General features: G+C 45.1%; 2 protein-coding genes and 1 long non-coding RNA gene across 3 annotated transcripts; 2 read left to right on the top strand and 1 right to left on the bottom strand.

The window, feature by feature from the left end:
- Nucleotides 1-49105: 49105 nt before the first annotated feature.
- LOC122891902 lies at nt 49106-51832 on the bottom strand. The gene is made up of 3 exons (XR_006381333.1): nt 50689-51832; nt 50421-50587; nt 49106-49615 (listed from the first exon to the last, which is right to left on the bottom strand). It is a non-coding gene; the product is annotated as an uncharacterized LOC122891902 (long non-coding RNA).
- A 401-nt stretch (nt 51833-52233) lies between these two features.
- Nucleotides 52234-60206, top strand: HOXC13 (homeobox C13). Its single transcript, XM_044227941.1, has 2 exons — nt 52234-53006; nt 58528-60206. The coding sequence occupies exons 1-2, from the start codon at nt 52274-52276 to the stop codon at nt 58782-58784; spliced, it is 990 nt and encodes a 329-aa protein (XP_044083876.1). The 5' UTR covers nt 52234-52273; the 3' UTR covers nt 58785-60206.
- An 8170-nt stretch (nt 60207-68376) lies between these two features.
- HOXC12 (homeobox C12) lies at nt 68377-70005 on the top strand. Its single transcript, XM_044228314.1, has 2 exons — nt 68377-68986; nt 69750-70005. The coding sequence occupies exons 1-2, from the start codon at nt 68377-68379 to the stop codon at nt 69986-69988; spliced, it is 849 nt and encodes a 282-aa protein (XP_044084249.1). The 3' UTR covers nt 69989-70005.
- Nucleotides 70006-71229: the final 1224 nt, after the last annotated feature.

The following is a 71229-nucleotide window of genomic DNA, read 5'->3' as shown; positions in this document are numbered from 1 at the left end:
TCTCAGGATAGTTAGCTGCCAGGGCTCTGGGAAGCAGAAAATTGGGTGGATGAGCTTGATTATTCAAATAAAGTAGTTTGACACCTAAATTACCTGGATAATTGCCTCGTTGTGGTCTATGGCAACTTGAGCCCTAGAACCACTGGAGCCATAGGAAATCTGAGAGTCATAATTGTCTGTGAGAAACTGAACAGGGTGTCTGAGAAGGTGTCTGCAGCATAAGAAATGAAAACAGACTGATCAAAGTAGCAAATGAGTAACATGTTCATGGTGGTAGGCAAAAAATCAACCCAGGTTGGAAGTGAGTCAGGGGGGCAAATTCTGGCTGGTCTCTGACAATTTTCTCACTGTATTATTTGACCTTGGGTTTGATTCATTCCCAAATAACTCTATGTAGCGTACACTGCCCCAGCATTTCCAACAATTAGAGTTCCATTGTTCAGGAAGCAGCCCCTAGTTCTCCTCCCTCAATTTTGGTTTCTTGTTTTTTCACCAGGGGACTCAGACTGTATTGTTTTTATTTACACTTCTTTATATGTTGCTTTATAAAGTGTTTTAAAGCCATTTTTCTATGTGCCACATGCCCTTAAGTGGATTTATGTTATTTCAGATAGTCTCTATGGTAGCCATTTCCTGTTTTACTTTCATTTGCATTTTATAATACTGTTCATTTCATATTGTCTCATAGAAACCACCGTGTAACTTCTTAAAACCTTTCTCCACATATTGCTTCTTTCTGTTGTCGACCCCAAGTATGAAAACAATGTTATGTGCAGATAGGATAGAGAACATGTGCTGGTAGGTTTTTGTTTTACAGACAATCAGCTCAAAGACAACATCTCTAGGAAATCTTTGCACCCCAAAGCCTGAGTTCCTTGTGCATCCTCTGTGTCACGGCCACCAGCGCAATCAGCTGAGCTCCTTCGTGTTCCCACAAAACATTATGGACTTTGCCTCACTCTGCTTGGAAAACCTTTTCCCCATCTGTGCTTGGCAAGTGAAAAAGAACTCATGCTTCAAAACCTAGCTCAAATGGTTTAAAGCCTAGGTCCTGTCCCATCCCCTCTGCTCTGACACTTTTTACAAACCTCTGCTAAGGCCCAGGCCCACTTTATAAATGGTTATCTGTTTTCACATTGGTCTTTTTTTTTTTAATGTTATGTTAGTCACATTGGTCTCTACCAAAATGCATACCTCGATACCACAGCCTGTTCACCTTTCCAAAAACACCACCAAATACTGAGTCCTCCACACAGTGGATACTCATAATTGTTAGAGAATAAACACTCAGTGGATAACTTCTTGCATAGAATGTTAACATTTCTCTGTTCTACATCCCCTTCCCTCCAAGATGCCTGCCTGGATTAATTCTTCCAACTTCATTTCTTCATACACCTCCTCTTCCTCAAGGATCAGTGTTCTCTGCCCCTTGCCTGTCCTTGCCATCTTCCCTACTCCCCTTTAATTGGTAGGGTCAGAATGGGTCTAGGAGTGGTTTAAGTGAACAATGTGTTCATTTATGAGATATTTATTCTAATACTTATCTCATGTTTATTCCACATGTACTACATGTCAGAGGCATCTATCCTCTACATACTAAGGATACATCAGTTAACAAGACAATCAAAATCCCTGCTTTCATATGCTTTTATTTTAGGGACTTAGTCTATAGGTTAGACAGAGACAGATTGAGAATGGGAAACTAAGCATTTTGCCTGTTGTCTGAGAGATTTAATTCCTTATCTATCTATCATTATTATCATCATCTATCTCTCTATATATCTTTGCTCCCACTTTAATTTGGTAGTGGAGTTCTATCTGCCTGCAGCTTTGTGTTATCATACTCCCCAGTAACAAACACCAACGCATATGCCCATGCCATGCTAGATAGACACTGGAATCTACACTCAGACACTACACTTCAGTAGTTACCCACTGTATACACTAACCAATCATCAGTTCAACCAAATACCAAACCTCCCAAGATAGAAATCACACAATATGAGATACAAATAACATGCCCTTCCCTTCCACTAATACATCTCTGTTCAGACGCATTTTCTAACACATGTGCAGGGGGGTGCACCTGGAAGACACCTACAGACTTTTGCTTTCCCTCCACTTCACCTTCTTCCTTTTTCTGGCAAAGAGTGAGATGTGCAGACATGCTCCATTTTGTCAGGGCCAGAATCTCTTTGAAAACTATCATGGAGGGGTGCCTGGATGGCTCAGTGGGTTAAGCCTCTGCCTTCAGCTCAGGTCATGATCTCAGGGTCCTGGGATTGAGCCCCACATTGGGCTCTCTGCTCAGCAGGGAGCCTGCTTTCCCCCACCCCTCTCTGCCTGCCTTTCTGCCTACTTGTGATCTCTCTCTCTCTCTCTGTCAAATAAATTAAAAAAATTTTTTTTAAATCTTAAAAAGAAAAGAAAACTATCATGTACTCAGATTGGAACAACTTTCACAATGAGCTGACCAAGAGGAAGGAGAAGGGGAACAAATACTTAAAGACCACCTTCAATAGGCCAGGTCTTTTATATATTTTATGTCATTGAAACTTTTTATGTCATTGAAACTTGATAGTGCTTATCTCCATTTTGGAGATGCAGAAACCAGGATTCAAAGATATTAAGTAATAGTGGTGTTGGGATTTGAACTCAGACCTGACTGACTCCTAGCTTATGATCTTTCTTTTCACATTCTAGGACAGAACTGCCCTCAGGGAAGTCTGAGTTTTGGGTTTTGGGTTCCTTCCACAGTGCAGGGAATGTGTTCTGAACCAGTGGAAAGGATTATGGATATAGCCCGCATTCATGAAACAAAATCTGACCTGTAACAAAAGGGGCTAATGTATATTGGCAGCTGACAAAACACTTTCACAGAGATTTAATGACAACATATGTCTTTTTGTTAGGGGCTTTACAATTTCTAAATGTTTCCCATCCATAGGCCCCCTCTGATCTTCACACCAGCCCCCTGAAAGATGCAATCCATACCTATTTCATATTTCAGAAAACTGAAGGGAAGCAAAGAAAGAAAGAAAGAAAGAGAAAAAGAGAGAGAGAGAAGAAGAAGAAGATGATGATTTTTTACTGAGGAAATGATTTCTGTCTGACACACACGCATGCACACACACACACACACCCTACTGGGGCCTCTCACAGAGCTATGCATTTTCTCACATATCATCTCTGTGAAATGTAAGTATTTTACCCATTTTACAAATGAGGAAATATTCGAATTAGATGATGAAATGTTGAACTGAGCCCTATTTTTTAACAAACTCAGCTAATTGGCCTCTAAGTCAATCTGAGGGGTGAGTGTATACTGAAGACTGCCCTAAAGACTATCAGAGAGGGGGGTTGTTTCACTCAAGGAATGTTTCCTCTAACTGAATCCCTGCTTCTGCAGCTTCATTCTATTTCCTTGTGGGTTTTATTTCCTCAGAAAGAATGAAGAATAGCTGCTGGTAGTCCTGTGAATAATAACTCTTCAGAGCTCTGAAGTCCATCATGCTGTTGAAGACAGTTATCCCCCAGTCCCCATCATTTCACATTAAAGTGGATTTAACTCCAAGTGTTGCTCAGAAGAGGCTTAGAGCCATAATGTAAGTGAGTCCACTTTTTCTCATTCTCTGAGTCCGGAAGACATATAAGCCTTGCCAAAAGCTACTGGCCCGCCTGCCAGTATGGACTTGAATAGACAGGGAGGCCAGAAGGCTTGTGGCCTGGTTTTCCCCATCCTTTACAACTTTCCCTCTTGTCTCTCTCCTCCTAGCCTGCTTCCCTGGACTTATGACCCTTTTCTTGTTTCTTTCCCTAGATCTAAATTCACTCCTATTTCACTGCCTTCTCCTGCAGTTCCTTGCAAAACATATATGGAGGGGCACCTGGGTGGCTCAGTGGGTTAAAGCCTCTGCCTTCGGCTCAGGTCATGATCCCATAAGAATAACAATAATAATAATACAGAGTCCTGGGATGGAGCCCTGCATCGGGCTTTCTGCTCAGCAGAGAGCCTGCTTCCTCTTATCTCTCTCTGCCTGCCTCTCTGCCTACTTGTGATCTCTCTCTGTCAAATAAATAAATAAAATCTTTTTTAAAAATCCACATTAAAAAATATAGATATACACATGTATATACATGTATATATATGTATATATACATATATATATATACATGGAGATATTCACATGGAATCTTATGCCTAACCCTTCATTTTAAACCTTACTCCCTGACTTGGCTTCTCTTGACTTAGCTTCTCCATAGGTTTTTAGCACTTAGCCCTGGAGCTCCGTAAAGTGCCTCCTGGTCTGTCCTTGTCTCCCTTTATTGTGGTCCCTGTGTCTTGCATGCCATCACATCTCCACCATGAGACTGGACTCTATCTGTGGGAAGGGACTGTATCTTCTCCTGGTGCCAGATTTCCCTCTCCTTCCTGAACACAAGGAGGTCATCTCAGAAGTGACTGGCTTACACATCATCTGATGATTATCCAAGTCAGCAAATTATTTCTTAAATTCCTACTTAAGTTCTTGCTTTAATTTTTGATATAAATCCAGCATTTCTTAAGAACAATTTTTTTCCTTATGACATTAGTTCGGGGTGATAGAGGAAGTGCGAGAGACAACAAATAGGATTCTAGGGATGAACACAATTTCTTGGGCCAATTAACTGAGGCAGTTCACATGTTTATTATGTCTAAACTATTGGGTGATTAATTTAGGGAGTTTTATAGACAGTTTAATACTCTGCCAGCATAAAGAATAACCCAGTTTATATAAAAGAAGAGAGAAAGAACGCGGAGATATATCTGCATCTGATGATGAATATGACAAATAAAAGATGGGGACATTAAAAAAATTTCCACAAATTACATAGTTCAGAATGTGGGTACAAATAGTCAACTCATAAATATTGGCATGTAAATTATGTTCAGAAAATTTAACCCTACCCCCCTTCTCCCAACCCCCCTCCCCCCAGCAACCCACCCTAATCTGACTGTTCCTTGCCTATCAACATGCATCTTGGCCACCCTACTGCAGTCATTCCCAAACTGGCATTGCAGACCCATTCCACTGATGTTTATGTAAATAATAATGGCTCAGGTAAGCTCCTTGGGCAGAGCCAAATTAAAAAATAAGTCTGATAATTTCTTTTTTTAAAAATATTTTATTTATTTATTTGACAGAGAGATAGAGAGAGAGCACAAGTAGGCAGAGTGCTGCAGGCAGAGGGAGAGGGAGAAGCAGGCTCTCCTCTGAGCAGGGAACCTGATGGGGAACTCAGTCCCAGGACCCTGGGATCATGACCTGAGCCAAAGGCAGCCGCTTAACTGACTGAGCCACCCCAAGTCTGATAATTTCTAAAATTTCATTGTCCACTTGATCAAGAGTTGCTTGAGATTAAACAAAGACTATTGAATGCCTGGGAAAGGCATGGCAGGAGTGGCAAGGTGAGGTCAATTCAAGGCCACAAAAGAACTAACTTATGTTACTTAAAGTGGATGTGGCTCTATGGATCAGCCCTACACCTTCTCTGACTACTGCCTGAAATGCCCCACACCTTTTTCTCTGACATGTAGCTGGCTGAGTCTTTTTTTAACCTTGCCTTGCCTATTCTCTGCTTTTCCCAGCTCTGCCTTTTCAGGACCACTACACATACATACTCACACAGAAAACTCCCTTCCTTGTTCCTCTCTTCCTGTCATTAGATGCATATTCGTAATATTAAAAGTGCTTTCTGGTGTTGTCAATTCTGTCATGCAATTGATTATTTTAGTCGGAGGTGGGGAGGGAAGCGCTTTCCTGAAGGAGCTACTTGATTCAAGTAGCCCAACAGAGATCTACCATCAAATTGTTCTTTGTATGCCTTTGCCCCTATTATTTTGTCTGTCTGTAATCTTTCATTTATTCAGCAAATATCTATTAGGTGCTTACTATGTACCAAGAATTATACTGTACTTTTATGGTTCAATGGTAACAAAATATTGCTGTTTCTCCTAATTACCAGATATTTTAAAAAGCCCAATAAAGAAAGGTATACTAGAAAAAGAGCTTTAAGAAGAAGTTTATTTATTTTTCTTATCCCTGGAGGTTTTACTATTTGGGGGGAAGGTGGTGGCAAGGGGACTAAGACCGCTGGTCAGAGACTTCTTCCTCACTTTAGCTCCTGCACTGCATAGTGGATTGGGGGTGGGGGGTTTGCCTGTCACATAGCCCCCTCTTCCCATACCGTCTCAGCCCTATTTTCTTGCCCCAGGCCCCCCTCAACTAAAAGGGAGGTTGTCACTGTAATTAAGCAGTCTGTAATCAGCAAAGTCCCATTAAGAAATAATGAGGCCAGTAATGCAGTGGGTACTATTGATGGGGGATTAGTGAAACTCATGTGGTTTCCTCTAACTCTCCCACTTTCTGAGGAAGTGGGGGTGGAGAAACTGTTGACTCAGCACTCTTAGCATTAATGTCCGTGTTCCCCCTACACTCTCAAATTAACTTTCTTGTTGAAGGTGGAGGTGTTGGATGGGACACATCTCCCCACATATGGGACATATGGGAGTGTCTTGCTGATAAGGTCATATCACAGACATATCTGTATTCTCCATGCTCATAAGTGCCTAGTAAATGTTCCATGAATGCCGGGAGAGGGTGGACTGAAAGAATAGGACTTAAGTATCCTGCCTTCTTGCTCAAATTTTCTCAAACAGATTGTGGCTCCATTAGCTTCTGGGTAAATATCATTGACTGAAGGGGTTCTTGGTACTGAGGACCATAGGTTCTCTTCTTATTCTTCCTATATTAAATCCTGCCTTTATTGCAATTACCTGTATATGAGTGCATACATTCTTAGAGGACAATGATCTTTTTACATAGTTTTATATTCCACAGAGTGTATATTGAGTGCTCCCTAGCCCCAGTAAAGCTCTTGTGTTTGTCTTATAGCAGTAAGGATTGGGGCTAGACATAAGAAAAAACTGCCATGCCAGAAAGTCAATGAACAGATCCCAAGAATGTCTCTTTCTGTTAATTCTCCTGAGTTCAGTGGAACAATGAAAGCTACACTGAGGAATAATCAATCTAGACGTTCATGAGCTGATTTATGCGATCTCCTCTGTCAAGGGACCTTGCTTTATATGAAGACGTTCATCCACTTCCCTAAAGTGAATACCACGGAGTCTAATGAGATTTGTATGTGAAAGCAGGAGAATGATTTCTCAAAGTGCTTTTCAGCCCAAAGCTCCTGGAGGCTCATGTAACCTTACCATCTCTTGAATTTATAGGTTTTGTTTTGTTTTGTTTTGTTTTTGTTTTTCCCTCACCCCAGGGATTAGAGCTGGATGGGCTAATCAGGTTAACTAGAAGATAGAAGTTCATACAAATCATTTCTCTACCTTCACAATACTGCCTCTAAGTTGTACAACCTCTTCTCAAGCAAAGAAAAATTTTTAACTTCTTTTAAGGTAATCTCTTCTGAAGAAGGAGGCAATTTGGCATGGTAGTTAAAGACATAACTTTCAAGTCACATAGGTTTGGGTTTCAATCCAGAAGAGTTCCAACTCACTCTCCTGTGTACTAGGGCAAGTTACTTAGTCTTATCTCTGAAATGGTGGTAAGAATACTAACCATAATGGTTTGTGAGTGTTTAACAGAAAAGAAGGATGTAAAATGCTTCCTAGCACTGTGCCTGGCTGGTGATGAATTCTCAAAAATGGTGGTTAGGTAGAAAAAAGCTAAATTCACTTCAGTCCTTTTCTAGTGTGTAATTTGCCTAGATTTATATGAACTTTGTGATTGTTCTCATGTGCCTTGTGTTTTGTTTCCTCACTTAGACTGTAGGCTTCTCTGGGAGCTAGTATGCTTTGATATCAATTCTTTGATATTATTTGAATTCCACAGAACATTTCAGGGGAGGACCCTGCCCAGGTACCAAATAATTATTGTTAGCCCATCTGCCAGTTTAAGTTCATGAAATCTATTATTTGATCTAATTTGATTATTTGATTTAATACAGAGGAGCTTGTTCCTTATTAAGATATAGTTCATTCACTTTCTTTAAGTGCATTCAATGGAGTCCAAAAAACTTATGCGGGGTTTGAAGAAAACAGAAGATAGGAACATAGATGCACACTGCAGGTGGTAGGGAAGGGGTAAAAATCTGTACAATAAATAGAGCTGGATGAGAAAATCAGGCCTGTTAGACTTGGCTGAGCCCACACACTGAATAGAACATTGCAGGGCTGCAGTCATGAGCTTGGCTGGTCTGAAAGCATGAACTCTGGGCCTGAAACCACAGCTGCAGGGTAATCCTGCAGGGGGTCTCTATAATTCCCTGTACTTCCCCAAACTAGACTTCTCTTTTCCCTTGTTTCTTTTTGTGATGGTTCCCTTTTCTCCTTGTCTGTTCATTTTTGCCATATCTGTGTATATTCTCTATTTTTGGAATCATTTGCAGCAAATGTTTTTGTCTTGGCCCAGATTATTCCTTGTTCCTCCTTGAGGTTGGCCATCTCCTTACTCTAGCATGTTGTAAAGCTAGAATAAAACAAATGCCTTCCACTATCTATTTTCCTAAAGAAACCCTTCTTGCTAGATCAGACCCCTTCCCATACCACATCAGAAATCTCCTGTCTTGGCTATCAGTATCATAGTTTGGCTTAAAGGATGTGGAACTTAATCCCTGAGAATTTAGAAGATGTAGATACCCCTGCCAGCCTTCATTCTCCCTACCCCATGATTTCAGCATTTATACATTTGAGACATGTAATAAAGAATATTTAGTGACACTGATGACCATCATCTGGAAAAATATTGACTGATTCCATGACATGTCCCATAAGGAGGTAGGTTGATATGGACAATAGAAGGCCTTTGCTATTTGAGATGTGGGAATGGGGGAAATGGAGCCAGAAAATGTTTTATAGGACAGTGAAAGAAAAAAATGGCAGAAACACCCAAAGGACATTGACCTATTTAAAAATAGGACATAAGAAAAAAAATAAAAAATAAATAAAAATAGGACATAAGAGCCCCCTCAAAACCGAGACTTTTGTAACATAGGTGATATGTATTAAAGCCAAAAGTCTCCATAACAACATTTTTCTAGATATGTCTCCTGAAGCAAGGGAAACAAAAGCAAGAATGAACTATTTGGGGGCACCTGGCTGGTTCAGTTGGTAGAGCATGCATCTCTTTTTTTTTTTTTCCAATTTATTTATTTTCAGAAAAACATTATTCATTATTTTTTCACCACACCCAGTGCTCCATGCAAGCCGTGCCCTCTATAATACCCACCACCAGGTACCCCAACCTCCCACCCCCCAGCCACTTCAAACCCCTCAGACTGTTTTTCAGAGTCCATAGTCCCTCATGGTTCACCTCCCCTTCCAATTTACCCAAATTCCCTACTCCTCTCTAACGCCCCTTGTCCTCCATGCTATTTGTTGAGCATGCATCTCTTGATCTCAGGGTTGTGAGGTTGAGCCCCATGTTGGGCATAGAGATTACTTGAAAATTAAAAAAAGTCTTTAAAAATAAACTACTGGGACTATGTCAAAATAAAAAGCTTCTGCACAACAAAGGAAACAATCAACAAAACTAAAAGACAACTTACTGAATGGGAAAAGATATTTGCAAATGACATATCCAATAAAGGGTTAGTATCTAAAATATATAAAGAACTCCTACAGCTCAATACCAAAAACAAATAATCCAATTAAAAAATGAGTAGAAATCATGAACAGACATTTCTCCAAAGAGGTCGTATGATGGCTAACAGATACATGAAAAGATGCGCAACATCACTCATCATCAGGGAAATGTAAATCAAGACCACAATAAGATATGACCTCACACCTGTCAGAATGGTTAAAATAAAAATCTGAAGATATAATGAATACTGTTTTTCTAAAAATAAATAAATTGGAAAAAACAAAACAAAAAAAAATAAATAAAAATCTGAAGAAACAGCAAGTGTTGATGAGGATGTGGAGAAAAAGGAACTTCATGCACTTTTGGTGGGAAAGCAAATTGGTAGAGCTACTGTGGAAAACAGAATGGAGTTTCCTCAAAAAGTTAAAAACAGAACTACTCTACAATCCAGTAATTGCACTGCTGAGTATTTACCCAAAGAATACAAAAACACTAATTCAAAAAGATGTATGAACCCCAAGTTTATTGCAGCATTATTTACAATGGCCAAATTGTAGAAGCATCCCAAGTGTCCATCAATAGATGAACAGATAAAGAAAGTGTAGTATATATGCAATGGAATATCATTCAGCCATGAAAAATAATGAAATCTTGCCATTTGCAACGAAATGGATGGGGCTAGAAAGTATAATGCTAAGTGAAATAAGTCAGAGGAAGACAAATACCATGTGATTTCACTCATATGTGGAATTTAAGAAATGAAACAAATGAACAAATGAATAAAAGAGACAAACCAAGAAACAGACTCCTGACTATAGAGAACAAACAGGTGGTCAGCAGAGGGAAGGTGGGTGGGGTTTGGGTGAAATAGGTGATGGGGATTAAGTGCTTATCATAAGCACTGAGTAGTATATAGAATTATTGAATCACTATATTGTATACCTGAAATAATATAACACCTTATGTTAATTCTACTGGAATTAAAACAAAATTTAAGTTTAAAAAAGGCCAAAAGTCTCCTGCTTTCAAATAGGGATATTCCTAAACCTAGCAAAGAAATGTGACACCTGTTGTGCTAGAAAGTTCTTCTGAAGTCTAACCTTAATCCTTCCAGTACTATTTCATTTGCCTGTAGTAATGTGCTGTTTTATAATTGCTCTTGGGTTGCTTTTATTGTGTGTGTTTTTGCCTTCACAAGTAGACTTCTGGGCAGGGCCTGACTCTTCAGAGGAATTTTTTAACCTCCCTGCAGAGGTGTTTCTGTCAAGGCTGTGCTAGAGCAGAAGCTCAAGAGCACTGATTAAACAACCACAGTTGAAAGCCCAGAAAATGAAACAATCAACATCCTGCGTCTGAGGACTTTGCACCAGACTAAGACATACTCCAACCATTTCCTTTTCATAAGACAAGTGTTGACTGAAGGGGTCGGTGTGTGATTTTGAGGCCAAATGGTAGATGGAGTTACAGAACTCAGGTACTGCTTTGCCTTGTGTCTGAGGCTGTGAAAGGGGAAAAGAAGTGAACTCATCTTTGATATGGCCGAGCTAGGGAGATAGAGCTTTACAATTCAGTGGAGAGGAGCTTAATGGAGCCTTCTGTAGAGCAAGTCAACTACCCTAGTTTAGTCTGTTCCCATTCCTTGCCATTCCCACCTGTAATTCTGTCTTGGCAAGAACCCCACACAGAATGTTCTCAAAGTACTTTGTAGACCTTAATTAGTTCCGTGGGAAGTAAGGCAAAGCTCAGCCTTCATTCTGCCCACAGAGGTGATGGTGGTGGGGGTGGAAGGAAAGTAAAGAGAAGAATGGATAAACAGAGCAACTGGGCAATTACTGAAGGCTACATGGTACAGGAGGAGCTGGGGCCAAAACCCTTGAGTCCTGAGTCCCAGGAAATATTTCTTAGCCTTCCAGATTCCTAAATATGTAGTGGGTTCATCCTACTAACCTACTTTGTTAGGGTGCTGTTGATGAATCTATCCTAGATGATAGGTTTGGAAGATTGTTAAGGAAAGCATATCATTAAGTCCCTACTCACCCCCTCCTCGACAAATAGCCCTGGAGGGAAGTGGGTGTTAGCCAGAACTTGAGGGCCTCCACTTCAATGGAATGGACTGAGATTCAGCAACAGGAGGAATTTTCCAAGAGTGAGGGAAGTCAAGAGCATATGTTGGGGGCAATGGGTTGGGGTGGGGAAGGCCTAGAATAAGTTTCACATGGTCAGGTAGTCCAGAAAAGATAATCAAGAAGTGATTGGATTCTACTGAAGGCATTATGGGTGGAAGCTTTCCTTAAATCCAGTACAGTTTTATGGTAGAAGTTTCCTTTCTTCCCTTTCTAAAAACAGAAAATCTCTCTGAGCCTATCACAAGAGAACTGGGTGTTTTGCGAATTGTGGATGAGGTTTGGGTCCAAGATTGCTCTTTCTCTAGAGTTCACTAAGTGTTTGAGTGATGAAGTCAGAGACCTAGGTTTGAATCCTTCTTTGCCACTCTCATCTATTTGAGCTTGAGTAAGTTACTTCTCTAAACCTTGATTTCCTCATCTATAAGATGGGTCCAGTAACAGTAATTAACTCAAAGATTTGTTGTAAGTGTTAAATGCAGGAGATCAGGTAAGCCTCAGCATAGAGCCTGGCATGGACCACACATTTGACTCATTTTAGCTGCTACCATCACCTCACTCTCTTTTCTATGTGGGTTATCCACTTTGGAGTTTATTCATGGTCATTTCTTTGGTCAAGTCCCAATCTTAGCCCTGGTCTCTTGGACATCTTCTCCCACCCTTAGTCAGTGAGAAGTCAGGGAACACTAATACCAAATTCTTTTTCATGTCATTAGGATAGAACGGAATTAGGAAGGTCAAACTGCCACTGTAAAAAAAATATTATGTAGATTAGTACAGCTCTGCACCATGATATGTTCTCATAAAGGCTGTTAAGTGGTTATTTTTATGTTGGGTAATTTTTAGGTGACTTTCTTTATGATTCTGAAGTTATATTCTCATAGAAACAAGAATCACAGTTAAGGGAAGAGGAACTGATATTTGATTGAGAGAGACTTTCTGTATCCACGTGTAATTGTATCCTCCCAATCACCCAATAAAGAGGTCATAATTGGGGTGCCTGGGTGGCTCAGTGGGTTGGGGACTCTGCCTTCGGCTTGGGTCGTGGTCCCGGGGGTCCTGGGATTGAGTCCTGCATCGGGCTTTCTGCTCAGCGGGGAGCCTGCTTCCCTTCCTCTCTCTCTGCCTGCCTCTCTGCCTGCTTGTGATCTCTGTCTGTCAAATAGATAAATGAAATCTTTATTTTATTTCAGTGGCTTTAACCCACTGAGCCACTCAGGTGCCCCCAAGTATTCTACTTTTGTCAATAATTAATCGATGTGCATTTACATTTCCCACACAAGTTCCAGAAGAACTTGATTTATCAGTTCACACGATCATGATTATTAAATTATCTTTAAAATATTTTTCCAGGGCCCCTGGGTGGCTCAGTGGGTTAAACCTCTACCTCAGCTCGGGTCGTGATCTCAGGGTTCTGGGATTGAGTTCTGCGTTGGGCTCTCTGCTCCGCGGGGAGCCTGCTTCCTCCTCTCTCTCTGCCTGCCTCTCTGCCTACTTGGGATTTCTCTCTCTGTGTGTCAAATAAATAAAAATCTTTTTAAAAATTTAAAATATTTTTCCATATGATTTTAAACGATATATATCTACTTTAAGAAATTATCCATACTTCCTTCCAATAGTATGGCTTGTCAAAGCTGACAGTTGCCAAATAATAAAGAGAACATACTACATGATTCCAGTTATATAAAATTCTAGAACATGCAAGCTATTCCATAGTGACAGAAGACAGTTCAGTAGTTACCTGGGCAGAACTGAGAGGTAGAGGGGAAGATGACAAAGGAGCAAGAAGAAGAAACTTTGGATTATGATGGATATGTTTTATTACCTTGACTGTGATGCTGGTTTTGCAAATGTATACTTATGCCATAATTTATAAAATTTTTAAAAAGTTATGTATTAATAATCTACACACAGAAATAATGCCATATACAAAATAAAAGCAGTATCAATTTCACTAGATTTCATTGTATGTAAAAACACACTGCCTTTCTTTTTTTAAGATTTATTTATTTGTTCATTTATTTATTTATTTTTAAAGATTTTATTTTTTTGGAGAGAGAGAGCACACAAGCAGGGGAGCAGCAGGCAGAGGGGGAGGGAGAAGCAGGCTCTCCACCAAGCAGGGAGTCCAATGTGGAGCTTGACCCCAGGACCCTGGGATCATGATCTGAGCCAAAGGAAGCCATTTAACCAACTGAGCCACCCAGATGCCCCAATTTCTTTATTTATTTGAGAGAGAAAGAGCATGAGCAGGATGGGCAGAGGGAGAGGGAGAGAGAATCTCAAACAGACTCTGCACTGAGTACAGAGCCCAATGTGGGACTCAATTTCACACTGAGATCACCACCTGACCTGAAACCAAGAGCTGGACGCTTAACTGACTGCACCACTCAAGTGCCCCCAAACATAGTGCTTTCTGCACACAAGAGCAAAGCTATTCCATGAGGTTGTGAGCTCCCCAAGGCCAGGTGTCTTACTGGTCCTTAATCTCTAGTGTCTGGTGCAGTGCCTGAGACAGACATTCTGAATAAATGGTGAGTAGAAGTAGGTGTTTCTTTGGAATTACCACTACTTCCATAGAATTCAAATGTTTGAGCAGCCTGCTAAATACTCATCCAATGGCCTGAACTGGAAGAGCCATGTCACAATGCTTCTGCAAAAGTCTCGGTTCTCATTGGTTCCAATTTTGCACTTAACCATAAACCCTGGGAAGAAATGACACTAATCTGCTAAATGAAGTCGTTCTGGTCGACTGACTTTATGATTGTATCTACTTTGACGATTAAGGCTCTAAGAGAGCTAAGGACTGATAAGCAGAACATCTATGAGAACAGTAGGCATCTAAGCTGCAGCCTATAAGGGCAGGCTTACAATTGCAATCTTGATAATATATACAGATGGCGAAGTATATATGATAGCATTTTCTCACACCCCACACCAACTATGCACCTTCAATACATGAGCTCCCATCTTACTCCCCTTTTACCATTAAAATCATCTAATGCTAACTCCTACAACTTCCCTCCCCTTGACCTCTAAACTTCATTATAACCATATGGCCCTGCCTCCAAGTTTCATAGTAATTAGAGGAGTATATAGCCTTACTATGTTTAGAACAACCTCTCCACTTCTGTTCCCACTCCATCTTCTTCCCTTCAACCCATTCTTGACCCACATTGTCATTTTTCCCACTCAAAATAACCTTCCTTTGAATCTCTTTCCCCTGAAACTTCTTCAATTCCCTCTCCCCTTCACTACATCATTTATCCAAAGCCACCTTCTGCATTCCCCATCTCAGTGTATGGAGTCACCATCCACAGTCTCTCAAGCTAAAACTTTTGCAGTTATCCTCATTTATGTCAAGTTGATCATCCAGACTTGTGACCAACTGAACTGCATTTCAAAACCATCTCTTGAAGACATCTCTAACCTGTTTTGGTTCTAACTCTGATCACCAATACCCTGAACTATTGCAACAGCCACCATTCATTTCTTTCTACCAGGTGTCTTCTATACTCCAGCCTGACTTCCATATCACCACCACCACCAGAATTATCTTTCTAGAATACGAATCTGATTGGGTCACTCCTCCGCTCAAACTCTGGCTCTGTATCTCTGTGAGATAGAGGGAAGCACTTGGGTGTGGTTCTAATTGCTCATCAGTCCAGTTCCCCATGGGCTCTCACAGCTACTGCCACATTGAGCGTCCTATGGTCCCAGGCTCTGTGAGGCCACATGCTTATTTCATATGGAAAATTCTCAACTGTCTTTCAACACTGCCAAACAAGCACCACTTCCAAGAACACTACATGGATACGTTACCCTCCAGAGAGTTAGATGCTCTCTCTCCTGTATACATAGCAATTTATTTATATTTCTATTTTAACATTTATTGGGTTCTTTTAAAGTTTTTGAAAAATCTTTCTTTCTGTACTACCCTTCTATGAACTAAGTTCATTTAGGACAAGACCCAAATTTTCTTTGTCTTTGTATCTGCCCAGAGCAATAACTTGCGTGTTACTAAAGGTCAATACTCATTTTGTTGTGTGACTGATCCAGTAGCAATGTTCTCATTGCTCATCCCAGGCAGCTGATGTGAAGTTAACAGCACTACTTCTTCCTGTGTGCCAGAGCAAGTACATTAAGAGAACATGCTACAGTTGCAGGACAATATACTCCAAAGACAAATGCAAATTACATTGGCTCTTTTTCTATTATTTGGATTAATCTATGTTTTAGATTAACTACTATTTTGGATGAACTCTGCCTCCACCACCTTCGTGTAATATTGATCTCATTGAGTATATAAATCCTTCTCTTAGCTTATCCACACAAGTGTACTTCTAGTGCAGGATGAACAGTTGGAAGTTAGTTATAAATACTGTCTCATTGTGGGATAGCAGATTTGGATGCTCTCTCCTGGCCTATTGTGAGTCATACTTAACAGATTTTGGCATGGATTTACTAAAGTTTTTTCCTGGCTGAAAGATTTATTTTAAATGTCTTCTGTTTTTACCTTCTAACTCCAAAATCCTTTTTTTGTTTTGTTTTGTTTTGTTTAATTCCTATATCTCAAGCACTTGGAACAGTGATAGCACATAATAGATATTTCATATATATTTTTTGAAGGAATGAATGCATTTTTATTATTCTCAGATATTCCATATATTTAAATATATGAATATATATCTCATATATATAAAAGAATATATATGACATAAATATAAATATTAAATAAGTAAAACAGAGAATTATGTGCCTTCCACCTAGCAATATTATTAATATTAGTGAAACCTCCTTTATGTATCTCTCTGATTGCATCCCTTTTCTTTCCTTCTGGAGAAAACCTCTATTCCAAATTTTGTGTTTATCATTCCTTGCATTTCATTATGTCTTACTACATATAGATCCTTTGATAATAAATTACTTTAATTTTAATGTGCTTGAACTTTTGTAAAAATTCTGTATGATGTGTGAATTCTCTTACAAACAGAAAATAAAATGATGGTTTCTAGGGGCTAGGAGAAGGGGGAGGGAGGGAGTTATTCAATAGGAATAGAATTTCAGTTTTGCAAAATGGAAAAGGTCTAGACATCTATTGCACAACAGGGTACATACAGTTAACACTGCTGTACTGTACACTTAAGGTTAAGATGATAAATTTTATGTTATATTTTTAAACCCCCTCTTACAAAGAATGAACAGAATTTCTAGGTAATAGGATGTGCATACCTTTAACTTTAGAATATAAAACTAAATTGTTTTCAAATTGGTTGTGCCAATTACACTATCACTAGCAGTGTATAAGAATTTTGCTCCACATCCTCACCAGCACTTGGTATTGGTTGTGCTTTTAAAATTTCACCCCTGGGGTGCCTGGGTGGCTCAGTGGGTTAAGCCTCTGCCTTCAGCTCAGGTCATGATCTCAGGGTCCTGGAATCCAGCCCCACATTGGGCTCTCTCTGCTCAGCAGGGAGCCTGCTTCCCCCACCTGCCTGCCTCTCCGCCTACTTATGATCTCTCTCTCTCTGTCAAATAAAAAAAATCTTTAAAAAATAAATTTCATCCCAATGGATTGTTTTAATTTGCATTTTACTGATTACCAGAGACTTTGCACCTCTTTTGAGTGTTTATTGGCTATTTGGATTTCCAATTAAGTGAAGGACCTTTTCATGTCTCTTGCTCATTTTTCTATTGTTCTTTTTATCTTTTCAATTGATATTTATCAGTTCTTTATACATTCTGTGTACAAATCCCTTATAAGACAATCGAGCAACAAATATCCCCCAGTTTGTGCCTCATTTTGTCACTTTTTAAATGAAAACCTTTAAAGAAAATAATCTTTTTATGTAGTCAAATTTACACATCTCTTCCATTAATGGTTTACTCTATTTATATCTTGGTTTAAGAATTATTATTATTTTTTACCCTGAGGTCACAAAGACATTCTGTGTTTTCTCCTAAAACATTAAATTTGTGGTGAAATTGAATTTTTTAGAAGCACTAAACCAGTTTATTGAGGCATAAATAACTTGTATACATTCTTTTTTACAAATTTCTTTTCAGTTGAATTTTGAAGACGAGTGAGAACATGGAACAGTAAATCAATAGAGTATTTCCTTCTTTCATAGGAGGCAGATGCCCAAAGTGGTCTATACATGGAGTTAGAGCCAAAGTGGCTGAAGTGAGAGTTGGTCTAACCTCAGGAAGGGTTTCCTGTCCATGAGTGTTTGCAAAGTTTCACTGGCTTATTGAAACAATGGAGTCTATTGCATTTTGTTTGGTAGCAGGGGGTGGTTGCTTGGGGTTTGTTGAATGCTAGAGAGACTATAATTCAGCTGGAAGAGAAGAGGTGAAGAGGCAAGGGACAGACAAAATGATTGTCAGATCTCTTTGAACGTAAATATATCACTAGCAGGCTTCAAGGCACAAACTAAAAATAAGTGTGTACAGCTCTATCTCAGCTTCCCTACTTACCCTTTATCTTTCACTTAGAACTTTCTATATAGCAGAAGTAAACAATTTCAAGAGAATATGGCCAAAACCACAGTTGAAATGATTTTTTTTTTAAGTGTGGCATTCAGTTAGAAATACTGTACTTGGGGCATCTGGGTGCCTCAGTGTACTAAGCCCCTGCCTTCGACTCAAGTGATGATCTCAAGGTCCTTGGATTTAGCCCCACATTGGACTCTCTGCTCAGTAGGGAGCCTGCTTCCCCCCCCCCTCACCTGCCTGTCTCTCTACCTACTTGTGATGTCTCTTTCTCTGTCAAATAAATAAATAAAATATTTTTAAAAAATACTCTACTTGAGGACCAACAGAAGTGTGGACCTTCTCTGGAGCCTTTGAAAGTCAGACTAAGATGGCTTTGAGTGGAGGGAGGAGACCTCTGGAGCTGTTTGGATCTCTGCAGAGGGGTTTTTTTCAGTCTCATGATTGGGTCACCTGAAAAGTCCTTCTTGTTCTACATAATCCAGGCTGGCTGCCCTCAACAAGGAGGATGTTTCAAAAAGAGCCAGTAGAGAAGGTTTAGGAAAGACAAGGAGACAGAAAGCCTGGCCCCTTAGGAAAGCAGAAGGAGTGGAGTAAGAAGAAAAACTCTAGAGGAATAGACTGACAGAGTGGGAATGAATGACACTCCTGGCTCCTCCAAAGGGACATCACCATCAATCTTTAGTTTTTCATCCTAAGCTAGTGAAGGGGAGCAAGAGAGGAAGGACAATGCTGTGTAAATTATTACACAGCCCTTGGCTTTCAGAGTACCGCCAGTAAAAGAGATTTATGGAGTGAAAACTTCAAGCATAGGGTTCTAGAAAATGCTCACACCACCTTCAGGCACACTTACCAACTACATCTGTGCACTGGTGCATGCACCCTTCTCTGTGTGCACACACATACATTCACGCCCACAGAAACAGCCCATATGCAATAAGATACAACATAATTCCACTACAGTTCAGAAACAACCCTGTCCATTCTTCTGTTTCCACCAGGCTCCAGGGTAGATTTAGCCACTGATGTGAGTTTTGTTACAGTTGGCATAGTATGAGAGGACACCTATAAAAGAGATGAAGAGTTGCAGAAGTTGCACTGAGGAATCTCAAATTGAATATGGGGAATGATTTTTCTTGAGAAAGGGCATGAGGAAAGCAGTGTTTCATGCAAGTTATTCTGTTAACTATATATAAGAGGGAGTTAAGTTCTTAACCACTAGAGACAGGAAGACCGAGAAGGAGACTATGCTGTTGAACAGATTTAAAAAGCGACTCTTGGAAATGTCAGATAAAAACAAGGACTGTAACTGTCAGAACCAGATACATTGATCCTATGGTGATGTGTATCTGTCTCCTGTCATCTTCTTTCTATTTCCAATTTCCTGGGAGTTGGGGTGCAGCCAGGAGCTGGGGTAGAGGGATCTTTGCTCTCATGCCTTTGGTTGCTCTAATGAGGAGGACAACTGTCTTGCATGGTATCTCAGGAGTTCACTCAAAGGCTTGCAGACAAGGACTTCTGAGCCAAATCCATGGCAAAGTCCTAGCTGGTGTGAAACATCCTCTTAAACAGAGAGGCAAAAGGAAGGGAGGCTCAGGCTATTGGTAACTCAGCTATCCCAGCACCCGTGGTGGCTCTTACACACCCTATACTGATTGTGACCACTCTTCTTTTCTTCCCTTTATTCAATGTTAATGGTTGGGAATTACTTTGGGTACTTAACTTTACTTCCTCATGCTTCCATGGTAAACAATATCTAGGATATGCATACATTAGACTTTAATATGTTTAAAAGCAATTGCAGAATCATCATAGAGCCTTGTGAAATTATAATTTCAGCTGTATTTGTTTTTATGTGCCATTTATTAGGTTGAACCATACGTGATTGCTGACATATTTGAGCCTTTTGACCTACAAAAATAATCACCTTGTAAATTTCACCTGAAAATTCACCTGGATGTGTGCTTAATAAGAGTAAAAGGCAATGTGGTAGAATAGTTTAAGCAGTTAAAAACCAGAAACAAGCTGCCTTTTTTTTTCCCCAGGTCAGCTTTACCATATAGTCTTACATAACTTTTCTGTGTCTCCCTTTCTCATCCTTAGAATGGAGATAAAAACAATACTTACTGGGGCGCCTGGGTGGCTCAGTCATTAAGTGTCTGCCTTCGGCTTGGGTCATGATCCTGGGGTCCTGGAATCAAGTCCTGCATCGGGCTACCTACTCAGTGGGGAACCTGCTTCTTCCTCTCCCTCTGCCTGCCACTTCCCTTGCTTATGCTCTCTTTCTCTCTCTCTCTGTGGAATAAATAAATAAAATCTTTAAAATATAAAAAAATAGTACTTACCTCCTAGGCTCATTGTGAGAATTTAGATAAGCTATCATATATAAAACACTTAGAATAGTGCCTAACTGAAAGTAAGCTTTATATAAGTGTTGACTATTATTATTACAACTAGTCACTGTTATCTCATTTAATTTTATTATTAAGTATTTCAGGCACACAAAAAGTTATAGATAATAAGAAAATTAACATTTTTCTGTAAACCTTCCAGCTTAGAAATAAAACAACACCAATATAATGGAAACCCTATAGAAACCCTTCCCCTATCACATTACTGTCCCTCTGTTCTTTATTCTCTGTTCTGAATTCGATGCTTATCATTATCATTGAAGTTTTTAACTTTTTACTACATCTGTATAAACATAAACTATTTACAGTGTTAATATATTTCTTAATTTTATAAGTGGTATCATACCATACATACTCTTCAACTTGCATTTGCTGTTCAGTATTATGTTTTTGGTATTCATATATGTAGATTCATGAAACTCTAATTTACTCATTTTAACCACTATAAAAGTATTCTAATGAAAAGAATGTGTCACAGTTTATTTAAGCCATTCTCCTTTGGAGTAACATTGGAGTTGCTTCCAAATCTCTGCTATTACAAGCTCATTATTTAATTTTGCCAGCCACTTTATTTTTTTAATTTATTTTTTATTTTTATTTTTTATAAACATATAATATATTTTTATCCCCATGGGTACAGGTCTGTGAATCGCCAGGTTTACACACTTCACAGCACTCACCCCAGCACATACCCTCCCCAATGTCCATAACCCCACCCCGCTCTCCCAACCCCCCTCCCCCCAACAACCCTCAGTTTGTTTTGTGAGACTAGGAGTCACTTATGGTTTGTCTCCCTCCCAATCCCATCTTGTTTGTCAGCCACTTTATATTGAGAAAATGGCAAATGTCTCTATGTGGCATGACCTAGGGGAAGAGTGATAAGCGGTTACTTCAGATAAGTAGTCAAGGATTTTCTTCAGTGATGGGAAGCCACTGGAGGATGTTGAGCAGGGCAGAGATTTACTTTTTAATAGATTATTATGACTACTATTATAACATACAGGAGGTAAAAATGGAAGCCGGAGGACTGGCTAGGAGTACATTGCTATAGTTTAAACTGGAGGTGATGGTGACTTAGATCAGGGTAGTAGCAGAGAAAAATCCTGAAAGTGGACAGATTCAGCATCTATTTAGAAGTTAGACCTAAAAAGATTTTCTAATGGATTTGATAAAGATTATACAAAAGAGAAGTCAAAGATAACTCCAGTTTTTTGCCCAAGTAAATGGATGAATGATGGTGCTATTTTCTTAAATGGGGAACTTTTCAAGAGGTGATTTGGGAGGAAAATGAAACTGTCCTTTGTTTCGAACATGTTAATTTTGAGATGCCTATTAGACATCCAAGTGGAAACCTTGAATTGGAAGTTCAATATAGGAGTTTGATGTTTAGGGAATAGGGATAAACTAAATATGTTAATTTAAAAATCATTAGCATAATAACGTTTCTTGCCTTGAAATCTCACGTATTTTCCTTGAAAAGCGTTTCACTTTTGCTTTCCACGTTAGACTTCTAGTCCAGTTGGAATGAAATTTTTTTGTATAGTGAGAGAAAAGGATTTAATCCCCCCCTCCACATACAATGAAGATCCATTTTTCCCAGAAGCATTTAGTGTACAGTCCTGCCTTTTTTCCACTGGTCTGAAATGTCAGATACCATGTTTAGCACAGGTCTATTTCTGGATTCTCTGTTCTTTTAAATTGGTCAGTTTGACTCTGCCTGTGCAAACACTACACCATCTTAATCATTATGTGATTTAGTGAGGGCTTAGGGCAAAACCAGAAACAACTCTAGATATTCCAAGCAGAAAGGAATTTAGTGCATCAAATTAAAGGAATTCAATGCTTACAAAATTGTTGGAAGGGCTGAAAGAACAGTCAGAAGGTGCCACTAAGCTCATTAGTTGAAGAACATACCACCATGGTTGATCAACAGGCCAGGAAGCAGTTGCTCCCACCATCATAGCTGCCAACACTGCTTCTAAATGCCCCAAAGCTTCTGAGAAAAGGCTGTAGTTGGTATTTATAACTTCCTTAGTCAACTATCTGTTCCTTTTTTTTTTTTTTTTTTTTTTTTGAGTCCTCAATCAGCATCTGGCTGCCTCTGGTTCCTGGTGGAGAGAGACACATCTTTATTCCTGAAGGAGTTAGCCTATAATGGTCCTGCTTGTGCTGGTATGTTCTAATCTTCCATTAGCTTCACTCCAGTCATGGAGGTACTGTGAGGCACCTCAGAGAATCCCCTGAGTTTTGAGCATATGCCTCCTTGCTATTATTGTGAGGCAACAACTCTCTTTCACCTCAGCTGGTCCAGGAACCCCTTTGCCTCATTTCATTGGCATGAAGAATACAAAATGATCAGGAAGCTGCAAACCTCTCCTGGGAATTTATACCTCTAAATGAGCAGAATCCAAAATTAAAGGAATGGGATATAAGAAAAATGTTCAAGGAGGTCATTATGTCTTAACAGAGAAGTCAGCCTTATATCCACTCTTTGGTGCCTAGATCCATATGTTTTGGCTATGGGGAAAATATGACTATGGGGTATAGCTCACCCAATCAGTCTTGTAAGATAGCACCCTAACGTTGGAAGCTGTTGTCTCCCAGGTGGTTCTGTAACTGAGTCTTCATTAGGCCATTACATCAGTCCATAAAGTCAGCCTTTTCTGGATGTTGGAGTACATGTAAGACTATGGAATCCTGCGAGCATGACCCCACTGCTTCACTTCTTTAGTTGTGAACTTTGAATGGGAAAAATATAGAGTGGGAAATCATGCTACTGAATAAGGCATTTAGTAAGTTCATGGATAATGGTGCTGACAGAAGCATTGTGGGCAGAGAAGGCAAATCTATATCCAGAAAAAGTATCGATCCCAGTGAGGACAAAACACCACACCTTCCATGATGAAAGAGATTCACTACTATCAACGTGCCTTCACTGGTTCCCTCAAGTACAGTACCATATGGCTCTTTATTGGTCTGTGCTGTTGGCAGATTATCTTTAGGAGGTATATAAGAGCCAGATCTGCCTTGGTGAGAGAAAATCTGTTTTGTTGAGTAATTTCCAACCTTGTTCTCACAGCAACAGTATTAATGAGCCCTTTTAGTAAGCCCTGAGTGGCTTGATAAAGAGGCTGACCAACATTTACAGATCCAGGTCATTTTGTCCAGCTGATTATCAAGAACTGTCAGTGCCCTTCGGTGATTAAGCATTTACCAGTTGGTAGTTTTGTTGATTATTCCTATTGTATCTTTGTTTTCTAATTTTTACTTTTACAATTATTAATTCTTTCCATCTGCTTTGGTGAGAGGAGTTTGCTGTGACATTCTTTTTGTAACTTAGCTCTTTGCTTTTCTTTCTTCTTATTAATGTAGTAAGGCTATAAAACCCTCTCTGATGCTGCTTTAGCAGTACCCCACATATTTTGTGTATTTTCTTTGTTGTTCATTCTAAATGTTATCTAATTTCCACTATTTATTATACTTTGAAATTTGTTCTTAAATTACTAACCATATGGGATTTTATCTTTTGTTATTGCTATCTAAATTAATTGCTAATTTCAGAGAAATGTGGTCTGTGTAACACCGATTCCTTTTATTTGTTGAGACTTGTTTTGTGGGCCAGTGTATGGTCAATTTTGAAATGTGCCGTGCACTCTTTTTTTTTTTTTAGACTAGCTTGGGGCTTGATCTCGTGACCAGAGTTGGATATTTACCTGACTGAGCTACCTAGGTGTTCAAAATGTTCTGTACGTTCTTCTTTTTTTTAAAAGATTTTATTTATTTATTTGACAGAGAAACAGCAAGAGAGGGAACAGAAGCAGGGGGAGTGGGAAAAGGAGAAGCAGGCTTCCTGCTGAGCCTCGAGCCCAATGCGGGCCTCGATTCCAAGACCCTGGGATCACAACATGAGCCAAAGGCAGACGCTTAATGACTGAGCCACCCAAGTGCCCCTGTTCTGTACAGTTTTAAGACAATTGTGTATTCCTTAATTACTGCATTAAAAATTCTACATATCCATCAGAACATCCTTGTTAATTGTGTTATTCAAATCTCCTGTCTTTACTAATTTTTGTTTGCCAACTTATCACTTATTTGAGGGCTATGACTTTTTCAATCTCCAATTTATAATAATTCATCAATTTCTTCTTAAAGCTTTGTTTTATGCATTTGAAGTGATTATATAAAAGTAAGCAATTGCTATATCTTCCTGGTGAACTGTTATTTTTATGATTATATAGTGTCTACTTTTTTATTTTAAAGTTTTTTTTATTGTAGTACAATATACATAAACATAAAATTTACCATTTAACTGTATTTAACAGTTCAGTGTCATTAATCATGTTCACAATGTTGTGCAAGCATTATCACTATCCATCTCCAAAACTTTCAATTTTCCCATTAACCAATAACTCCCCATTATCCTCTCTCTCCAATCCCGCTGTAACCACTATTCTGAGTATCTTTTTTTTCCTTCTTCCTCTTTTTTTTTTCTTTTAGTAGGCTCCACTTCCAGCGTGGAGCCCAGTGGGAGTTTGAACTTACTACCCTGAGATCAAGGGTCAGGTGCTTAACTGATTGAGTCACCTAAGCACCTCCTATGTATCTTAAAGTCTATTTTACCTCATAGTAATATAGCAATGCCAGCTTATTTGGTATCTCTTTCTATTCTTTTACTCTCAAGCATTCTATGTCATTATGACATATAATAACACATAACTAAATTTTTAAATCCAGTCTGACAATCCAGTCTTTTTTTTTTTAAGTTTATTTATTTGACAGACAGAGATCACAAGTAGGCAGAGAGAGAGGCAGAGAGAGAGGGGAAGCAGGCTCCCTACTGAGCAGAGAACTCAGTGTGGGACTCGATCCCAGGCCCCTGGGATCATGACCTGAGCTGAAGGCAGAGGCTTCACCTGAGCCACCCAGGCACCTGACAATCTAGTCTTTTAACCGGTGACTTGAATAACTTATTGAGTTTGCTGATAATTTTTCTTTTTTATGTACTTATTTTGTACTTATATTTCTTCCATGTGTCTCTCTTCCTTCTTTCTATGAAATTGCTGAAAGTTTTAAATTCCTTTTATCCTTTACTGATTTGAAAGTTGTATATTCTATCTCTATTCTTTTCATGATTACTCTAGTTTAAAAAAAAAAAAAAACTTACTGAAGGACCCCTGGGTGGCTCAGTTGGTTAAACTTTTGCCTTTGGCTCAGATCATGATCCCAGGGTCCTGGGATCAAGTTCCACATCAGGCTCCCTGCTCAATGGGGTGTCTGCTTCTCCCTCTCCCTCCAACTGCCTCTCCCCCTGCTTGTGCTCACTCTCTCTCTGTAAAAAAAAAAATTTTTTAAATAATAATCTTACTGGCTTAGTCAATATCCTTACTATCGTCTCAAATTATGTAAGAGCCTTGGAAAAATTTAACTCTGATCATCTCTCTCTCTCATTTCATTCATTGCTATTATCTTGTATTATATTACCTTATGTTTCTAACCCCAAATTGTCATTGTTTTGTATTGTTTTTAGACAGAGTAGGGGAGAGAGGCAGGGTGAGGGGCAGAGGGAGAGGGAGAGAGAGAATCTTAAGCAGGCTCCACATTCAGCATGGAGCCCAATATGAGGCTTGAACTCATAACCCTAAGATCATGACCTGAGCCAAAAATCAAGAGTTGGATGCTTAACTGAGCCACCCAGGCATCTCCCCAAATTAGTCTTTGTTATTGTTTGCATAGTCAATCCTTGTTTAGATATACACACGTGTTTTCCAGTTTCCTTACTCACTGTAACTATTCTCGTAAGTCTTATTTTTAGTTCTTCCTTCTGGATTGAAATTTTTTCCAGGAAAGTGTCTTTTGTCTGGAAATTTATTTATTTCATCCTTACCCTTGAATGATAGTACAGCTACATAAAAATATCTTGATTTTTTTTATATCTTAAAATTTTTAAAACTCAGCACTTTGAATATATTACTGTCATCTATTCTCTATTGTTATGTTTGGAAAGTTTGCTGTGAGTATCATTGTTACCTTGAAGGTAAGGTGATGTTTCTGGCTTTTAAGATTTCCTTATTGAACTTGGAATTGTTCAGTTCATAGCAACACAACATGTAAGGATATGGATTTAGTTTAATTGATCCTGCTGAAAACTTGTACAATCTGAATCTGAGGATTTATATCCTCTATTAATTCTGGTAAATTCTCAGCCATAATCTCTTTGAATATTGCCTCCTCTAATTTTCTTTATGCTCTCCCTGTGAACCAGTAGTGTCTGTATGTTGGATCTTCTCATATTCCAGCACATCTTTTAGTCTCCGATATTTTCTAACTCTTTATCTTCTTGTATTGTCTTCTAGACAATTTCATCATATCTCTCTCTGGCTCTATAATTCTCTCTCTACTTATGTTTGGGTTTCTATTCATTCACTCATTTAGTTTCTTTTTAAGCTCTAAAAATTTGAAGTATAACACACATATGTAGAAATGCACAAAAAATAAATGTATTACTATATTAATTACTATAATTACAGCTACAGACAGAAATAGAATGTTGCCAGGTCCCAAATGCTCTCCACCTCCCCCTTCTTGATCACAACAAAGAGAAGACAGTTGTGATCAGGAAGGGGAGATGGAGAGCATCTGGGGTCTGGCAACTTTCTTCTTCTCCACAAGAGGTAACCACATTCCTGACCATTATGGTAATCACTTCCTTGCTTTAAAAAAAAATGTTTTATCCTTTAAATACGCATTCCTAAACAATATAAGTTAGTTTCATCTTTCTGGGGACTTTATAAAATAAATACTGTATGTAAATTTTTGTGATCTTTGGACCTATATTACATATTTAATATCCACCTGTATTATTTAAAAAACAAATGACAAATTATTTAAAAAACAAATTATCATTTGTTTTTGTGTGTGTGTTTACATAATATTCCACTGTGTAATATACCAAATATTTAGCCATTCTACTGCTGTGAACATTTTGTAGTTCCTAATTTGGTATTATTATGACCCCTGCTGCCATGAACATTATGGTACCTTTATCCTGGTAAATACAGATTTGCATTTTTGTAGGTTATATATTAAGATATAGAACTGCTAAGTCCGAAGTTATGCCTACCTTCAATTTTATCGATAATGTCAAACTATTCTTCAAAAGTGTAACTTCAAAAGTTACTGTCTGATCAGCAGTGCATCAATATATCCATTGCTTAACCCAGCCGGTACTGGGTTAAGAGTAATTTTTAATTTGAATCAATATGGTGGATAAGAGTAATTTTTTATTTGAATCAATATGGTGGGTATGTGATAATATTTAATATGGCTTTAATTTGTAACTAGTAATTTCACTAGTTACTAGTTAAATTATACATTTCTATCTGTTTGGTTTTTTTTAATATTTAGTGACCCTCCTAGATTTGATCTATTGGCACAGAACACCCATTCCTATTCCCTTTTATTTGCCTTTTCATATAAGACAACATGGAAAGCAAAACAAATAAACACTTACCTACATTTCCCAGTTCTGGATACAAATTAGGTTCTACCAAAGAGATGGACTTGTGAAAGATTTAGAAGGCAGAAACAAGGTAGGGGGCACGTTCTGATACTTTTAGTGCCTCATGTATCTTTGTCAATGTGAAAGGCAGGTATGATAAAGACAGTGAAGTGACTCTAACTTTCATTCCTCCAGCTCATCCAGTGATTTGTAAGCTCATACTTCCATGATTCCTTCTTGTTTAAAATACCCAGAGATAGGGTGCCTGGGTGGCTCAGTGGGTTAAGCCTCTGCCTTCAGCTCAGGTCATGATCTCAGGGTCTTGGGATTGAGTCCCGCATCTGGCTCTCTGCTCAACACGGAGCCTGCTTCATCCTCTCTGCCTGCCTCTCTGCCTACTTGTGATCTCTGTCTGTCAAATAAATACATAAAATCTTTTTTAAAAAAAGAAACAACATTATTTTATTGACACTAAGAAAGCCACAGTGATAATTAAACTAAGACAAATGTTTTCCTGACACTTACCAATTTTCCCTACCTACTTAAAGAGCCATTTTATTTTTTTTAAAGGTTTATTTATTTGACAGACAGAAATCACAAGTAGGCAGAGAGGCAGATAGAAAGAGAGGGGGAAGCAGGCTCCTTGCCGGGCAGAGAGCCCGATGCAAGCCTCGATCTCAGGACCCTGAGATCATGACCTGAGCCGAAGGCAGAGGCTTTAACCCACTGAGCCAACCAGGCGCCCTTAAAGAGCCATTTTAGATGTTAGACATGGATTTTATAATGTATTACCCTTGTGTATTTATAAGAAAAGAAAATATAAGGGAAATAAATGAGTTACTTTAAATGAGTTTACACTTCTGCATGTTCAGAATCCATCTCTTCTTAATGTCTTTTAAATTCTGTGCTTTTCCACACAATGGCATCTTCTGTGACTTCAAGAGCATTAGAAATGTAACATTTCACATCAAGAGTACTCCATATTGCATAACAAATAGCATGGAGGACAAGGGGAGATGGAGAGGAGAAGGGAGTTGAGGGAAATTGAAAGAGGAGGTGAACCATGAGAGACTATGGACTCTGAAAAACAATCTGAGGGTTTTGAAGGGGTGGAGGGAGTGAGGTTGGGGGATCCAGGTGGTGGGTATTGGAGAGGGCACAAATTGCATGGAGCACTGGGTGTGGTGCAAAAATAATGAATACTGTTACGCTGAAAAAATTAAAAATTAAAAAAAGAGTGCTCCATATTGTCTCCAGGATTTGTTCAAAGTCACTGTCATCCATTCTGCAAATATTGAGGTGTATGAACAGGCAATGACAACTACATCAAAAAGGCTACCTACCCAGCAGTTATTGTGGGCATTATCCTGATTTCAGAGATAATAAAATGTGAACATAGCAATTCTTAGAATTGATGAAATGTGGTATGTTTTCATACCTAAAAATTCTCCTATGTTCTTTTTCAAATTTGTTTGTTCTTTTTTAAAATAGTGTTTTGTTTTTTCTTATCTTAAAAAAATTCTTCCTTTGTATCTTTAATCATGAGTGTATTTTATTATCTAAATCTGATCATGTAATATCTTAAGTTCTGGACAGTCCAAATCTATTTGGTGTGTCTGCTGAAATTTGTTCTTTTGGATAGTTTCTTTATACCTCTGTAATTTTGATTTATGAGCTTATCTTGAGCAAGATTTTATCTGTGGGAATTCTGTGTGGCCTAGCTGAGGTTGTCTCCTTTCAGAGAAGTTTTATATGTTTGCTTTTGCCAGGCAAAAAAGCCTGGGATCACTTTTAATATTAAATGCTAAGCCAAAGAACCCCTACACTATACATATGATTTAAATTTGAACCCCAAAGTGGCATAAAGTGAGGCAAAAAAATCTCACAGGAGAATGTGTTTTCATAGGTTGGAATTATTTTCCAGGACCCTGATCAAGACAAACTTCTTTGTCCTCTTCCTTTACCAGTAGACAAATTGTTCCTTTTCATTTGGGCCAAATTTTGATTCCTATTTCTATATGACCATTAAAACCCGATCCCTTAAAAAAAAAAGTGAGGAGATGTATTGACTAGAGAAATGGAATGGAATACAGATTACCTACTCCAGTTAAATATGTTAGATTTGAAGGAATAAATAAACCAGTCTAAAGATTGTGTTCATGGGGTATCTGGCTGGCTCAATTTGTGGATCACGTCATTCTTGATCTCAAGTTTGTGGGTTATCACAACAGTCAGAATGGCTAAAATTGGGGCTCCTGGGTGGCTTGGTGGGTTAATCCTCTGCCTTCGGCTCAGGTCATGATCTCAGGGTCCTTGGATTGAGCCCCTCATTGGGCTCTCTGCTCAGAAGGGAGCCTGCTTCCCCCTCTCTCTGCCTACTTGTGATCTCTCTCTGTCAAATAAATAAATAAAATCTAAAAAAAAAAAAGAATGGCTAAAATTAACAAGTCAGGAAATGACAGATGCTGGTGAGGATGAGGAGAAAGGGGAACCCTCCTACGTTGTTGGTGGGAAAGCAAGCTGGGGCAACCACTCTGGAAAACAGCATGGATTTTCCTCAAAAAGTTTAAAATAGAGCTACCCTATGACCCAGCAACCTCACTACTGGGTATTTACCCTAAAGATACAAATGTAGTGATCTGAAAGGGCATGTGCACCTGGATGTTTCTAGCAGCAATGTCCACAATAGCCAAACTGTGGAAAGAACCTAGACGTCCATCAACAGATGAATGGATAAAGAAGATGTGGTATATATACACAATGGAATACTATGCAGCCATCAAAAGAAATAAAATCTTGCCCTTTGCGACGACGTGGGTGGAACTAGAGGGTATTATGCTGAGCAAAATAAGTGAATCAGAGAAAGACAATTATCATATGATCTCCCTGATTTGAGGAAGTTGAGAGGCAACGTGGGGATAGGAAAAGAATAAATGAAACAAGATGGGATCAGGAGGGAGACAAACCATAAGAGACTCTTAATCTCAGAAGAAAAACTGAGGGTTGTTGGGGGGTGGGTAAGGAGAGGGAGGTGGGATTATGGACATTGGGGAGGGTGTGTGCTATGGTGAGTGCTGTGAAGTGTGTAAACCTGGCAATTCACAGACCTGTACCCCTGGGGCAGGAAGGAAGTTGAGAGGCAACGTAGGGGATAGGAAAAGAATAAATGAAACAAGATGGGATCAGGAGGGAGACAAACCATAAGAGACTCTTAATCTCAGAAGAAAAACTGAGGGTTGTTGGGGGGTGGGTAAGGAGAGGGAGGTGGGATTATGGACATTGGGGAGGGTGTGTGCTATGGTGAGTGCTGTGAAGTGTGTAAACCTGGCAATTCACAGACCTGTACCCCTGGGGCTAATAATACATTATATGTTAATAAAAAAATTAAAAAAATAAGTTTGTGGGTTAGAGCCCCACACTGGGTGTAGTAATTATTTTAAAATAAAATCTTGAAAAAATAAAATAAAATAAAGCTTGTATTCATGTAATTATAACATTTAAAAATAAAGATTCTGATTAGTGTTTAACCTTAAACCAAAACAAAACCTTTAGCTAACAAGATCATCAACTACTCCCCAAAAACACTGTAGGGAATATACATGATCAGCTCTCACAATTACCATTCAGGTTTTTCAGCTTTCTTATTTTTGATCCCTTAAGAGATTTACCTCTTTCTATCAAGCTTAGTTATACATTTAAAAGAATATTTTAGGGGTGTCTGGCTAACTCAGTCTGTAGTGCATGTGACTTGATCTCGCGGTTATGAGTTTGGGTCCCATGTTGGGTGTGGCGATTACTTAAAAATAAAATCTTTAAAATAAATAAATAAAATAATGTTTTATATTTTATTCAATATTTTATGTGGCTTTTTAAAAAATGATTTTTTTGTAAAAGATTTTATTTATTATTAGAGAGGGAGAAAGTATGTACAAGCAGGGGGAGGGGCAGAGAGAGAGGAACCACAGACTCTCCCTTAAGTGGCTAAGTGGGAGTGGACCTGGGGCTCTACCCAGGGCTCTGTGCAGGGTTCTATCCCAGGACCCTGAGATCATGCCCTGAGCCAAAGTCAGACACGTACCAGACTGAGCCACCCAGGTGCCCCACTAGGTGCTCTATAGTAAATCATTCTTAATGCTGGAATCAAAAGTCCATCTCATTAATACATACTATGAAATTTCCATTTAACAAATGAGAAAATTAAGGTTCAGAGAAGTTAATCATTTTCCCAAGTTTATACAGATAACAAGCAGTAGAACCAAATGTCAGTCTGAGGGGGTTTTTTGGTCTCCAAACCCATGCCATTTTCATTGAACCACAATTAGGCAGGCTTGTTTTCAATCTCCTGATACTAGAGTGGTATTCCTACATTTGCAGTTAATTGAATGTTTACATTCTTATCTATTTTAGCCGAAGATTTGAGTTACTTGTACTTTATAAAAACATTGCAATGAAATTCTGAATTTCTGAATATTCTATTTAAAAAAATACACTTCTGGGATTGGAATACACTTTAAAGGGATGTCTTGTCTATCCCCTTGCCTCCAGACAGAACTGCCCTCCAACCATTACTCACAATCTTTGCTAGATGATCATTTCTCTGGGATTTAAGGTGCTATAAAAGACAAATTACAAGTTCTTTTAGTCAAGGCTTAGTGAGTCTCCTGATGGGGTTTTTCTTCCAGAAGTCTGAATTCTTTCTCTTCTTCCATACCTCCATCATTCCTGTTCATAGGGGAGAAACAAAAGAGCTTTCCTAGTCCTCTATAAATAACATCTTTGCCCCTCCCCATTCCTGACTAACCACAAGCCCCTCTGGAACCACTGATACTTTAAGCTTTCCCTGCTTTCTTCCTTTTTGGTCATGAATTTTTTTCTCGGCTGTAACTCCTGGTGAGTTATCTCCCCTTAATGATGCTGACATACCGGACCCAGATAAAGTGCTATATAAATGCTAAGTAATCACAGCCAGGCTTGGCTTTGTGATACAGGTTATCTCGGGCTGTTGTGTTATGGGATCAGCTCCCCGTTGACGTTCAGGATGAAGTTTACCAGCTGTAGGCTTTTTTTTTTCCTCAGTGAAACAGTTTTGTAGGTACTGGTGCTCTACTAGAAGCCTTCAAAAGAGAGCATGCTATTATTTGCTCGACTGTCTGTTCTTCAACATGCACATATATGTGGCTTGTTAATGCATACTGGTATACTAACAGACTTTCAGAACATGGCTGCTCCAGGAGATGGGAGCAAATCCTCTGTGCTGGATGTTGGGGGTGAAGATGGAGGGAGAGCCTGAAGAGGGACTATGGTGCAGATGAACACGCATCCATAACACAAAGACCAGATCTGCTTAAAATGTTAGAAAGAATTATTTTGACTATCCAATACCAGATGACCAATGTGACTGAATTTTTTTTCATTGACTTGACTAAATCATCCCATTGTTTTGACATTGGGTAACTCTGTAATCAAATCAAAGAACTCGTTTTCAACATTTGTATAGAATAAGTGAGTTCAGACCTGTTCGTGCTCAGGTTTACTGTCTATATGACACCAACCAGCTCTGGAAAGGCGAAAAGTTAGTCAAAGTCAATTTTAGTCTTCACAATGTCAGAAAACATATTTGGAATTTGTCATTAGAGAATGGAACTAAAAAGTTGTTGGGGCATTTTTTTAATAAAAGATTTTACTTATTTAAGAGAAAGAAGAGGGCGCCTGGGTGGCTCAGTGGGTTAAGCCGCTGCCTTCGGCTCAGGTCATGATCTCAGGGTCCTGGGATCGAGTCCCACATCCGGCTCTCTGCTCAGCGGGGAGCCTGCTTCCTCCTCTCTCTCTCTGCCTGCCTCTCTGCCTACTTGTAATCTCTCTCTGTCAAATAAATAAATAAAATCTTTAAAAAAAAAAAAGAGAAAGAAGAGTAAGCACAAGCTTGAGGAGAGGCAGGAAGTCTGATGTGGAACTCTATCTATCCCAGGACCCTGGGATCATGGCCTGAGCCAAGGGCGGATGCTTAACCCACTGAGACACCCAAGCGCACCTTTTCTGGCCATTTTGTAGTTAACCATGGACATCTATTAATTTTATTCCACACCCAAAACGTCTAGCCGTTTGGATAACATTTGTATGTGTGTGAATATAATATTTAATATTCTAAGACAATAACTAGAAGTAACCTTAGATTTTATAAACATTTTTCACATATAATAGGCGAAGAAACAGAGTCCAAGAGAAAATGACTTACCAAAGGATATGATGCTATTAAGGGACAGATGTGGACTAATAGTCGTATCTTTTGACTCAGGATTCAGTGCACTTTCCTCTACAGTACCAGGCTAGTGGGGGTTAGAGATTGGACTAATTTCCTGTAGTTCTTTCAGAAAAAGGGCATTATGTTGCTTGAAGTAATTGGTTAGCTGTTCCTGTTTCCTACACACAAAAAATAGGATGACTTACACACTATTTTAAGTCTACTGTTGTCTACATCTTGTTTTTTATGAATAGCAGTAACCCCAATAGCACTTGTGTCTGTATCCGTGTCCGAAATGGAGTATCTTTTTGTATATGTGTATTTCTAACATATACATGAATGTTATTCAACATCTCTGTTGTACGTGTATGTATGTATTGGTCAGAGGGGTTAACACTATGCTTTCTTCCATGGGATATACTAACTTGATGTCTAATGTCTATTGCTGGTGGCTGTCTTGCATACTTTTCTAAAGTGTTCAAGACGAAACACAATTAGAACATATAAAGAGGGGCACCTGGGTGGTTCACTGGGTTGAGCCTCTGCCTTCGGCTCAGGTCATGATCTCAGGGTCCTGGGATCGAGCCCCACATCAGGTTCTCTGCTCAGCGGAGAGAGACAAGAAAGGAGAGGGACATTGCTGCAGGGGCAGAAGAGCACGGGCTGCGGGAAGGCGGGAGCACGGGCTGCGGGAAGGCGGGAAGGCTTCCCCCTCTTTCTCTCTGCTTGCCTCTTCGCCTACTTGTGATCTCTGTCTGTCAAATAAATGAATAAAATCTTTTTTTAAAAAAGAACATATAAAGACATGTACATGCAGGCTTAAACACACACATGTATGCACATACCACGAGACATGGACAGGTACATGCCACAGCACAATCCCTGGCTCCTTCCTGGGTCCTCCTGTCAAAGCTGACAGATACCATTGCCACTTCAGACTGGTACGAAAGAGGCCACCTGTTTTTTTCTGTGTTTGCCCCATACAGCTAACCAGAGACGACTGCATCACTCTCATTTGCTTAGATTTTGCCTCTTTTCTAAAAGGTAAGCGGACCAAAAGCATCTTGCCTTGTCAGCATGTTTGTCACAAATACCTTTACCCAGAAATTTATTTTTTTATTTTTATTTTTTTAAGATTTAATTAATTTATTTGACAGACAGAGATCACAATTAGGCAGAGAGGCGAAGAGAGGTGTGTGGGGGTGGGGGGAAGCAGCCTCCCTGCGGAGCAGAGAGCCCGATGCAGAACTCGATCCCAAGACCCTGGGATCATGACCTGAGCCAAAGGCAGAGGCTTTAACCCACTGAGCAACCCAGGCGCCCCTACCCAGAAATTTATGTTTGTTTCATCTTCTGCCAGCTTTGACTCCCTGATGCACAGTTTCTGCTCAACCAGACTCCTGTACTCTGTTCACCAACACACACCTTGTCTTCTCCAGGTTCTAACCTGCACAAGCCATTGCTCAATGTGGGATGCAAGTCTGTTCCCACTTCTGCCATCAACTGTGCTTCATTCTCTTCCCCAGCTCTCAACTGTCTCCCCTCCTTGGGGATCACTCCCTTGTCTGATTCCTCCCACCTTCCCGCAGCCTGTGCTCTTCTGTCCCTGCAGCGATGTCCTTCTCCTTTCTTGTCCCTCAGTCTCCTCACCTTTCTTTCTGAGTCCTGAGTCTCTGTCCCATCTCCCCACACAGATGTGGGAAGGCTCCCCATGGGGATTGGCCTAATCGCTTGTTCTGTGGTGGTTCCCTCCGCCCTGCAGGCAGTGCCTTCTTCCTGAGAGGGTGTTTATTGACAGACCTGGTGGAGTAGAAGCTCAGCCTTGATACTGCTCCTATCTCCTTTCTTAATTAATTTGATGTGTTTGGCATCAGCTCTGCTGCTAGAGGGGTATTTTCTAAGAAGCAGAGGAGTGTCGGAGGCCTTGCTCCTGTTCTTTCCCTTCCCAAATAGACTAGTATTTCAACCTGACAGCTCCCAGCCGGTCCTCTGGCTATGGAACATTGAGTGTTTATTTTCCTGATGTTTTTATTCCAAAGTCTTTGCTAGGGTCATGCTGTTGAAGTCTACCAAATGACAGCAGCCCATGACCCTGCTACTCAATCTGACACATTTTACAGGTACAGCTGTTTTCAGAAAATTATAGAAGCCAAAGGCAAAAGATAGTTTCGAGAGGTCATCTTGGACACGCCTCTGTCTCTGGCCTAGTACCTATACATTTCTGCACAGGTGAATCAGAAAGATCTGGGATTCAGAGGGTAATAGATGTCATACTCTTCAATTCTCATTCCATTATCTAACAGGCTTCACTGTCATTTTCATTATATGGACCCACAGACTCTCCTTTCCAATGTCAGGCCTTTCCTACTTCGACTGCTCTCTGGAAGTGGGTGATGATGAGCATAACCTGCTGTACACTTGAAAAACTGAGTTAGAAGATGGGGCATAATCCAGAGAAAGTGGACCAAGTTATCACCCTTGATGAATAATTCAATCTTTAACACAATCTACATTCCTTGCAAAAACCAGAGTAATTTTCAGACTGATTTAGCTGTTGACTAAATGCAGACATCTGAAATCATTCCTAGATCAACCATGGTAAGCAGGTTTCCAAGTTTAGATTAGCGTCACCCACAGATTTCAATGGTTTTTGTCTACCCACATCCCAGTCTACAGCCCTTCCCACAGCTTAGGCTCACAGAATGCTGGTGTCAGCCAATAACTCACACACGCACTTACCACAGACTATGTAATATCAGGATAATGGTTGTAAGCATGAGGAAAATATCATCTAGTTAATCCATCCACTCATCTCCATATATTTAGGTATTTAGAACTGACCAAATGAAGGAATAAGCCATTGAACTTTTCCTTCATCTGCAGGTCGATAGCCATAAAATTCTGTAGTCAGGCAGTGCCCATGGACAAAGTTAGTTGCACCATTAATATTTCTTTTCCCCACTTGGCATGCTGTGGCTGGACAGGCTTACTCCCCACCTGGTGACCCCAAGGCTGGCCTGAGTGGCTTGGCAGTGGTAATCAAGAGGGATGCCAGTATCTCAAATGTGCCAGCATCTGGCAGGCATCCTGACTATCAGACAGCTGCTGTCATTTCCATAAAAGAAGAAGTAGAAGGCAAAATAGAAATGCAGGAAGGATACTGTCCAGTTCCTAATGTTGGAAGGGGCCAAAAATTGGGAACTTATTTCTTTTTTGGGGGGGGGCCTTATTTCTTGAGGGTGAGTCTAGTCTATATATTTTGGGAAGACGATGAGTGTAGGGAGATTTGGGTGAACCAATTCAAAGCAATATATCCTCATTACCTTTGGAGAAAATGGTTCATACAAGCCACCTTTGCAAGAGACTGATTGGGGTCAATTCTACACAGTCTAGTGAAGCAAAGAGTGATTCTAAATTTAGATATGGAAATATATGAAACCAAATAATTCATAAAATCTACTTAAAATCTTAAATCATCTAGACCTACACTTTCTACTCTATGTCAGATTAACTAATTGCCAAAGTTCTGTTTCATTTGGTGATATGTAGTTTCTGCTACAATATCCCTGAACTATTTGGTTTATCTCCACAACTCCAAGTCACAAAAACATAGCTTGAGCCCACCCTGCACTCTCTCCATGTCTCAAACAGCTAACAGCAGCGGAGGATACAGAAAGAGAAACTCAAAGTTCACATAGAGAATGTTGGGGTAGCTGGGTGGCTCAGTTGGTTGGGTGCCTGACTTTGGCTTAGGTCATAATCTTGGGGTCCTGAAATCCAAGCTTGAGCTCCATCACTGGGGCTCCACGCTCAGCAGGGAGTCTGCTTCTCCTCTCCCTCTGCCCCTTCCCCTGCTCCTGCATTCTCTCTCTCAAATAAATAAGTAAAATATTTTTTAAAATATTTATATATTTATTTGACAGAGAGAGACAGCAAGAGAGGGAACACAAGCTGGGGGAGTAGGAGAAGAAGAAGCAGGCTTCCCGCCGAGTAAGGAGCCTGACTCAGGGCTGATCCCAGTGGGATCATGACCTGAGCTGAAGGCAGACGCTTAATGACTGAGGCACCCAGGAACCCCTAAATAAGTAAAAAATCTTAAGAAGGAAGGAAGAAAGAAATAGAAGAAAGAAAGACATAGAGAAGGCAAGGGACACCTCACTGGCTCAGTCAGTGGAACATGAGACTCTTGGTCTCAGGGCTGTGAGTATGAGCCCCACGTTGGGTGCAGAGATTACCTAAAAATAAAAATCTTTGAAAAAAAAAAAAGAGGGGCACCAGGTGGCTCAATTGGTTGAGCAACTGCATTCAGCTTAGGTCATGATCCTGGAGTCCCAGGATTGAGTCCTGTATCCAGCTCCCTACTGAGCCAAGCAGTCTTCCTCTCCCTCTGACCCTCCCCCTTCTCATGCCCCTCTTTTTCATTCTCTCTCTCAAATAAATAAACAAAATCTTAAAAAAAAAATACCCAAACCAAAACTCTTCTGCATTAAAAAGGAGAGGAAAAAAGAGAAATAGAGGAGACCAAATCATCTTCCTTCCCTCTCTATGTGTATCTGGGCTAAAGCAAACCTGAGTTAGGGAGGGGAGAAGATTCCACATTAAATCAAACTCAGAATCTTGAAGATAAATTGGACTGGACATTCTAATTACAGATTTGAAATTGTGTATATGACTTGAAGTTGTTATAGAACTATCTGTTACCTAAGAATGAGCAGAAGAGTCTTGGGGCCTCCTAGGGTTTTAATCTGAGGGTCAAAAAGGATTACCTAACAACCATTGACATTTATAATGAGTGATGGAAGATAAAAATCAAGTTGCATTTTGTCTGTTAAAGGGTATGTTGGTTAAGGATGGACTGGGTGGCCATAATATACTTCAAAATGTACAGTGGCTCAAACACAATAGAAGGTTATTTCTCCCTTAAGTAAAGTCCTAGGCAAATGCTTCTTGTCAGTGGAAAGCTCTTCTCTACATGTGGTTCAGGGGTTCAGGCTCTTCCTGTATGAATGTCTACTATTTCCTCAGACTTAAAGCCCGGTGTCCAAACTGAAGAAAGAGACACAGAGCATGGGAGAGGAGGATGGGGACGCATCCACTTGTTAAAACCTTTAGGAAATGGGATATACATCCCATCGACCAGAACTCAGTCACATGGCCACATCAAACTGCAAAGGAAGCTGGGAAATGTAGTCCAGCTATGAACCCAGGAGAAGAACGCCCAGGTTTGGAGCAGTTGCTATAGAGACCCACCTGGAAGATCCTCATGGAGAACCAATGGTTCAACCACAATAGAAAGCATAACTGTGAGAATATTTTTTCCTTCAAAAAGATCATCGCTCCCCAAAAAGATTTTTCTCCAGATGATGTGCATTGATGTGTGGGGGAGAGTAAAGATGGAACGGGGGAGAAATTGAGAGGACTCTCCTGAAAGAACAGAAACAAACGCAATCAGGTGTCATGAAGATGGAGGAGCTGGTATAGCCTGACTACTGAGACCTTCTACCTCAGAAGACTTGTTCCTTCCCGACCCCCACTCCCATGGAACTTCTGGCCTCCTGGGTAGTGAAAAGAAGAAGAAGAAGTGCCTGAAATCCCCAGATCTTGAGAAGCCTAGAAGTAGAGTCCTCTTAAAAGAAAACAATGATACCCTTATTGCTACTGAAAAGAATCTCAGGTAAAATTTGCCAGCGAATACAGAAGTCAGTAAAACCCAGTGAAGGCAGTACTGCATGGCCCTTCAACCTTAAACTAAATCACATTAGATTAATCATAAAACCGAATTTAATTTTTTTACGTGCCTCATTTTGGTAAGATCAGAAGGCACATCTAGCAGGGATGAGGTCATCAGAAGAAGAATTTGAATATTTGCAATTAAAAAAAACAAAAAGCAAAAAAACACCCGCCTCTTTTGGAGTCTCAGTCGAGGTGGGAACAAACAGCTTCGCAGGAGCTGGCCTTCGCTGAAGGCCAAGTTTCCTGAAACTCAATCTCCTCTGTTATCTATATTCCGGGCCTCTAGCTCGCTATTAAAAATAAAGGGCATCTCCTTTCTAGCTCAGATGCACGGTTCTGCAGCGAGGTTCACTACCGTATTCACGTCTGTGTGAAGTTTCACTGGATTTATACATTAAGTACCCCCCTGCCCGGTTTCTTGAGATGAGCTGGAACACACGCTGGAAAAACAAAACGGGGGAGAGGAGCAAGTCTGTCTAATCCCAAAGCCAAGAGCAGCCAAAGCTTCTTAAGGAAAGACGAAGGACTTGACGAAGAAATTATCCGTTAGCGTAGGTACCGCGGGGTTGAAATTACTCCCCCTCCCTCCAATGCCACCATTAAGAAGGACCCGGTCCTCGCCTTTAGGAGCGAGCAGCTCTGGGGGGTTACAAAGCTGCAAAGATTGGTCTTTGGAGGCTCGGGGAGTCAGCAATTCCTCAATTTCCCAACCCCCTCCTCCTCGCGGGTCCACGCGAAAGCTGGGTTCGAAGGCTTGCACTGTCCGGAGCCCCGCCTCCGGGGCTCCGCTGCTGGGCTGCACCCCTGCGCCCCCGTCGCCTGCAGCCCGCCGCGGCCGCAGCTGCGACTCTGCCTGCAGAGGGGGCCGCCCCTCTCGAAAAGCGGCTTTGGGGAGTTCTGGGTTCCCGACTGGGTCCCCCCAACATGCAGACACTGCCGACGGACCCAGTTACTGGAAGGCGCGAGGAGGCGCTGGGCGGCTGCCCGGCCCTAGTGCGGCGCCAACGCATAGAAGTTCTGCTAGGAATGTTTGAAAATCAAGTTTCTCCCCGTTCGGGGTTTTTTACCCCCTCTAATTCTATTCCCTTCAAAAAAACCAAAGACGTGGACGGGCAGGAGCCATCGGTCTGGGCACGGAGGTTCTGGCTAGGGCAGATTTCGTTTGGTTCAGATTGAGAAAATAAGGGTCGCCCTGTCCCAGGCTGGAACGTGGGCCCTCTGTCTCCATGCGGTGCAGACCTTCGCAGCTCCCTCGAAGAGGAGTGCTCTCCCAGCTGCCCAAAGCCTCGGAAAGTTTCCGTGGAGACCGTGCGCACCCCTGGACCCCCGCTCACTGCGGGAGTGGGCCAGGGGGAAAGCACTGAGCGTCGTTCCCCGTACCCCTCGAAGTCGTCTGCCTGAAAGCGCGTTCCGACGCACGCGGCTGCGAGGCAAGAAGGCGGCGAGAATCCTCAGCCTATGCTCGTTGCTCGGCTTCAGCTAGGCCCTCCGCCTGATTTCGGTCGGAGGAGGTGGTCTGTTTTCGAGGGCAGAATTCGAAGCTGCTGGGGAATTAGACGGGAAGGCAATACTCCTGAGCTCCTTGAACGGTCCCCGGAAAGAAGAAAAACAAAGAAAACTACTGATCTTGAAAATAAAGATCTGGAGCGTGATTATGATCCCACTGGCTTTTCCGCTGAGGCTCGCCCCCCAACCTTCCGCCGTGCACGTCTGAGCTGGCTCCTTACGGGATACCACGGGATAGCAGGAGCTCGAAAAGATGCCTTTTGGGCCTTGAGAAGGGGCCCTCTCTTCCCCCCTCCCCCAGCTTTGGATCCTTAAAACTGAAGCTGTTAAATAATGGTTGAGGAAATGGAGGAGAAGGAAGCGTTGAGGGGGGTTTCTTCACTATCCTAGGGGTTTGTAACATAGTAGATTTTGAACTTACTAAAACAGGTTCCCTGTTCACATTAGCATAGACATTCTTCAGGTCCACTGAGCAGGGCGGGTCGCAGACACAAGGCTCTTCGTTCCAGCATTCTAAAAAAACATCATCACAGCGAAATCGTGGGAATATTCAGGCAACTCTTCCTCTCACTTACCTTTTGATTAGTTGAGTAATTCAGGGAAAGGAGAATTTTGGTTGCTTGTAGAGACCCATCATCGCTGGAGAGGAGAGAGAGAGGGAGAGAGGGAAAGGAAAATCGAATAGAGAACCGTGTAGTGTGCGCTGAGATGGTGAAATGGGTCCTCTGTACATATTTTCTGGTCAGAGTCTGCCTTTCCCGGGCATCAGTTTCTGGAAGGTTATTGCTTCCATTGTGGTAAAAGGCATAGTGCTAGATAAAATTACTAAAATGTCCCGGTGTGTATGTGTATGAAAGCAAGAGGTTTCTATGTATATCACTGGAAAACATCTTTCTTGGTGGGAATAACATTTGGGCTCTAGTTTTTTCCCACGGTGATTGAAGCTGGGTCGGACAAGCCTCCTCCACATAATCCTTAGGCTGAGTGAATCTGGGTTATAACTCTGCCTGACTTGAACCGGCAGATTCATATTCCAAGCTGGGCAGCATTCCCTGCTGAGGCCAGAGCGAGAGGAGTGAGCCCTGACAGGCCAGCATGAAAACCAAGAAGAGAGTTTCTCTGGACCTAGCAAGGAGCTGGGCTCTAATGGCTGCACCCAGGGAGCGGGCACCCTGAGACCAAGAGAGCAGTTACTTTGGGGAAAGGGGGCGTTGGGGTGGGGCTCTCTTCTTCCCTGGATAAATCACTTTTGGAAAATTTTTTTCTCAAGGGTGGGGCTAAGTTTTGACCATTGTGAGCCCACTTTTCTTACTGGCAATGTTTGAAGAGAGAAATTCACCCCGCTTATGATCTTACTATTTAAAGTATAAAGTGTTCTAAAGAAAAGATTTAGTAGGAAATTTGTAGACCCACAGTGCCCCAGATTTAGAAGTACATTTGAAATATGCCCAACTGGATTGCCATCCTAGGTTTCTACACAAAACATGACCATGCCACATGTAGCAAATAACAATAAATACGTAGCCTCACCAGAATTAATGCTGAGGTTTCTATCATGTGAATAATTTGCCATTTCTCCTTAACACTTATGCCAGCTAAGATTTGCCCAGCTTTGCAGAAGTCTTTTCTCATGGCTTCTCCGCCTTTGTCCTCTTCTCATCCACGTCCCCCCCCCCAATTTTTTTTTTTTTTGAGCCAAGAATTCTCTCACAAATTTTCTTGGTAGGTGCATGATTTAAAAAAACAAAACAAAATAAAACACTTCCCTATCCCACGACTGGAGATAAGGAATAGAAAATAGCTTTTCTTTTCTTTTCTTTTCTTTCTTTCTTTTCTTTTCTTTTCCTTTTCCTTTTCCTTTTCCTTTCGCATTTGGGAGGTGCCCTCTTTCACAGGAACATGCGGACAGGCAGTGATAAGGAAAGGAAAGCTAGCTGATTCTTGGTCTTGGCAGTGGTGGTGGTGAACAGAAATCTGCAGTCGAGACGTGACCCTGTAGATCAGCATAGGAGTCCCCAGAAGCACAAGGATCTGACTCCCAACCTCCCACCGAGGTTACAGGAGCACACCCTAGAATGCCCCGGCAGTCGGGTAAACCCCCGCCTCCCCCCACACCCAGAGCTCCCAGGGACCTCGTAGATCTTCTCTACCCCACAAATGAACGTACCCACCTGTGCGCTCAGCTATAGGTGCCCAGCGAGTGCACACAAGCGCATCGTCCAGGATCCCGGGAGCGACCGTGCGGGGCTCGAAGGCTCTGCCGAGCGGCCCTGGGGAGTGGATCAGGCTCCTTCCGATGCGGGCGCTCATCCCGCTGTCCTCCCCTGTCGGCCATTTATTGTCCTGTGTGGAAGCGGCTTTCGCCCAGCTTAAGCTCGGTCGGAGTTAGTGAAATCAAATACTCAATAATTACTACATGTAAAACAACAACAACAACCCCCAAATCAGCCTATTAAAATAAACGAAGGACCTCTCCAAGTCTTGGGAGCAATCCAGAGAGAAAAGGGAAAGGAGTCAGACCGAGGCTGGCGCCGAGTTCTCGGCGGTAACAGGAGGTGGTGACTGCTCCGGCTGGGGGGGACTCGCAATCCAGGCTCCGGAAGTGACCCGAATCTCCTAAAATTCGTGCCCAGAAAAAAACTGCGCAGAAAGAACGGTGTTAACGCCAGGATTCCTCCAAGTTTGGCGAGAGGGCAACTTGGTTTCCCGCAGGCGCTCGATTCCGCTAAGCGGTATTTGGGGAGGGGTGGGGGGATGAATCTGAAAATTACACACTGCGAGTTACTCCTGCATATTCTCAGACCTGGTGTCTTTATTCTTTCTTAAAAATAAAATTGTAACGAGCATTTCTGCTTTGTTTATGATTGAATACCATTTCCACGTCACAGCTCACTGCATCAGAGAAAACACCGGTGGATGTGAATTAGTGAACATGTCCATCCAACGTGTATCTTCATCCACACAACTGTAGGTCCGCCCGTCCCCCCACACACATTTCGGCATGGGCATAAAGACAGTGAGAGGCTTTACATTTTAAAAGTTAAACATGACTATGTTTCATATTTAAGAAAAATATTTTTAAAAATTTTTTAAAGATTACCTAATTATCTGGATATGTGTATCCGAGGGCACATATCTTCTGTTAATATTTATCTAAAGTTCCCTTAACAACCAGCAAAGCATATATTATACACTTACTTGTCTAGAGATGATAGGCTCTATAATAGATGAGAGAGAAATAAATCTGTATTGCTTCTTTGGAGGGAAATTCATTAATAAGCCAAGCACTGAAAAGAGAGCTACAAGTATTTTAAATCACAATGTAGATTGGGGTGGAAAAGGAATTTCCTAAGAGTTAGAACAGGCGAGGAATTGCACAAGGTCCCTTCTCCCCATGCCTTAAGAGTAGCAAGTCTGTAATGCTCGCTCAAGGATGGTCTTTTCTCACATCCATTTGCTTAGAGTGGCTTAGTGGAAGAGAAGACCACCTCTGGAGACAGCTGGAATTGGCGGGTTCACAGAGTCTCCCCAAGCTCCCATTCTAAAAGTGTTTCCTTTCCTTTCACCCCTATCCATTCTATCAGCCTGCCTCAACCAGCACCCCTGTCATGACCAACCCATAAATGTCTCCAAGCTATATAAGCACAATGCATACCCATCGCAACATGTGTTCCCCAGCATGGGCACTGACTCTCCAGGAGTGTCCAAAAGCCAGGACTCAGCGATTATGCTCTCTAGAAATGCAGAAGTCCATCAAGTGTGAGGAGCCTGGGGTGGTCTCTATGCCTTGAAAGATACTTCTTATATGAGTTTGATTTTCTCTGACTATGTAAGTGAGTGTGGTAATCTTTGGGAAGAGAAAAAAAAAAGGATGTCCCCCTTCCTTTCTTCTACTTCTTCAGATTTCATCCACTTTGCTGCATGTACAAGGCAATACCACAACAGAGAGAAAAAAGTGTTCCTAAATAACTCCCTAGAGAAGGGGAATTTGGGTGAGAGGGAGGAGGCAGTGAGGGAAGGAAAGTCTAACACCCCCTCCCCCAGGGTATCATAGGGATAATTTCCCACCAGTCACTAAAACTGCACCAAATTATATCTTTTAAGGAAGATTAAGTTAATTACCAAACAAACTCCCTCCTGCCTTTCTGTTCCACAGATCCCAAGCCAGTATCCTGCCAGATAAACCCCTTACAAAGAGGGGTTTATCTGCCACTCCACAGTTTTAATTGAGTCTTGGGTCTTTGCTTCCCTCTTTTTTTGGAGATGGAGAAATTAAATTTTCTTTTAAAAGTAGTAGATAAAGTAGATAAAGCATCTACTGATGGTCCTTCAGTTACTTGTATCCTGCTTGGTTATTTTCAAATTAGAATAATTAGACTGTACCTTCTTCTGTGACTTCTGAGGGTGTCTGGTCATCTGGAGAGCTAGGCTGTCTCATTTTCCCCCCTTCCTCACGATGAAATGTACATATATCTTCCACCATTTGCCTCTTGGGGTTCTACAAAATTCCAGTTCCCAGCACCACGGGGGCATTAAAGGGGTCTCTCATCTAGTTAGAAATAGAATGTCTAGCCCTTCAACTCTTTTATATTTAGCCATTCTTTGGGACAGGTTAAACAGTTCTCTTTGATACAGAAGAATGATGTATTGGGGTCCACAACCCCTCCTTTTCCTGAGAAAAATGTTGCTCCTCATACCCTCCTTTAAAGTAACTGGAAATCTGAAATAGCAAGAGAGAGAGAGAGAGAGAGAGAGAGATTGGTCAGCCTTCTTCCTAGAAGCCCCAAATCTAAACTTTAAAAGATAGAGGAAATGATCGAAAGTGGTAAATGCCTTTTCTGAGCATTCAGTTTGTTGGCTTTCTGACCAAAAGGGGCCCTTGTCAGATCTCTGCAAGAAAGCCAAACCCAGCTCCCAGCAAACACTTCTCCACCTCTTCCCCACCCCCCTCACTCTCTTGTCTAACTTGAAAATGAACTTGGACTTCCCTCTCAGACAGGCCCTAAAACCAGGAGAGATTTTATTTGTCTGTTTTTGAAGGGCTTCCTAAAAGGTGGGGGGGGTATTTTGGGGGGAGGGGACAGAAGGCTCTCACCCATAACAGAAGATGAGGTAGGGGTAGGGGCTCCAGCGAGGCAAGAAGGCGGAAGATGTACTTGCTAATTTCCAAACTCAGTGTTAATTCTCTGAATTTCTTTTGTCAGTGGAGGGTGAGGAAAGGGCAAGTGACAGGCTGAGATGTTGCCAAGAGAAAGAGAGTAGGAGGGATGTGATTAGAAAAGGATGGCGCTGGGGAGGGAGAAGATGAGGAAGCTGGAAATGGTTCTGTCAGGAGCATGGCCAGGTTGGGAGGGCAGGGTCCCAAAGTAGTGGAAGAAAGAGGGCTGGGGTAGGGACCCTGGAAGCCACTGGAGGAGGCTTCCTGAGAGTTCCCATGGCAGGGGCTGATCTCTCACCAACCCAGGGCACCACCAGGCAGGGCCTGTGAATACGGGCAACCTGGAGGAGAATCCATGAAACGATTGGTGCTCACAGCCTAACCCTGAACCCTTCTGAACCCCCGTGTGGATCCCTGCAGAAGCAGAAAGGAGAGTTGGATGTGGCTCCCCACACTCTCAGCCAGCAAGTCCTAAGTTGGCAGCAGAAGGGAGTAGATTTCTCTGATATCTAAAAGAGGGAAGTGAATGGGGTCTGGAGGAAAGCAAGTTTGGGTCTGAGAGTGGGAAACTCTGAAACTAGGAGCAAAGTGCTGCCTCAGCCATCCTGGTTGCCACTTCCCCCAAACTGGGGAACCAGGGAGGGAGAACAATAAAGGTGGAAGATGCCAGGAAGGCAGCCACTGTCCAGGAGGTGAGTTCCAAGGCTGGGAGGAGAGGTCTGGATAGCCCTTTTCTGAGGCCAGGCAGGGGTCGGGGGTGGAGGGAATAAAGTAGAGCAGGTTCCAGAAGGTTCAGGTGCCTGGGAGGGGGCATCTGTGTCATCTGTGTCTCCACACTCCTTGGGTCATCCCCAACCTTCCAGAGCCCAGAGAGGGAGAGGAAAAGAGGAGAAGAGGAGTCTGGGCTAGGTCAGGGAGCCCCATGGTCAGTCACTTTTCTTTCCTTCTTTGCCTAGGTCACCTTTGCAGCCCAAGAATTGGCACTTAGTGTGTGGGAGGCTCTCTCACTCAAACACACTCTCAGGCGTGCCCTCCCCTAGGCCTTCCCTGAACCCCCAAACCCTTCCTGTATGTGGCCTCTCCATCCAAAACATCTCTTTCTTTCCTGGATAGCTCAAGCCCTACTCCTCTGTAATCCACAAATCTCCTTTTCCATTCTGTAGCCCTTGCCCCGGACAGGAAAGGGCCCCCCAAACTATGCCCGCCCACCAAGGTCCCAAGTCTGGGCCAGAATCCAGACCCCATGGTGGTGAGGCTCTTTGTTCTCTAGCAGCCTCAACCCACCCCCTCCTTTTTTTTTTAAACTGGAATTTCTCCCATAAAAAGGGGGGAGCAGGAGCTTAAGAGCTTCAAGCTTTTTTTTGCTTTTTTTTTTTTTTTAAATCCTGGGGAATTTGAAGGAAGCAGAAGAAATTGTGGGGGGGGAATCAATTGATTCTTAATTTCCAGAGAGAAGAATCTGGGAGTGGGGGACACACCAACTTCATTCCTCTTCTTTCATAGCCTGGTGTTTAAGGTACACCCAGTGCTCAGACCCGGCTCATCAGGCTTGCATCTTCCTGCTGCAGGCACTGCTCACGTACACCGCTGAGTTTGTCTTTAATACCATGGGCCAGGAATTCCAGCCCTCACCTTCAGAAAGGCGCAGACAGCTGCCTCTTCATTTTCTTAGTATTTTCCTGGGGGAAGTGTAGGTAGATAAGCTGAGTATGTAAATTAAGAGTGTACACAAAGAGACAGGCAGAAATCTTTATTTGCAAAGAGAGGATGTCAGCCTAGGGCCGGGTATCTTCAGGAACACACTGGGCTGTGTCCACAAGGGTATGTGCTGGCCACAGGCTAGGAGCCAACACACACACACACACACACACACTCACACACTCACACACTCACACACACACTTTCAGTGAGAAGGCACGCTGAATATCTCCTTTGTATGTTGGACACTCACAAAAGAAGAATTTCAGAGTTGAACTTAGCCTGGAACTCCTTCTGGAGAGGAAGCTAAGGACAGAGAGGCTCCGGCGCCTAGCCTTTGCAAATACCCTTTTGAGAAAGGAGCCCAGAGCCCAGAGCAGAGCCCGGTCTTCCCGAGGTGGCTGAGGGGTTCTTTTCCATTTTCCTTTGATATAATGAAATGCTGCGTCTTCACTCCCACACCAGCAGCTCAGCTAGAGACCAAGGAGTCACAATCCTTTTCCTTTCTCTTGATTTCCTCTAAACTTACCCGCAGTCCAGCTTCAGCGCCCCATCCGCGAAGCCCGGGCCTGTGAGGTGTGGCGGGGCGGCGGGGGGCGAGCGCTGGGCCGCGGGTTTCAGCGCCTGGCTTCCTAGGGCGGGTTCGCCTCGGAGATGTAATTACTACGTTTCCAGTGGTGCATCTTCTCCTGGAGTGTTTAATTTGGTTTTATTTGTGTCTCAGCGAGATCCACATTTTTTGGGGGGGAGGAGAGAGAAGCGACCCCAGGCTTAAAGTTAATTAACTAACCGGGCTTCACTTTCGGCCGCCCACCCGCCAAAGGCTCTTGCACTGCCACCTCCCTCGCGGCTCCCGGCGCGCCCCCGTCGTGGAGTCGGTTTCAGGCGCGGAACGTCTCGGGGAACCCAGCAAAAGGACCGGGAATCGCTCAGAGTATGCGGACCCGTCTCCAGATGCTTTCAACGCCCTTGGCCCTGAACTTTCCCCTCCTCCAGCCTTCCCACACCCCCAAGTCGGGGGTGGGGGCACCACATCTTTGCTGGCTGGTCTTCTTGATGAAGGAGACTTTGGTTCCCTCTCCTCTCGTTGCTAAATTTTGGCCGCATCATGTCCCTAATAAATGGAATTGTAAAATTGCCGGGTTAATTAAATCTATATCTCATTGCAATAGGAATAGTTAATGTCCTTACATAAACCTGGAAAAGAACATACTATTAATTTTATTTATTGCTGGGTCGTCCTGCACCCAGATCCTTCCTGCCGCTCTGCCCCCCACTCCCAAAGTCTGGGGGAAGCTGTCTTTGGGTTCGGGTCCGCGGGAGACGCGTCTGGCTTTGAGCTCCAGCGTTCCTGGACTGGGGAGGGAACCCCAGGAATGGGGTGGGCTGTTCAGGCCCTTTGTTTCTCCCGGCGGCCCCACAGAGCCGGGTCCACGTAGCCCTGGGTTCTCCACGGAGACCCAGCACTTCACAGTGAGGGAAGTCAGGGCCCGGCAGCTCCTTACACCTGCGGATGGAAAACCTCAGACCTGCTCACCACCTACCCCCGCCAGCCAGGCGGCAGGCCGATGGGGGCCAAGGTCATACGACCCAGTCTAGACTGGCCAGGCCGTGTTTGCTCTCCCTGTTTTACCTTGACCTTGGACTCTGAGGCAGGGAAGCCAGCTTCCTAGCCAAAAGCCCTGTTGGAGCAAGCAACCGCCCCCACCCACCCCCCACCCACCCCCGTCTTATCTCTTCTCCCTCCACCATCTTTGCCCTAACACACTTTCAAGCTAAGTGGGCTTATGTTTTAAACCTTTCTGTTGTATTTTCTTCCTACTTCCAGCCGCCCAAAGCCTGCTTTACAAATTCTGAGGTGACCCTTCCAGATGAATATCACACTGATAAAGATGACTCGTTTTTTTATCCTAACTCACCAACACCAGGGCGCTCTCCATCGTCAAAAACCATCTTCTCCATATCGGGAGAAGGGAGGTGGCCAGTGGGCCGAATCTCAGTACAGATTTGGCATTTGCTGTCAGGTTTGAGGGATCCAGTAGGTCCGTAGCCTGGTGCTACTGCGTGGCCACCGCCTCCGTGCTGTCTGGACAGAAGCACCCAGCATTTAAAATCCGCGACAGTGGCAGGAAAGAGGGAGATGCTGCAGCCCCTCTCCCCTCTTTTTTCCCCCTCTCTCTTTATTACCTCTTCTCCTCAGGGAGGCCGTGGCTGAAAGGGAACTTGGCTCAATTCCATGGAGATGCGCTCTGGAACGGGGTGACTCTGGTGACTCTATTAATGAGGTCAACTGGGCATAGAAACCCATGTCTGGAGATCGGTAAGGAAGAGGGGGGCTTTTTCCAAAAATCAGTTAATTGGTGTTAATTTTTTTCTTTGACATATGCGGCAATTTTACGTTCCACACTAAAAGGGAGTGACCCCAAGAAAGCCCGGGGAGCTAAACCTAGAGAACCCTGCTGATACTGGCTCTGACCCTGGGCCCTCTTAGGCCAGATAAGCCCAGGCTGCAGAGGGCAGAGGTGGGCCCACGAGGCTTAGGTCGGTCTTTCTGGGGTCTTACAGGGTTGTGCCTGGGAAAGGTCCCTCCAAAAGGACAAATCGGGCCGACTCTCATTCCAGGATTCCTTTTGTACACGGATCTGAGAGCGCTTGCTCTTGTTTGCATCAAGGGCTTTTTAGCTTTCCTACACCAAATTCTTTCCCCATCTCCCGCCCTTTTCTTTGAAAATCTCGCTCCGAGGCTTTTTATTTCTATTGTACATTGAAATATCAGTCTATTCTATTGCCCTCATTTTCCTCCTTTTATTCTTCCTCCATTTTTCACTGAGAGCATAACTACACCCCCTCCATGTATTGATTTTGTATGTGTGTGTGTGTGTGTGTGTGTGTTTTGGGGCTATCACATCCTTTCAGCCCTCTTTGCTCTGCGGTGGAGGTGGAGGAGCCGAAAAGGTCCCTTTCAGACAACTGGGGCTTTGGAGAAAGTGGCCGAAACTCTGAAATGGAAATGCAATCCGGACATCAAAGTCTCTCGCTGGGCGGCCTCAGGTTCTTTCCATCCACGAGCTCTAGGCAGATTATGCCAGGGCCAGAACCAGGGCTCCCCACGCGTTGCCCGCACGTTTCCGCCTGCTTTCTAGTTTATTTATTAGGAGATAAAACAATCCAATTTCTCCCCCACCCTTAGCCCCAACTCCAATCCAGTCACAGCGATCGTTTTTTGGGTAAGGATCAGACTCTCCCATAGCCAATCTAAACCCAAACCTAGAGGGAGGCGCCCAGGAACAATCTTAGTCTCTCTAGACCCCTTTGCGTCGGCCAAATTCAGCCTCCCCCTCCTCCCTTTGCCTCCCTCTGCCTCCCTCGGGCGTGCTGGGGGGGCGTTGCCCTGTCCCTTTAAATCTCCCAGCTCCCTCCTCTTTGCCCCTCCTGAGAGCCAATCAGCAGAGATATGTTTCCTTTTGCCCCGCCCCACGGCAAGGGGTGGGAAGCCCAGGAGACCCGGCCCCAGAGTCACGTGAGTTTGCTCGTCACGTGGGCGCGGGAGGGGTGCAGAAGGGAGCCGGGCGGGAGACCGCGGATTTCTTAATGAAGTGTCCCCGCATGCGTAGAGGGAATGTAGGGAGGGAGGTGGAAGCACCGGGAGTAGGAGGGGAGGGGAGGAGAGGGAAGGGAGGAGGGATGGGGGAGGGGAAAAGGGAGCGAGGTGTCTCCCTAGCTCGCTGCCTCTGGCAAGTGGAGTTTTTAAAAAGCTCGAGCAGATCATGTCATGACGACTTCGCTGCTCTTGCATCCGCGCTGGCCGGAGAGCCTTATGTACGTCTATGAGGACAGCGCGGCGGAGAGCGGCAGCGGAGGCGGCGGCGGGGGAGGCGGCGGCGCGGGCGGCGCGGGGGGCGGCTGCAGCGGAGCGAGCCCCAGCAAAGCCCCCAGCATGGACGGGCTGGGCAGCAGCTGCCCGGCCAGCCACTGCCGCGACCTGCTTCCACACCCCGTGCTGGGCCGCCCGCCGGCTCCCCTGGGTGCCCCACAGGGCGCCGTCTACACGGACATCCCGGCCCCAGAGGCGGCGCGCCAGTGCGCCCCGCCGCCGGCGCCCCCCACCTCGTCCAGCGCCACCCTGGGCTACGGCTACCCGTTCGGTGGCAGCTACTACGGCTGCCGCCTGTCGCACAACGTGAACCTGCAGCAAAAGCCTTGCGCCTACCACCCGGGCGATAAATACCCGGAGCCGTCGGGCGCCCTGCCCGGTGACGATCTGTCCTCCAGGGCCAAGGAGTTCGCCTTCTACCCCAGCTTTGCCAGCTCCTACCAGGCGATGCCCAGCTACCTGGACGTGTCGGTGGTGCCTGGGATCAGCGGGCACCCGGAGCCGCGTCACGATGCGCTCATCCCGGTCGAAGGCTACCAACATTGGGCTCTCTCCAACGGCTGGGACAGTCAGGTGTATTGCTCCAAGGAGCAGTCGCAGTCCGCCCACCTCTGGAAGTCTCCCTTTCCAGGTAAGGAAGGGGCCCGAGCGCCGCCGCCGCCGCCGCAGCAGCAGCTGCAGAAGCAGCCAGGGACCCCTCCCCGCCCCGCCTGCCCCGGGGCTCCGCGCCTCAGCCACCCCCGCCGTCTGGCCCCGGCGCGCCGGCTCTGCTGGGCTGCCGATGGAGCCGGCCGGGCGAGCTGCGCTGAGGAATGCGCCGGGGAAGAAATCTGCTCCGACACGTTCCCCGGAGCTGCCCGGCTGAGAGTGAAGCAATCACAGGCGCCCGAGCGCCGGGCTGCCGGCTCCGCTCGAATCGGGAGCTCGCCTCCTCCTCCCCCAGCCCGCTCCAGTCTCACGCGCGGCTCTTGGCCCCCCCAAGCCCGATTCCAGCCAGGAATGGGGTGGGGTGGGCCTTGGGTGCTTCGGAATCCGAAACTACGAGGACAAAACCCTCAACCCACCGATAATTGAAGAAAAAAATAAGAACTATCTTGCCTGAATTTTCAGGATCGTTGAAGCACTAGATAGGTTTTTTGGTTTTGTTTTTTGAATAGAGGTCTAATTTGCCGGGTCCAAAGAAATGCAGAATATTTTCTTTTCTTGATTTATTTTAAGAATTCGGCCACGAATTTCCTGATCGTTAAAGGAGCAGAGCTAAAATCTCTGAAAAGGATGTGGTGAGAAGGGAGTTTGCATCTGTCTCCTGGGTATAAAATTTTATTTGCCTGAGCTCAAATCCTGTGGGTGTTCCCACTGCCAACTTCCCCAAATTTCGGGGAGAGGGAGAGTTTTCCATGTATCCAACACAGAAAAAGGGGTATGAGGATGAGAAGTGAGGGACTGAAGACCTGTTCTGGATACATCTAGGATCCGGGCCCAGGATAGGGACCCCCAAATCTTTGCCTATGTGTGGGGGGAAGCGGAATTCAAGGATGTCCTGTTCCTTTTCCACCTGAGGCTGTTTCTGAACCAGAGGGGATCCTGCAATCCCCACCATTCTCCAGAGGAGAAAGATCAGTCCCAGGTTTGTCACAATCACATCAGGAGCTTTGGATTCAGCACAGGGCTGAGAAATTATGAAGCCAAACCCTGAGTCTGCTTTGGTTGTAAGCAGAACTCGGTGGGAGAGGGCTGACTGGCTCCATTCTAACGCCTTCAGGAATACTGGGGAGGGGGCATGGAAGCCACAGATGTCTCCCCATACTACCCAGTGAGCCCCCAGCTCTACGTGTGAGCCCAGGGACATTTTCCCTGGGAATTAGAGATGTGAAGACCTCCTAAGGGTGGGCCTGAAATTCCTCTGCATCCGGGACTGAGGCAAAGGCAGATGGTGAAAAAATCACTGAATGATGTTAGAAAGTGCAGAAGATAACATTCTTGCAAATATGAGATTACTTAGTATACTAATATCAGGGTGGGAGCCTGAATATCAACTGAATATCAGGGTGGGAGCCACACTAGGCACCCTATTTCTGGCTGCCAGAAGATTCCAGGATGATAGAATTGTAGTACATGGTATCATGTGTTACCTGTTCTGAACTGGCAATAATATTTTTATGTAATAATTTGTTACCAACTACCTAATATGAAACACATGATAATACATTTCTAGAAGATAGTAAGTATACAGTAATGTATTATAGACAGATGGCCCTTTAATTCACCATCTCACCCAAATGGAAAACTCCTTTGGAGACAGGGGTCCAGCAGGAATTCCTGGAACAGGAGGAGCTGTTAGGCCATGCTGCTGGGTCAAAAGGCAGGGGAGCAGATGCCCACCTCACCCACTGTGGGCAGAAGCATAGTTCTAGAGCAATGGGCAATGGGTTTAGTGTGGAGAGGTGAAGAGAAGGAGTTGCTCTGGCACCCCTGTGTACGCATGTAGAGCGAAGTGGCGGGGAAGGATTGGGAAGAGGCTCAGAAATATCTTTGAGCAAAATGAAGATCTTAAAGTTTCCCAGAAAAAAAAAAACCTGCTAAAAATAAACACTTTTTTATCATAGCCTCCTAGAGAAAAATAACTTTGAAATAAAGAAAATATAGCCCAATTGAGATTTAATACACTTGCAAATTACGGCATGGAGATGGATGTAAAACCCACTAGGTCTCAGCAGCTATGCGCTCACACACTCCCTGTGTGGAAACAGACTCGGGCTGGTAAAGCTCAGTGAGTGCAGATGTCCAGGCAAAAGAGCAGATGAAAAAGAAATTATCTTCAGACACCCTGCGTCTTTCTACCCACACAGAGATCTTTTAGAAGTAGTGAGATTTCCAGATAACTCTGTCTATGCACTTGTGGTTTGTTCGGCAGCATCTGGGCATAAACACTCCTGTCTCTCTTTAGCGCCTCTGGCTCTAAGAAACCTCACTATGGCAGTCTGGGCTGGTGTGGGATATGGAGGCAATTGTTCAGAAAGATCCAGATAATTAGGGCCAAGATGTGTTGTGGCTTCTTCCTTCCCCCAATTATACAGACCCTTGTTTCATTGCTTTTTTTTTTTTTTCTGTCCTATGATGAGTGTAGGCACTTTTTTTTTTAACAGAGAGAGACAAAAATTCTGAGAGAGAATCAGCAGAAATTCTAGGAGAGAGAATCAGAGCAGGGGGGTGGGGAGTGGGCAGGGTGAGACAGCGTCAGATAGGCTTGGGGGAGAGCAATAGAATGAAATAGTGGGTTCTTTGGGCCATACTGGAAGTCCCTACCAACAAACCTTTGGATTATGGCTGAGAAGAGCAGCTAGGATTTCTAACTGGACAAAGTCCTCTTTGGAACGCACAGCCCTGTTGTAGGAGCGGGTGGATGGTCGTGAGCAAGTGGGCAGTGTGAACCTGTGCACAGGACCCCAAGAGAAGGCTACAGCTGATCATTGATCTGATTTTTCTTCACTTCTCAAAGGTGTCTATTAGGTCCCCAGGTATGTGCTCTGGAGGGATGTTAGGGAAGGCTTGATTGTAAAATCAATAAGCAAGTCCCCTACTTACTTTAGGCAGTATAGACACTACTCAAGGTCTAAGCTTCCAGATGTTTTTATAACTGTAGATCCCAATTCCTTTCCAGGCAAGACAGCAGGCAATGAAGGGGGGCTTCTTTGAGAAGGCAAGACTAAAGTTATTTTCCCAAGAGGCCAAAACAACCAACACTTTGTTCAGATCCATTAAAAACTTTGGCAAGTCAATCCTTGGCATCCTATAGAGAAAAATAACCAGTTTAGACCAGGTATCTGCTTTTTAAAACTGATTTTTAAGGATTTAAAACCAATTTTTAAGAACTTCTAAATTCATTGGGAATTTAGAGTTGAAGTTTAGAAAATCCAAAATTCGGTAGATAACTGTGAGCATTTCCAGAAAATGAGATAAAAATCAGGGACAATTAGCTGTTGAATTCAGGGAACCAACCACTTTATCTCATTTTGCTTTCCAGGGAGAAAGAGGTATTTTGTACCAGATAGCCTATTTCCATTTTAGATCTTACTGTGTCATTATGTTGAGTCAGAAAAATCTTGTTTTAAAATCTGGCTCTGCCACATAAATTATTTTACCCACTCTGAGTTTCAGATTCCTCATCTTATAAATTGGGTTTAATAAAATAAGCCTGAAACAATGTTATGAAGATTTAAATTAAAAACAACAACAACAACAACAACAGCACAATGACAACAACAAATACCTCATGGTATTACTATTTACCCTCTTTGTTTTACTCTTGTCCTGGAATCCTCAATCTCTTGAATCATAAGAGTAAAACAAACTTGAGAACTGAAAGATTTTTTTAAAAATTGTCTTGTACAAAAAAACTCTTCTTAATCTAAAGGATCTTCTCTGTGAAAGTGAAGCTGTTTTGTTTTTCAGATTAAAAGCAAACACAATACAACAAAACAAAACAAAAAAAACTTGGCCTATTCCTACACAGACATAGAAAAGTGACAAGTTCAGTAATTTTCCTGAGAAATTGTCATCATGAAGACAGCCAAACCAGGCCATTGGAACCCTCTCCTTCACATATTCTTCCTGAGCACTTTATTTCCTACTGGCATTTGATTGTGACCTCTTCTCTTTCCAGCCTGTATAGACAAGTATTCCTGGGTGAGAGCAGACCCAATGGGAATGGTGTCGGGAAGGTGTTTTATGAGGGTGGAGTGAGAGCAAGCACTTCAGGAAGAGCTTCGTGTCTGTGTTCTGGGCTGCCTCTTCATTTCCAAAGGGCAATGAGAATGAAAGGGGAACCCCAGACATTCTGTCCTCATCATTAGCTTCTATCTGAAGAAGTCTAACAATTACATTTTTTTAAATTGAGGGGTGGATTATTCAGCTAATCTCCCTAATTCTCCACTTCCCCCTTGAAGGCATCACAATAAATGATCTTTGTATTAACAAAGGTGAGGGTGAAATGGAAGGGGGATATGAGTGACATATATCGTTTTTAGTTCCTGTGAAATTCACAGAGCTTAAAGAAATTGACCTAGTAGTAGTTGGGATAACAAGGTATTTAGGGTGGCTAGGGTTCCTGTATGTGATGGAGACATTTTCTCTCAGCTTTGGAGGAATGAAGAGGAGAGGGGTGGGAGCAGCATTTGCTCTGTTTGGTGAGTGGACATTTGGTGGGGGTGGGGGGAAGGAGAGGCACTGAATTCTTTTCCTAGAAGACTTATGTCAATAGCTGGTTTTAACCCAAGAAGGGTTCTCCTAGAGCTTCCTTTGGTGAGCAGACCCTGGAGTGTGGACTCTAACTCCAGGGGTCTGACTCCTTGTATCTCCCATCCAGGATCCCTCAACTTGGATGTTGTTAAGTGGCTCACAACACTGGACACTTAGAGTGATTGGCTCCCAAGCAGGCTGGCTTCACCTGGACACTTTTCTTCTGTAGCTGTTGGTACAGGTCTCAGATTCCTAGGGCAGAGTCAGTGACCGAAGGCATGAGGCCCCACTCAGTGGCCAGTGCCCACCGAAGTTCTCTCCCTTCCTGCCATGCCTTCCCTGAAACATACAAGAGAACACCTTCCCCTGATAATGGGACACAGTTTGTGCTAATGGATACCCTAGTGATCTAAGCGCAGGAAGGAGGAATTTTCCTGGATACCTACAATCCTCGAGGTCCTCAGACCAGGGCAAAATTTGTAGGGATCCTTTTACGGGTGCAGGATTCTAATAATGAATGCTGTGCAGAACTATATTGGAACCTGAGGCAAAAGGAATAATAAGTACTACTGGCCCCATGTTTATTTTAAAATGTTTTGTTTATAATGCATTTTTTTGGCTTTCATTTTGATTTTTTAAACATTGTATTAAAATATTATTTACCTCCATTCCCAGGTATAGAGGTTCCCCACACACACACTTTTTAAGTTTTCACCAGAGACAACAGATCTGCGGCCTCACCTTAGTCATGGCCTTGATAATAACAGAGGCGCAAGGGACTAGGGGGCAATTGGTCTGTGTCCCTGCCAGAATCTGGCTCCTATACCGTGGTGCCGCCTGGGGCACACAACATGGTCGGTCCAGGCTGCAGGCATGCTACTCACTTCGTGCTGCCCGGTTTCTTTCTCCCCCAGACGTGGTTCCCCTACAGCCCGAGGTGAGCAGCTACCGGCGTGGGCGCAAGAAGCGCGTGCCCTACACCAAGGTGCAGCTGAAGGAGCTAGAGAAGGAGTATGCTGCCAGCAAGTTCATCACCAAAGAGAAGCGCCGGCGCATCTCTGCCACCACGAACCTCTCCGAGCGCCAGGTCACCATCTGGTTCCAGAATCGACGGGTCAAAGAGAAGAAGGTGGTCAGCAAATCGAAAGCACCTCATCTCCACTCCACCTGACCGTCCATCCGGCCACCCACCCTGTCTATTTATGTCGCCGCTTTGTACCATTACCGAACCCAACAAAGGACACTTAGCCGCCACCGGTGCAGACGAATATTTAATGTTAACAAGAAAGAGGGACTGCGCCGGGAGGCAGGGAGGCAGAGAGGATTGGAGGGCGTGCTCTGCAGCCCCCTACTCCCCACCCCATCCTCAACCCCCAAACGCCATGCAGATGGGACCTCGCAAGTCTCAACAGCTTTGGAGGTGGGTTGGGGTGGGCTGTGGGAGGCAGGTTCAAGGCCTCCACTCTTTGCCCTCATCCCTCACCTTGCCAGAAAGCTGACTGGTAGGGGGCAAAGATCCCGATCATTCCAACCAAAGCAGGGTTGGGGAACCCCGAAGACCCTATTCTTGCCTCATCCTTTGCCCAGGTAGGTTGATGACCCTCCTGAGGGTGGGGCCTCGGTGCAGGACCTGGCAAGCTCATACTGTCCTTCCAGTTCCTCCTCTTGTTCCCTGTCCCTCCCGCACTCCTTAGTTAGGCAAGATTTCCCAGGTAAGATTTTCTGTGCATATTTTAAAAGTCGCGTTAATATTAATAATAACTGTTAGGGATCTGGCATCGTGATTGGAGTACAGACAGCGCATAGGTTTTCTTTCTTTCCTGTTTCAACAAAAGCTGGAATTGGTGGAGGAGCTGCCTACCCTCACCTCAATCAGGAAACTGAATTTCTCCGGAGCCGACTTTGCCTCCACTGCCTCCTCTGTTCTGCTCTCTCAGTCAATGTGCAGAAATCCATGGAGGATGGAAACTCCAACCACGCTGCTAAATGTCTGTCTACTGTCTCTCTCTCTCTCTCCCCCCCCCACCCCGTCTCCCTCCCTGCCCTTCTCTCTCTCTCTCTCCCTCCCTCCCTCCCTCCCTCTCTCCCTTCCTCTCTCTACTGGGGATCAGGCCAGGCACAGAAGCAGAACGTTTTTCTAAGGAAAGGACAAACTTCTCTTCCATGGCAATGGAGAGTGGGTCCCCCAGCAGAGCCCCTCTCCGGTAGCTTCGTAGCTTCTCCGTGGAGGCGGTCACTGAGGAGAGAGCCTCACACTTTCACTTTTACTGATTCTCCGGAGGAAAGCAGTTTTCTTCCAGGAGGCCAAAATAACCAGCGCCCAATTAACCAGCTAATGTAGACGCTGCCTAACATATCCCTCCTCAAAGGCCGACTTGCTGCTGAGGGGGGAGGTCCCTCACCTTCTCCCTTCCCACTGGTGCATTACAAAACAGTGTTCTTTTGAAATGTTCATCAGAAATAGGCTTTTTTAAAATGTTGTGTATCTGTATATAGTATTGTGATGTCTGAATGACAATGTACTGAATGCAAAAAGGGAAAAAAAAACCCACAAACCTGTTTTTAAAATAAAATCTTTTTTTTTTTGCCTTGATTTTATTACTCAGATTCCTTCTGCAGACCCTTCTGTCCACTGGCTCATCAGGGCCATCTTTGCTGCCCAGACTCAGCCAGAATGGGCAAGGGGAAGAGTGTAGACATTACCCCCAGCTGCATAAATTTCAAACTCATATTTTGTTTCACTCACGTTCTTAAAGTGAATTATTTGCATTATTGTGGTGATCTAACTATGAGAAAACTTCTTTAGAATAGAAGAGTGTATGTTGGGGAGAGAAGGATGTAATCTGCGAATGGGAAGGCCTGGAAGCAGGTAAGTGAGAAAGTACGTTGCCTGTGGACTTCAGTTACTGGTTGGGACTCACATCCAAATTTCGGAGCTAAGAAGACAGCATCCAGCCAGCTGGAATTGGACACTGTGGCGGTAGCAGTGGGGGCAATGTGGGGAACTAATCTTGGACTCCTGGGGCCTTACTGCCCCCAGATGGTCTGCAATCACTCCAGCCAGCGCAGGGCTAGGACTGGGGCAGGGAAGGCATGGGCACAGCCTGTCCTGCTGGGTGGCAGCCGCAAACTCAGCACTCCTAGGCTGTTCTCTTTTCTTCTCCATCAATTTATGCAGAGATATCCAGCAGCTAGGACCCCTTGCCTGCGCCCCCCCCCCCAGTTCATAAGCCAAGCCCACCTTTATTTTCCAGCATTCCTGGGGACCACAGACTTCTAGGCCGCCAGGAGCCATGTAGACTCTGCCATTAATTTGTTTTCCCTGTCGCGTCCGTTGTGCCTATCTCCCTATCTGGCTGAGTTAATGAGATCGTTAAGTTGTCAGGTTAAGAGACTTTTAAAAAGCAATATAGCCTAAAACAATGTTATCTCAGATTAAATCTTTACTGCAGCAATTTTTATTTATATATAATATTTTTCCTCTCCTGAGACACAGAAAGACTGGAGGCATTGGGTTGGAAATCAGTGCTCTCTGATAGTACTTTGCCTGATGGCTGAAGTTCTTACAAGCTTATTTAAATAAACATTTTGGGGGTGAAACACACACACACACGCACACGCACACGCACACACTGTGCAGTCTGAGAGAGAGACAAAGAGCCTGGAGAATTTATCCTCCATAGAGACTCTGTTACTGTTGTGCCTGCCAGTCCTGGTTTACTCCATTTCAACTCTATTAACTATCAGAGAATCACAGAGAATCACAATTCCCAGCTGGGAAATGGGGGTTTGGGGGTATAGGTGAACCTCCCAGGAATAAGGTTCATTCTTAATTCCATCTTCCCTTCTCTCACCACCTGCCAGCTTTACCTCTTCCCAAAACCCTGAGTCTCTCCTAGGATGGAAAGAGTTGAAAATTAACTATGTGTGTCAGAAAAAGAAACTGAGCAGAGCAGAATCCTGGGGCTCTCTTGATATGGGCCCCCATCTCTCTTCACTTGTGGGTGGGTACATTGGCTTTGTCCCATGACAGCTGTCAATACAGAGGAAGTTGGAGACTGTAGGGAAAGACAAGTCTAGAGTTCTCCAAGGGATGGGCTCTCTCTACTTCTGCACACAAACTCAGTCTGATGAGTGAGTCTTCCCATACAGAAAGACCCTCCCTAAGGCCCCAGAAGGGGGCGATGGAAAAAAGGAGAAGGCTCATGCAGACTCATTGGAGTTGCATTGGGACACTGAAAATCCAGGCAAAGAAGGCAGTCCTTCTGAAGTTCCTGGGAGCCCTGGTGTGCCAGGGGTGTTTAGGACCATCTCTTACATTGGATTAAGTATGTCTGAATGGTTTTTGGAGGATTATCATGTCTGGATCAGATCTGGAGATTCCTCTCCCATAAGAGTAAGCAAGCATCGAAACTCCTGTACACGACAGGTAGTGGGCGAGTGTGTATTCTGGGGAGGCAAAGATGGGAAAATGTATTATTCTCATTCCTGGTTGTGTTGGTCCCTTACCTTTCCTTCCTCCAAGAGCTGGCATTCTCTTTGGGGACTCTGAGACATTCCTGTGAAGGTTTATCTGTGCACGTGCACACCCATGTGCATGTGTGTGTGGAGAGAGATTTTGACCAGTGGAGATTTTCCCATGTGTGTGCAAGCTTGTAAGTAGGAATGTTGTCATCTCAGGGTATAGAGCGTATTTACTTTTCTTCATTCAAATATGTGAGATTTCCTCTCTAAGGTCAATCTTCTAGCACTGATCTGAAAGCAAGACTCCACCATATACGACGGGGCAGGGGGACATAAGAGGTGTGAAGGGCTAAGAACAGAGGCCCTGGAGACAGACGGTCTTTCTCCTCTGGGACTGGGGCTTCAGTGATATTTCTCACAATCCAGGTCACTGCCCACACCCCATGGCTACCCCCCACCCACCCCAGGCCAGGACTGAGGGACCTGGCTGGGCTGGAGACTCACAGGACTCTCCATCCGGAGGTCACTCTACCAAGCTGCCAGGGAGGGCTCAGATCCTTTCCTGGGCTTGGGGGAAAATCCCTTCCCCACCCACATCTTAGTCCCCAGACCTAGCACAGGCAGAATGGGCTTTCCAGCCTGTAGTCAGACGGCTAAGAACCCACCTGAGGGAGCAAGGCCAGCAGTTCTCGGGGAGATCCCTCCAGGACTGTCTCCAGACTGTCTGCTCCTGAGGCTGATCCACAGTCCGCGGGATCAGCAGGCCAGTGTGGGTGTGAGGCAGGGGCAGGCCCTGGGATATTCTCCATCTCTAGGAGGACTGAACCTGGGAATCCTGCGGCAGGTTCCCCAATTCAAAACCGAGCTCCCCACCTTAGGATCCACCTGTGCCGAACTGGGATGGTGTCGGGAGCCCACGCCTCAAAAAACTCCAAGTGCTGGTTCAGGCAGATGTGTATCCAGACCTGCGCTGGTGGGAGATTGAGGGGCCCTGGGGAGCGAGGGGCTTCTGGGAGGAGGAGGGGGCCAGAGCCTTTTCGCAACCAACCAGGCTCTTCCTCTTTTAGCCTTGACCGTGACTAGGTCTTTCTGACCTTGACATCACAGGGAGCGCGGGGAAGGGGGGCAGGGTGGAAAAGGCCTTGATCTTCCGGTGGCCAGAGAAGGGGAGGGCCGCTCGCCCCCTCGACGCGCCATCCCCCTTCCCGCCAGAGCCCGCCGCCTCTGTTTACACACAGAGGAGGTGTCGTCTCCAGTCTAGACAGGGGCGCTAATAACGCCCATAAAAGGCGGCCTCTCCAGAGATGTTCTGTAGCTCGGCTCCCGCGCGCCTACCGCTGGCGGCTCCCTCCGCCTCCTCCGCCCCGCCCTCCTCGGATACCAAGGCTGGGCCTGCGGCGGCCCTGGGGAGGGGGCACCCAGAAGGCTTCTAGAGGCTAAGAAACCCCGCCCCGCACCCTTCTGATCCTCTTCTGTCTCCAAAGGTAAGTAGACCCCCGCTCTTCCAACCCAGCCTCAAGATTAGCCGCACATCCTCCCACCGCCACCCGTCAGGCCGCTTGCCCCCACTTCAGTCCACTCGCGCCCCACCTCCCCGGGACTGGGGGCTTGGATTTGGGATTTGTAGAGGTTGGGGAGAGTGGACCCCAAATAGATCTCAGCCTCTCCCCAGTGCTAGGCCTGGCGACAGGCCATAGTCAAAGCGAGCCGCTGGCTGTGGGGCAGAGGGCACTTGGGTAGTCCTCACCCCATACCGAGCTTCGAGGTCGCAGAGACCAGGCCCGGGCCTCCCGGATACAGTGCAGGCGGCTGTGGGTGTGACGTTTGGGGTGTGTGTGTGTGTGTGTGTGTGTGTGTGTGTTTTAACTCGGTCCCCACACCTTTCCTGACACTCAGTAATTCACTAGGCGGAGGAGATCCTCTGCTGGCGGAGGGGGAAAATGTCAGAGTCCGGAAACTATTTAACTATTAACGTGCTGAAAGGACAGAGAAACTGGGGGGAATGGGCCCATTTAGGGATGCTCAGGTAAGGGATGGAGAGATGGTCTCCCAGATGTTCCCGCCTGGGACCCCCACCCCCACTCCCTTCCGGAGTGGCAATCAGGCTGGAGTCTTATGGAGGGAGAGCCCCAGAGATGCCGCAGAAAGTTTGGAGGTAAGGACGCTGCAGACCCCAGGACGCTTGTGTGAGCCTGAAAGCCTGACTGGGCCCCCCACCCCAGTTTCTTCTGACGCACCCCCTCCCCACTCCAGGCTGCAGATGCCTAGAAGGCAGCACCTGGAGAAGGGATCTCCCATGCTTCCTCTTAAATCCCGGACACCCGGAGGGGTGGCTGGCAGCCAGGTGGGCTCCAACCCCTGGAGGAGTTAGCAAAGGAAAGAAAAAGGTGACGGAGCACCCCCTCCCACCCCTTAGCCTTGTCTGAACCCAACAAAGAGGCTGTACCAAGCCTGAGCTGCCTCAAAAGAACGAAACAGAGAAGACTGTAGGGTCGGGCGGGCGGGGGGGGGGGGGAGTGGTTGCAGACCGTCCTCATCTGCCGCCCTTCATCTCCCCTCTCAACGCCTGCTCAGTTCCTACTCACACTCCGTCAGTAGCCCAGGCCCTGCCTCATTTGCATACGCGGCAGAACCGCTTTCTGCAAACTAGGCAGTGACCTTGAACTGGACCGCCGAGGCCTCTCGACTGACTATGGAGAAGGCAGCACCGCGTGGAGTACTTCTGACCTGGGGTCCGCGGGGGAACCAACTCCCTGCAGTTCGCAGCCGCTCCATGGTGGCCTGAGCCTCCCGCAGCCGCCTTGCCCCTGCCACCAGAGCGGGCATGGATGTTATATTTAACTCCTTCCGCCGGGCTCCGCTCGGCCGGGACTCGAGGCCCCGCGCAGAGGCCGCGAAGATGCGGGAGGGATGAAGGCACAGACAGAAGGTGCGGGAGAGGCGGCGGGACAGCCAGCTGGTGGGTGCGCGGGAGCAGGAGGGCTGCCTTGGGTCTTCAAGAAAAGCCTGGGGCCACATCCTAGCCTTCAGTTTTAATTAACCCCTGAGTTAATGAGTGGGGCATGGTTGAGTCAGGCCAGCTGCAGCAGGAGCTAGAGGCTCAATGGCCAGCAGGCAGGCCGCCTCTTCAAACCTTGGGATTTGATGAATGTGCGGGAGAGCAGACGCACAGAGCCCTCAGCAGTTCCAGAGCCTGGGTCTGGCCAATTATAGTTTTGCGTGTGGGCTGGAAAGTGCCGGTGGATAAAACTCGGCTAGACGCGGCTGCCCCGCGCTTTGGGTTACCAGTCCCTCCAGGTCCCCTTCCCGAGCCCCAGTTGGTTCTTGGCAGGCGTCTCTCGCCGTGGCCGGATTTAAATTTGAAGCTTTGCACCCGAGCCTCCCGCCGGCCCCGGGGACCCAGGCTGGGCGCCGCGCTCTAGGGCGCGCTTGTGGGCGCCCGCGTTAAAGAGGGGGCTGAGCGGCGTGTGCGGTGCGGTGCCTTAAAGGTGGACAGATCCACGGTGGTGCACTTAGATTGCCTGTGTCCTCGCTGGGATCCTGGAAACCCCTAGGCTCACAATGGATCTCGAGGAGTAGAACACTGGGGATGTGAACGTTGCTGAAGGTTCCCCGAAGCTCTCACTGAGCGGAAATCAGGGTCAGCTGCACGCCGCGAAGAGGGGTTTGTGCGTGTGCCATTGGCCACAGAGTGGCAACCCCCGGGGGAAAATGCCCTTTGCGGATGGGGCCAAATCTGAGGGGGAGAAACTGTGTTCCTGGAAGAAGAAATCCCTCCCTCTGTTCTCAGTTCCCCAGGCATTGCCTCTGCCGCCCGGTGGCCGCTGCTCTGTGTGCTCAGCAGCCTGGCTGGAGGGCGGTGTGTAGGGCTGTGGGCCGGAGGTTCTCGGGCTAGAAAGGGACAGGGAGAGTCAGGGACCTTCCTCCTGGGGTCCCCTTTCTGGGAGACTGGAGTCATCTGGAAGGATAAAAGAGGATGGGGAGAAGCCTCTACCCCATGAGGACTAGGGATGACTGTGCACAGCTCAGCTCCGCGACCCTCATACCAACAATAGCGGCGGAGCACAGAGGCCCAGAGGCCCGGAGACCTTGCAGCCGGCGCAGTGTTCTGATAGAAAACAGCAACAATATTCAAGTCACACCCTGTTTATCTTTATTACCAAAATAACCCCCAAATAAAATTTCTAAAAGTTAAATTTTCAGTGGTGCTCATTAATGCATCTGGAAACGGGGGCATGCATAATAAGATGTTAGAGATGCTGTGACGTGGAATTTGCAGCTCAGGGATGCTCCTTTCTGCAGCCGCGCAGCCCCTTAATCAATTAAGCACAAAAAGGCCAATTCAGGCGGTCTCCTGCCCGCCGCTCGGTGCCCTGGCTCGCGCCGTTCTGACTGGAGGTGACTGCGCGGGGCTAGCATCTCACCGTTCGGCCTCGGGTCCGGCAAGTGGGCTTGGCGAGTGCCGGGCGCGGGGCGGGCTCCCAGGGGCGGGAGGGCCCTGGCCGGACCGGCGGCGGTCAAGGCAGGGAAGGGGAAGTGGAAGAGGGGCGGGCGCCGCGCAGCGAGCCCTGAGCTGCGCCGGGCAGGGCGACGCTCGCTCGTGCGGACACATTTCTGTACGAGGGAGCAGTTCTGGTTGGGGATATGAAATCGCCCTGTGAGCTGTGGAATTCAAAGAATCTGCGTTTCTCTCTGCCGCGTCCTGCAGAGGAGAGAGAGAAAAAGGGAGATGAGAATCTTCGGCTTCGGTTTGCTTTTGTAGCTTCGGCTCATTCCAGATACTTAACTTTCACCTACATGGGTTCCTTTCTGCCATATTCTTGCGGAGACTCTCGGTTTCTCCAAATTTCTCTAGATTTTCTAGTGTTTTCCGCATTTAGACGTTTGCGGAACTATCTATTTTACCCTATATTACTCAAAGCCATGCATTGTATAGGAGCTTGGAACAAGCAAATAGAAATCTAAGTATTTTGCCTACCAGACACCAATAGAATACATCCAGTTTTGAAGGCTTTGTTTTGGTTTTCACTTTAATCTGCTTATCTGTGTTCTGTGGACTTGCTTGGGATGGGTTTGTGGTTTCCAGATGTGGATTAATCTTATCAATGGCTGGCGTTGGATTCTCAACCTTGTCCGGAAAGAGCTGCTGAGGTTAGCACCATAAATATAATTTTAAAACCCAACAAGGTAATTCTCCAGAGTCCTCTCCCTCACTCCCAGCATACTTACTGGGATTGGCACTGCTATCTGATGGCCACAGCAGCAGGCTGGGCTGGTTCTGGTGTGGGGGGGTCTCTTCTGCTGTGGGAGTCGTGAGCCTCTTAGGCCAGCCAAGCCCTAATGAGGTCCCAGAGCCTCTTGCTGCAAAGACTCTGGAAGACCCGCAGAAGCCCATCTGACCCACAGAAGTCAAAGGCAAGAGTAGTTCAGGCCCCCAGATTTTCAGGAGCAGGTAGTCAGGTCCACCTAGAGCCAGGCACCTCATTTTTTTTTTTTTTTTTTTTTTTTGCTTCTTCTGCCTCCTTTCTGCATCCCTCCTCTAACGGTGAGTGGAAGTGTGAGGCTGGAGTGGCTCCCAGCTCCAGGAGCGAGGGATACCCAGCATTAATAATTCTCCCATAGTCCTTCCTAGAGGAGAGGACCCCACGTGCCTCCCAAAATTCCTGAGGAGAAAGAGCTGAGGAAGAGGAGCACAGCAGCGGCAGGGCTGGGAAAGACAGTGGCAGGAAAATCTGTCCTTACCCCCACTTTGCCTCTACTGTAAATAAACCCAGAGCCAAAGGGCTCATCCGTCTCCTTAAACAGCCAGTAAACTTTATATGACACAATATCTAATAGTAATTTATTGGGGAGATATTGTAAATTCCAACGGTTTTAGTTAATAAAGGAGCTAATTAAAGAGGGACAGGCTGTGCTTGGCCAGCTGTTGGCGAGAAGATAATACATCTGGGGGGAGTGCATGGTGCAGAAGTGCAGATGTGTGGGTATTTTTGGTGTGGCTTTTTCCCTCTTGCCCCGTGTCCGGCGATTGCCTCACTCTCTGCATTAGGTTTTATATGATATTTTTAAAAACCAGAATCCAGCGAATAAATCTGCCCCTGCATTTTGTCCCCCCCACCCCGAGTGGGGAAGGGGAAGTTGGAGTTGGTGCGGGGTGGGGGGGGATTCGCTGTCCCCACCCATCCCCCTGGCGGCTGCGCCCACGTGAGCTGGATGGCCAATGGGTGGCTGGTGCAGGTTTAACTATGTTTAATGTCAGATAGCAATAAAGTAGAAGCTGCCGGTCGGGCCCCGCGGAAATGGGCGAGCATAATCTCCTGAATCCCGGGTTTGTGGGGCCGCTGGTAAACATCCACACGGGAGACACGTTCTACTTCCCCAACTTCCGCGCGTCCGGGGCGCAGCTGCCAGGACTGCCTTCGCTGTCCTACCCGCGCCGCGACAACGTGTGCTCGCTGCCCTGGCCGTCGGCGGAGCCCTGCAATGGCTACCCGCAGCCCTATCTCGGCAGCCCGGTGTCGCTCAACCCGCCCTTTGGCCGCACGTGCGAGCTGGCGCGAGTGGAGGACAGCAAGGGTTACTACCGCGAGCCCTGCGCCGAGGGCGGCGGCGGGGGCCTGAAGCGTGAGGAGCGCGGGCGCGAGCCGGGCCCGGGAGTCGGGCCGGGGGCAGCGTTGCTGCCCCTGGAGCCGTCGGGGCCGCCCGCGCTTGGTTTCAAGTACGACTACGCGGCCGGCGGCGGCGGTGGCGACGGTGGCGCGGGACCCCCGCACGACCCGCCCTCGTGCCAGTCACTGGAATCCGACTCCAGTTCGTCCCTGATCAACGAGGGCAACAAGGGCGCCGGCGCGGGCGACCCGGGCAGCTTGGTATCTCCTTTAAACCCCGGCGGCGGGCTCTCGGCCAGCGGTAAGGACCCCAGCCCACTCGTGAGGCGTACTCAGGACCGGACAGCTCTTCGGGGGCGGGCAGTGTAGGACTGAGCTAGGGCCGACTGGGGTGACAGAATGTGTGGCGAGGAAGGGCTCCTTTTAAAAAGAAGTACGGGGTGGAGGGGGGGCGCCTATAAACATGTAAATATCCCCATAAAAGAACTGCACAGACTCCCCTTTTCGCCGATCTGCGGCTGGAGGGGGCAGGGAACTCCGGAGAAGGGGACTCTGACCGACATTTCCCCATGCCTGGGGTGGGGACTGAGAGCTTGTTCCCTCTCTCTAGGGCCTCTCCCTCCGCCTTCACACAGGCTCCCTTACCTACATTTTTCCTTTCAAGAAACGCCAGTGGACCTGGTTTACTCTGGCCACTTGCTCCTATCTGTTCTAGCTGATCAGGGACCCCATCCTGGAGGATGTGAAAGGAAAGGGCTAGGATATCTGAGAGAAAAAGAGGTTTGGGGAGAAATGAGGGGATCGAAACCCAGAAGGGTCAGAGATACCACAGTGGGAGGTAGGGTTGAGGAGGGAAGGACAAGTGAAAGGGGAAAAAGAGAGTGATGAAGGTGGGGGAGTTGATGGGGACGAGGGTCTGTGTAAAAGAGAGGGGATGAGACAGAAGAGCCAGGGCCTAGGGGTGGGCGGTAGGCCAAGGTGAAAAGGGCTGGGGAAGGACCGAGGGCACTGGGCTTGTCACCTCTTGGTCCTCTGGCCAACGCTGCCGGTTCGTCTCCACCCAGGCGCGCCCTGGTACCCGATCCACAGCCGCTCCCGGAAGAAGCGCAAGCCCTATTCGAAGTTGCAGCTGGCGGAGCTGGAGGGGGAATTTCTGGTGAACGAGTTCATCACACGGCAGCGCCGGAGGGAACTCTCAGACCGCTTGAATCTTAGTGACCAGCAGGTCAAGATCTGGTTTCAAAACCGGAGAATGAAAAAGAAAAGACTTCTGTTGAGGGAGCAAGCTCTCTCCTTCTTTTAGGGGGCAAGACACGGGCACCGGCCCCGGACTGAGCCTGTCTCTGACAGAGAGCAAAAGGGGGCGCTGCCTGGGACACAGTCCCCCGCTTAGAACGCCAGGCATCTCTGGCAGGCACTCCTTGGACATCCTCTTGTCTGTTTTGTTTGTGGTTCCCTCCCACACACCCCTCAGCAGGCCCTGCCAGGTCCCAGAGAGAAGGGAAGAACCCAACCAGGGAGAGAGGAGCTGCAGGCTGGGAATAGGGACAGGGAAGGCTGAGGTGCTGGGGAGGAGCTGGTTTGCAGTGGAACTGGGGCATTTGGCCTCCGTCTGAGGATCTGGAGGAAAGGTAATCTGCCCCCCACCCCCCACCCCATCTCCTTCCATGGTCTTAAGTCAGCCTGCGGTAGGCAAAAGTGGAGACAGTGGAACCGAGTCTCCCCAAACTCCCAGTAGCTGGGGTTAGGAGAGGGAGAGAGGAGGCAGCAAGAGTGGAGGGTCGGTGGAGAGATTGGAAGGGGTTAGGGTAGCTCTGGGAGGGTAGGAGGAAGTGCGGGAACCTAAGAGGAAGTGCAGTTTGGGAGAACAGAGTGATCAGTAATGCTCAAGTTCACTGGGGTCTGGTCCTCTAGGCCTGGAAATGGAACAGGCAGAGGTGCAGGCACGTTTGGCAGACCTGGCTGCGGACAGGGAGATCATCAGCCTTGTGTCCCCTCTGGGGCAGCCTGCTGGAAAAGTCTCCTGGTTCCTTCTCCCCATGGCCCTGCCCTCCCATTCGCTCACAGGTGTGCAGCCATCCACTCTTCCTGCCGCCTAGGCGGCTGCGGACCGGAAGCCGCAAGCACCGGATTGCGAGCTGAGCGGATGCAGCCTCAGGGTTAGTAACCACCCCAGGGACCCTCACCTGGCCCACCAGGAAGCCCAAGAGGCTGTGAAAGAGGCTTGCGAACCTAGCATTGATTGGCCGGGAGAGTTTCTGGCAGCCGCGGCTACCGCGGCTGATTCTCCCTTCCCCGCTGGCGTTCACGGTCACGGCCGGCCAGAGGCTGGACCGGCATAATTTACGAGGCAGGAGGAGAATCTGCCCCTAAAGGGGCTACCGGCCGCGGAGGCCTCAGCTCAGCCCGGGTTTCCCAGGCTGGTGACAATGAAGGAGGGGGCGCTGCTGCCCCCCACACAACTCCTTTCTCTCTTTTACCCACCCCCACTCCACCCGCCCCCCAGCGTCGCCCTTTGTCTCAGGATCCGCTGCCTGGGCCTCA

This window comes from Neovison vison, chromosome 12 (genome assembly GCF_020171115.1).
Source record: "Neovison vison isolate M4711 chromosome 12, ASM_NN_V1, whole genome shotgun sequence".
Taxonomy (NCBI): Eukaryota; Metazoa; Chordata; class Mammalia; order Carnivora; family Mustelidae; genus Neogale; species Neogale vison.
Note: the sequence above shows the minus strand (reverse complement) of the source record. Positions and strands in the feature narration are given on the sequence as shown.

Excerpts from the sequence above, each read along its gene's own strand:
- HOXC13 (XM_044227941.1), top strand. The coding sequence starts at position 52,274 with ATGACGACTTCGCTGCTCTTGCATCCGCGCTGGCCGGAGAGCCTTATG. Across the intron at positions 53,007-58,527 it reads CTGGAAGTCTCCCTTTCCAG|ACGTGGTTCCCCTACAGCCC; the intron begins GTAAGGAAGGGG and ends TTTCTCCCCCAG.
- HOXC12 (XM_044228314.1), top strand. The coding sequence starts at position 68,377 with ATGGGCGAGCATAATCTCCTGAATCCCGGGTTTGTGGGGCCGCTGGTA. Across the intron at positions 68,987-69,749 it reads CGGCGGGCTCTCGGCCAGCG|GCGCGCCCTGGTACCCGATC; the intron begins GTAAGGACCCCA and ends GTCTCCACCCAG.